At 48.9% G+C, this 71,351-nt stretch overlaps 2 protein-coding genes across 3 annotated transcripts; one reads left to right on the top strand and one right to left on the bottom strand.

Moving 5' to 3' along the window:
- Positions 1-14,898: 14,898 nt before the first annotated feature.
- NKX2-5 (NK2 homeobox 5) lies at positions 14,899-17,151 on the top strand (the record flags this gene model as incomplete). The annotated part of the gene is made up of 2 exons (XM_080699565.1): positions 14,899-15,226; positions 16,508-17,151. The coding sequence occupies 2 exons, from the start codon at positions 14,899-14,901 to the stop codon at positions 17,149-17,151; spliced, it is 972 nt and encodes a 323-aa protein (XP_080555691.1).
- Positions 17,152-46,150: 28,999 nt separating this feature from the next.
- Positions 46,151-60,054, bottom strand: BNIP1 (BCL2 interacting protein 1; the record flags this gene model as incomplete). 2 transcript variants are annotated; one of them, XM_080699033.1, is made up of 6 exons in its annotated part: positions 46,151-46,347; positions 49,075-49,193; positions 50,985-51,086; positions 53,300-53,391; positions 57,435-57,527; positions 59,971-60,054. In XM_080699033.1, 6 exons carry the CDS (start codon positions 60,052-60,054, stop codon positions 46,151-46,153), a joined length of 687 nt encoding a protein of 228 aa, XP_080555159.1. The 2 variants fall into 2 exon arrangements, with proteins under 2 accessions (XP_080555159.1, XP_080555160.1); XM_080699034.1 differs by lacking the exon at positions 50,985-51,086.
- Between the last annotated feature and the right edge of the window lie 11,297 nt (positions 60,055-71,351).

The raw sequence follows: 71,351 nt of genomic DNA, 5'->3' as shown, positions 1-71,351 counted from the left end.
ACTCATCACTGTATATATATATAAACTGATGATGGTGATGATGGATTCAGCCCTCTTCATAGACACAGGGGACTGTTGGGGTCGACCCTATTTAATCAGTTATTAAAATATTCTTGGGAAAAGACATTACTCTGACAACTATGAGGAAAAAAGTAGAACCATGCCGAATTCTGAATCCAAAGAGTTTCCGTGGATTGCAGGTCAGATAGTCCAGAGCCTGAGAAGCTATCTCAGCCACAGGCACCCCAGGCACACGGAGAGAGAGGCGCACTACAGACAAGCGTCAGAACGGGGCTGTGTCACTGAGAGCTGACATCAAGCCCGGGGGAGGCCAGGGAAAGGTTGGTCAATGGCTATTAAGTCACACATTGGAGCAACCCGGTCGGGTATGCTATTACATAATGACTACAGATAACAATAATATATTGTGCGTTTCAAAAAGCTAGGAGAAATGATTTGGGGACATTTTTACTATAAAAAGTAATAAGCATTTGAGAAGATAGCTATGTTTAACTTGATTTCGACAGTATACAATAAAGCATGTATCAAAGCAGTACACGGTACCCCATGATAACATTTACAATTGCTATATTTTATGTATCGGTTAAAATAAATTTTTTGTGATACTGGGGGTGGAACCCAGGAATATTCTAGCTCCATTTTGAAACCCTGTTTCAAAATAGGTCACCCCAGCCCTATTTTTTTTATTATTCTTTATTTTGAAACAGTCTCACTGAGTTTCAAAGGGCCTCACTAAGTAGCTGAGGTTGTCTGCAAACCAGGATCCTCCTGTCTCAGCCTCCCAAATGCTGGGATTACAAGCGTGCACCACCACATCCAGTTTAAAATAAATTTTAAAAGAAAATAAATTTTAAAAGAATGCAAACCACAGCCAGGCATAGTGGTGCATACCTGTAATTGTAGGCTGAGATAAGAGAATCACAGATTTGAAGACAGCCTCAGAAACAGAGCAAGACTCTCAGAAACATAGTGAGACCCTATTTCAAACTAAAAAATTAAATACGTCTGGGGGCATAGCTTAAAGGTAGAATGCTCCTGGGTCCAATCCTCGGTACCAAAAATTAAAAAATTAAGCAAACCATTAATCAAGAAGAAAAGGGTGAAACATCTGAACAAGTATTTTACAAAAGAGAGTATTCAGAAAGGAAATGAGCATTTGAAAAGTTGCTTGATTTCTTGCTCTCAGTGAAGAAAGACAAAATAAAACCACAATGAGATAACCCTTTGCCCCACCAAAATGACTCAAATTTAAAGACTCTTAATAAAGCCAGGCACAGTGGTGCACCTGTACTCCCAGTAGTTGGGAGGATGAGACAGGAGGATTGCAGACTTGAGGACAGCTTCAGCAAATGGTGGGATTCTCATCAACTTACCAAGACTCTGTTTCAAAATAAAAATAAGGCTGGGGGTGTAGCTCATAGGTAGAATGACCCTGAGGTCAATCCCCAGTGCCAATACACACACACACACACCCCACTAGCTAGCTAACTCATGTTGGTAAGGATGTGGAGAAACTGCAATTCTCTTACGCTGCCAGAATGAGTGTAATATTGATCATTTTGGAAAACTGTTAAGTAGAATCTACTAAAGCTGAATCTATGAATACTCTATGACCCAGCGTTCCACTTCCAGATGTCGACCCAAAAGAAATGTGTACATATAAAGCCGGGCATGGTGGCACACGGTTGTAATCCCAGCATTTGGGAGGCTGACACAGGAGGATCGCGGTTTGTAGACAGCCTCAGCTACTTAGTGAGGCCCTTTGAAACTCAGCGAGACCCTGTTTCAAAATAAAGAATAAAAAATAGGGCTGGGGGTGTAGCTAGGAGGTAGAATGCCCCTGGGTTCCATCCCCAGACCCGCAAAAAAAAAAAAAAAAAAAAAGAGAGAGAGAGAGAAGAAATGTGTACATATATATTCATCAAAAGACACATGCTAAAGTGTTCATAAAAGCTGAGCTTGGTGGTGCATGCTTGTAATCCCCGTACTTTAGAGGCTGAGACAGGAGAATTGCAGGTTCAAAACCACCCTCAGCAACTTAGGCTGTTAGTAACTTAATGAGACCCTGTTTTCAAATAATAAAATAAAAAGGGCTGGGGACTAGTTTGGAGGTAGAATGCCCTGGAATTCAATACTCAGTACCACAAAAAAAAAAAATAGTGTTCATAGTTGCATTATTCACAGCAGTCAAAAACCGGAAACTTAGCATGCAGGAGGCCCTGGGTTCGATCCCCAGCACCAAAACAAAACAATAACAACAACAAACAAAAGACCTGGGAACTGCCCAAATGTCCACTGACAGAGAATGAACAAATAGTAAGGTTGAGCAGCCCTCACCTGCAGTGCTTGGGGATATGTATATGTGCATGTGTGTGTGTGTATGTATGTATGTTTGTATGAGTGAAGAATCTTGGGGATGGGACTCAAGTCTAAGCATGAAACTCATTTATGCTTCATATACATATAGCCCCAAAGTCGTTTTATCCAATACTTTTACACACTTGAATTTTTACCGCGACCTATCACATGAGCCAGGTATGAACTTTTCTACTTATGGCACATGTTAGCGCTCAAAAGGTCTTAGACTTTGGAAAGCTTTAGATTTCAGGCTTTTAGGGACGCTCTACCTGCAGTGTGTGGATACAACCCACTGCCCATCTCACTGAGCCTGCCAGAGCCACAAACGTGGGGGAATCTCACCAACCCCTAGTGCATAAAATTGCCAGACACAAGTCTAAAGAGTGTATGAACAGATCTGACGTAAAGTTCAGAAACAGGCAAAACTATGTTAGAAGTCCAAAGAGTGAGTACCCTCCAAGAGGAGGGAAATGGGGAGGTCCACGCCAGCACCCCACCTGGCTGTGCTCACTCTCCATCTCCTAAAGCCTCCAACTTCCCATCTCTCAGTCCAGGCAATTTGTTAGAAGGAAAGAAATCACACGCCTTGGGCTCCTTCTAACAAACCACTAGCTGTGCGGAGCCCTGCCCCGGGTCCAGGAGGCCATCTCTAGGTCTGCATAACTAACGGGCCAGGAGAGGGAGCACATTCAGCGACTGGCCAGGAAGAGAAAGGTGCCAGAAGACACAGCTCACGGGTGTGGGTCACAGCTCCTGACCCACCAAGCAAGGAAACCAGCCAGCAAAGTCTCCCTCCCCTGCCTCCAACATACCCGCCACTAACCAAACTATTTTTCTTTTTCTTCTTGTTTTTAAAAAACCAGCGCTGAGATAATATAGAAAGACCCAGAGGCAGCAAGAAGACTTAAAGAAGATTCAGAAATGGCTCTTCTTTATCAGGCAGGAAAAAAAGCTGATGCCTGCCCCTATTTTATTCCCTTATAGAAATTTCTATTTTAGATAAATAAATCACCATAAATGAGAAGCCAAACTTTCCCAAGGCCCGGCTGTGTTTTGGTGAGTGATACACAACACCCCCCTCGCACAGCCGTAGTAATCCAGAATGATCCTGCCCAATTTGGAAGGGAGCAGTCTGTACTGAAGCCAGGAAGTAATTTTCCCTCTAGCTTCCCAGAAGGGAGCCCCAGGGTAACTGTGAGGCTGGACATTAGGGGAGGCAGAGCTCCAGGTTGTGCAGGAGGTTGGCTGGTGGGGGTGACCTAGACACAGCCTGGTCCTCTGAATATAGAAAAAGAAAGAACTGAGGACTATGGGAAGCTGCGTCTACACAGGGCTTAGGGCAGGCCCCCCAGCCTAGAAACACTTTGGCACAAGCCTGGCCTGAGTATCTTCACCTAGGGTTGGCCACAGGGCCTTTGCTAGAGCTGTCACCAGCCTCAGATGGGCACTGGGCACTATGTTTCTCCTTCCCGGTGCCCTTCGGCCGCCCAGCCACCTCCAACTCAGATATGCTGCAGGCTGGGAAAGTGGGAGGGAGGCTCTGGGGCACTGGGGATACTGCTGGCTGGCTGGATAGCAGGGTCCCCTGGCCCTCGGGTCCTCTCTCCTCTCCTCTTCCCAGCACAGCTCTCCTGGGGGTTAGTGAAACCTCACTTTACCATTGTGGCAGGTATCCTCCAGCGCTTTCTAAAACCCAAGCCGACCTAGGATAAGGTGGATTTTCCAGCACACACGGGAAAACAAGGTGGTCTGCACTGGCCGCCAAAGCTCCGCTCTCAACCAGCCTGTGGCCCAGAACCACTCTGTGGTTAGAAAAGAAGAAAGAAAAGAACCCAAGCGCATCTCCCCAGCACCCTCGTCTCCTCCACCTCTTCTCCCCCACCTCCAGGACCCCGAAAAGGCACCGGGGCGGGCGGAGGGCGCAGCGGCGACCCCGAGAGAGCCAGCGGAAGGGCCCCAGTCTGGGTCCTAATGCGGGTGGCGTCTCCCTTGACAGGCGGCGTTTGGGGACAACAGCGGGGCGGGAGATAAGGTGACATACCAGAGCAGATTTGGTGCTAGCCCTGATACTCCTGGCCGACAGGAAATGCGGAGCTATTTAAAAGACCCTATCGATTACTTTATCTTTCCCAGAGGAAAGCTTCTTGCCAAGAGACAAAAGATGTTCCCTACCTAAAGATACAAGGCCACGCAAGAGAGGTCTGGACAAGTGGCGCTTGGTTAGGGCTCAGAGAGAGGAAAAAGTCCACACTGTGCGTGGAATGCTGTCTGGAGGCCTGGGGTGCCGGGGCAGCAAGGGGGCCTCACCGCATCGCTTCTGAATCCTTGGGAGGGGGGAATTTTGTGTGTGTGGGCTGTGTACACGTGAAACACACACACACACACACACACACACACACACACACACACACACCCCGCAACAAAAAGTAACCGTGCGCCCACGATGCTGGGCTGCACGTCTGCGCCCTGGTGTGGTATCTGCACAGTAGAGCGGGCCAGTGTGCACGTCCCAAGCGTCTAAATCGCAGACGCCCCGCGTGCTCCCATTAAGGCCCCGAAAATCTACTGCTGCTGTGTGCAGGCAGGGGATGTGTCCATGCACTAAGTGTTCGAAAGCGCGCATTTCGCCGATTTGTCAGCAGCGCAGATTGCTCCAGCAACACCCTGCTGGGGATATTTAATTTGCTTCAGAATCGTAGAGTCCTGCGGGCCTCTGGGTCCCCTGCACCGTGCCCCAGAAAGGCTCCCGAGAGATACTGATGGGACCGAATAGGACCGAATTCAATGGTTTTTTTTTTTTTTTTTTTTTTTCGGGCAGCAATTTACCATCTATTGGTTCGAAAAAACATTCGGAAAGTTCGTTGGCGTTTCTGCAGAGTGGGTTGAAGGACAAGACCGCGGAGGTAGGAAAGGCGGCGACCCCAGGAAGGTCTGATCGCCCCCGGCCGCTGTCTCCTGCATGCATTCGACACTGACCAGGCCTCTGCAGGCCTGGAGGGGGAAGCTCGGGCCGCGGCTTCAGCCGAGCCGGGAGGCCGCCGAGCCTGGAAGGACTCCTGGTCCCTCCGGGAGCCGGGCGGGCCACCCGGCCTCGCCAGCCCGCGCCGCCGCGCCCCGGGCACAACCCGCCCCAGTGCGCCCAGGGCTCCACCCAACCTCCGCGCCACACCGAAAATGCTCCCCAAAGCTGGGCTCCCCGACCAGCCCTCAAAGGACCATTCCCTCCGCACCTCCTGAGCCGCTATTCTGACTCTAATTAGTCACCTGATTTTTCCAGCTGTGACCTCCTGCGACAGGATCCTAAGGGGCTGGTTCCTGAGAGCAGCTTCTCGCCGCCGTCCTAGGGGCTTGCAGCCGTCGGGGAAGAGCGGATGGGATGTCAAAGCCAAGAGCCGAGCCGGGAGGGGAGAAAGAGAACGAAATTAAGGAAACCGGGACGGAAGCTGAAAAGCGACTCCTGCCGACCCAGCAAACCCTAACTTTTATAGAAGACCATACCCACTGATCAAACCCAGCATAAATTCGATTTACCAAATGCACTCCCTAAAGCGTAAGAAAAGTAGCTTACGCAGAGGTACTAACAAACATCAACATCTGCAAAAAAAAAAAAAAATGCAAAGGAGTCCGCAGAACTTGGTCGCTCTTAGGAAAAAATGCAACCTACAATATGACCTGAATTTGTAATAAAACAAGTGGAATTTGTTGAAAATATATTTAGCTATTTAAAAGGGCTTACAACTGAAAAGGGGCAGGAAAAAATGTTTTGCGGTGATACCAGTGTTTTCCTATCTAGATTATGGTGATCTTTTCACCAGCTGAGCCCCGTGTCACAATTATGGAACTGTATATTTAAACTTTTTATTGTTGTTGTTGTCTATATATTCATTATGCCTTCATAAAGTGGGTTTCTAAGCACACTTTCCTAGTATGTAGAAACTCTTACCGACTGACCCAGAAGTGGGGGGACTAAGCCTTGGGACAGTGTTACTGGGTGGCTGAGGGAGGCCTGGGACGCTGCTGCGTCTCTGTTTACACGTCTGTGTTGTGGGGCTTCTGCCTTGTACTAATTATTCGAAATTATGCCACTGGGACAGTCAGTGATGCTCAGTAACTCACATCATGTGTTCAGAAAAGCAAGCCAAATCAGGGATCAGATGCTGAGAGCCTTTCGCACCCATTGTAGGGAGAGGAGATGGCAAGCGCTGTCCAAGCCCATAAAAGTATTTTGGGAAGGGACAGAGCTTTAACATTCAGCTCTGTTACATGTGGGTTTTGCACATATGTTTAACAGTAGAAAGGAACGAGAATCTAGATATTTTCTGGTGATTACATGCGAGGTGCGGGCTGTCTTCTTCCCCAAGAACTAGCAGGGAGGCCCCGCCCAGGAGAGTGAGGGAAGGCCCCCAGAGCAGCACAAGGAAGGTTTCTCAGAGCGCTGCATACCAGCTCCGCGGATGGCTCAAATCCCGCTTGGAGCAAAGGCGTAGTGGCCGGCTACACTGGAGCAAGCTAGGACCCACGTCTCTCCTGGGGAGTGGGAGGAGGTCACTCCGCTCGGCGGGGTCTCTGGAGGCCCAAAGCCGGACCTCCTCCATGGACCCCACACTTCAGGGCACCCCTGGTTACACCTCCCTGCGTGGCAGGCAGAGACTGGGACCAGTGCCTGCCAGGGTCCTCACTGTGCTTGGGGAGACGGGATATGAAATACTTCCGTTCACCACCTGCCTCCCAAGATTGGGAATTGTCACTTCAAGCTTTTTAAGACACATTCCAGGTCTGCGATTCCAGACTATTTTGGAGAGGCGAAGCGGCTGAAGGCTGGCCCTCAGAAAGGTGTGCGGTAAGCCCACAGCCTGGCGCCAGGAAAGCTGGAAACTACCAAACTCCTCCAGGGACCTGGGGGCAGGGCCTGAATGGGGTTACCGAGCCTCAGGGCCAGCCTCCCCAGCACACTTTGGCCCTTTCACAGGGAACAGCAAACCAGGGCACTGATTAAAGTGAGATCTGCTCCCCAGTGACCCCAAGACCTGGGCCTGCTCCTCAGGTAGGCCCCGGGGGGCCAAAGCGCAAGTCAAGGGAGAAAGAATCCTGAGGGCAATTTGCTGGGTACCAACCAGGGCCACTGAGGTCCCCTTCCCAATTATGCTGGACTCGGGCCAGCCTCACTCCCCTCTGCCTGGGCCCCTGACCACCCAACCTGCTGACTCCCTTCCTTCATGGAGATTTAGCTGGGCAACAGCTGGGGCTGACTGTTACAAACCATGTACACCTTTGGTTTTTAAATTTCAGGATGAGGGGCAGAGCCAGAAATGTGCATTTTTTAACATACACCTCAGGGAATTCTGGCCTAGATATTTCCACAGTCGCAGAAGTAAAAATGAAACTCTTTTCCAAATAAGTGGTATGTAAAATGCTAAGTTTCTCCTGGCGTGGTGGAGCACGCTTGTAATCCCAGCATTTGGTAGGCTGAGACTGGGGGATGGCGGTATGCGGACAGCTTCAGGTACTTAGTGAGGCCCTCTGCAACTTAGTGAGACACTGTTTCAAAATAAAGAATAAAAAATAAGGCAGGGGGTGTTGCTCAGAGGTTGAATATCCCTGGGTTCCATCCCCAGACCCACAAAAAAAAAAAAAAATCTAAGTTTTTTTGCGGAGCTGGGCTGTCTCCCACTGTTCTCTTTCCCCAAGAGCTCCCTTCAGCATTTGATTTATCCTTCAAACCTTCAAAAAGAAATTCCAGGGCTGGGGAGTGCAGCTCAGGAATAGAGTACCTGCATGCACATGACCCTGGGTTCAATCCCCAGGAAAACACACACACACACACACACACACACACACACACACACACACAATCTTTTTTTTCATAGAACCAATATGCATGTACATATACCCATGCTTAAATTTTAAATGCATTTTTAAACTCCTGTAATTTGGTGTGATATTTAAGGTATCTCAAAGTGTATCCATATATATATATATGGATATACATATATATGCATATATATGCATATATCCATATATTACATATATATATATATGACTTTTTCTTTTTGTCTTTTTTATATGGGGAATTGAACCCAGGGGCATTCTGCTGTCTTCAAGCTATACCCCAGTCTTTTATTATTATTATCTTATTATTTGAAATAGGGGCTCACTAAATTGCTGAAACTGGCCTTGAACCTTCAATTCTCCTGTCTCACCTTCCCAAGTACTCGGAATTCAAGTTTGTGCCACCATGACCAGCCTTAACTAATTCTTTTTTATGGCTGCGGGTGTTCTATTCTGTTGGGGTAAAGTGATTTTTTTAACCAGTCCCCTTATATGGATATATTGTATTGTTTTAAAATATTTTCATTTAAAAAAATTAAACTGAAATGAAAATGTTTTTATGTAAAGGTGAACCTACAAAATAGAATTCTATACATGAAAATATTTGTTCAAAAGTCATATATTTTCTATTTGGCAAACAAATTGCTCCAAGGAAGTTTACCAATTTGTACTTCTAGTCAACAACAAAAAGGCAATGAATCCGAGTAATTATCAGACTTGGGTGGAAGAGGGGCTATATCCCTGCCCCCAAAAGGTCTTTTTCTTATTTAGCTCAATTTTTCTTTTCCTTTCCTTCCTCTCTCTCTCTCTCTCTCTCTCTCTCTCTCTCTCTCTCCCTCTCTCCCTCTCTCCCTCTCTCCCTCTTCCTCTCCCTCTCCCTCTCCCTCTCTCTCTCATAAAGTATGGTGCTGAGGATGTCAAATTTTTACCTTGGTCCATCTGTCTGATAAATGGAAGTATTCACCTGTCTGGGTTTTAATTTGCATTTCTTTACTCTTTCCTTCTTTCTTTCTCTCTCTCTTTCTCTCTTTCTTTCTTTCTTTCTTCCTACACTTGATCTTAGCCAGAAAGCTGGGAAGCAATCTTTCTTTATTGCTAACAAATAAATGGATTTATTACTCTTGGCCAATTTTTTCAGTTACTTAGTTGAGTCGTTTTTTAGCTGATGGACAGGAACTCTCTCCATATGATTGAAACTAATTTTTGTTGAATATTTTCAGCATTTTTCCTTTTGTATTATCTTTGATTCCATTTTAGTATGTTTTGCTGTGTGAACGTTTGTTTTTATGCAATCTTGAATGGTTTCTAGGTCCTTTTTTTTTTTCATCCACACTCCAAAATACACAAACACTCCCAAATTATCTTAATCATGCCTAGCACTTTTATGTTTGTTCTTTGGGTCCTTCCCACAGCTAAGCAACTCCCTCAGATCTGCAGACAGCCCTCAGATCTGCAGAGCGGGCTTCCTGCCCGCCCTAGCTCCGGTAGGGGCTCTCTCCTGGGACGTAAAGAAGCAGAAAGCAGAAAGACAAGAGGGACCCCAGAGCCATGGAGCTAGTTAGTGTCTCCAGGGTTCTTCCCAGACAACCTAGAAAGAGGGTACTTAATTTGCGGCTCATTCCAAAATTAAGAAATGAATGAAGGGAAAACTTCTGTTAATGTTTTGTACACCGATGGGATTACTGTGCCAGCCTCAAATCAGTATTGTGTGTGAGGAAGGGCAGGGATGGGGAGGGAGCGAGAGCAGGCACCCAAGTGCTGTGTGCAGGTGTGACTCTGTCTCTCCGAACTTCATTAAGATGTGAGACTACAATGTACCAATAAAAGCGTATTTAAGCCAGGCCTGGTAATCCCTGTAATCTGAGTACTTCGGAGGCTGAGACCGGAGGATCACAGGTTTGAAACCAGCCTCAGCAACTTAGGGAGGTTCTCAGCAACTTATGAGACCCTATTTCCAAATAAAAAATAAAATAAAGCTGGAGGTGTAGCTCAGCAATAGAACGCCCCTGTGTTCAATCCTCAGCAACACACACACACACACACACACACACACACACATTTTAAAGACAGAAATGAATAATCAAATTTAAAAGTATCTATGAAACGTTTTAAAACAAATGCAATTTTCCCTACCATAAATAAACCACATTATAAGAACTTCAAGGCAGCAAGAAGAGAACATTAAGCCAAGCTCAGGCCCTGCGTGGCACTGCGTGCTCTTCCATCCAGCCTTGAGGGGAAGGCAGGGTTCATTACAGCAAGAGGGGGAAGAGTCTTCTCCCCCCTCTACAGCCTTAGACTGTCAGGTAGACGTGGGCTGGGAGACTGTTTATAGTCACCCAAAGGTGGAAATAACCTACATATCCATCATTTGATAGAGGGCCAAATAGAATGTGGCATATCCATACAACAGAACATTATGCAGCCATTAAAAGGAGCAAAGCAAGACACTCCCATGCTGTGAAAGGTGTCAGGTGCCAAAGGACACATATTAAATGATTCCATTTGCATGAGATGTCCAGAAGAGGCAGGTCCATAGAGACATAAAGTACAGTCGTGGCTGGCTAAGGCTGGGGAGGTGGGGTGATGTCTAAAGGCTGCAGGTTTCTCTGAGGGAGATTAAAATGTCCTAAAATTGTGGTGATGTTGCCCAACTGTGAAATACACCAAAAAAATCATTGAATAGTGTGTGTGTGTGTGTGTGTGTGTGTGTGCATTCTGCCTCTTAGTTACAGCCCCAACCTTATTTTTATTTTGAAACAGGGTCTCACTAAGTTGCTGAGGGCCTCTCTGCATTGCTGAGGCTGTCTGCTTTGTCCTGTCTCGGCCTCCCAAGTACTGGGATTACAGGCATGTGCCACTACATCAGGCTGGAACGGGAGAAGGGTATGGTGTGCGAATTATATCTCAATAAAGCTGTTACCAGAAGAGGAGGGAGGGAGGGGAAGTGGACTGAGGGACTTGGGTTCCCTCTCGTATCTTTCTCCTTCCAGGAAGTCCCCTTTGATGGTTTGGGGGGACCTGGCACCTGGAGCCCCACAGCTCTGGTCCTCTTCGGTTGCATGGGGAAAGGGGCAATTTTGTTTTCTTTCCAACTGACCTGGCTCTAGGAGGCAGCGAGCGACGAGCAGGGCAGCACTCTCCGCCCTGGAGTCGTTTCTAGGCCGGAATCGCGACGTCCGGACCCAGTCCCTTCCTGCTGTGTGACCTTGAGCAAGTCAGTCCGCCTCTCTGAGCCTCCTTCCCTCCTGCCAAGCAGTTAGGACGAGGCGTCTGCGAGGGTGTCTTTGGAGAGCGCGGAGCCCGGAGGGCGCTCAAGGGCGGACGGAGGACGTGGCACCGCCCGGGCGACCTCAGTGAGCCGCGTCCCTGGGCCGGCGAGGGAGGCCGGCGGCCGGTCCCCGCCCTCGGCCGGGAAGGGCCGGGGAGGCCGGAGCCCTGCTCATCCATCAGCCGGACGAAGAGCAGAGTCGCGCTCTCGGCCCTCTGTTTGCTTTCTCGCCAATTATTGCTGGGCCGCAGACCCTTTGTTGATACAGTAGTCCGAAAAAGTGCTAATGTTCATTTATCAGGGGGCCCGCCGGGGACTCCCACGAGTTGCGATTCTTCCCAAAATATAAACACGAGGCGAGCGTCCCAGACAGAAACCCCCATCTGTTTCCCCGGCGCGGGCCGAGAGCGAGGCGTTGTTGAAGATAAAGCCGCGGATAACGCCGCCTGTCTCCAATGGACGTCTCCCCGGCGCATTAATGACATTCCCGGTGATAGTTGCAGCTTATCTTTCAATTAATCATATATACCTTTTGCGGCTGATGGCAGGAAAGGGGGACCGGTGCTTTTCAATTAATAATAATTTATTTGCGCAGAATGCGCTCGCGCCACCCTGGAATTTCACTCATCTTAAAGCACCAAGTCTTTAAAAGGCAAAGAAATCGGTGCGTAGATTTTTCGATCTCCCCCCCTCTGCCTTTCTCTCGGCGGAGGGCTGTTTGTTTGTTCTCTGAGGCTGGTCAGAGCTCAGCTAAGAGGGGGCCAGGTCGGCCGGCCGCCCTTGGAAAGAAAGGGGCATCCTGCTTGGGCCTGGAGAATCAAGTTTCCTCCCACCCCACCCCCAACCATTGCGACTTCTATTTAAAGAAAAAAAAATTGTCTGCCGGCTCCGAAACTGTGAGAACTTCAAAGCAAAGTTGGAAATTACTCTCAAAACTTTCTCCGTGGAGACCATCACAGGTAGCCCCAATTTCTATTTTACCCAGTATTTATCTGGTTCTACCCCATGGCCTCTCTTCCGAAATGTCAGGGCCTTTTCTGAAGCCAAGAGAAATTATTACCAGATTTGCAGAGGGTGTAGGGGTGGAAAAGTTGCTGATTTTGTCCGAATATGAAGGGGTTTCCTTCCTTCCTTTTTTATGACACCTGACCCAGAGATCTGTAGACTCTGGGAACCCCTATATCCGAAAATAGGTGATAAATCTTTGCTGCCTTGATTTGCAAAGGAAATGCTAATTTTTCTTTCTCCAGAACTATCTCTTAAAAAAAAAAAAACTTAAAACAGGGATCCCGGATGCAGCCTCGATGTCCCCCATTAAACGGTAATATTTCAGGCGTCGGCTCACACTAATCTTTCAAACTGTCATCGCAAGCCGCAGGTCAGCGGATTCACTTAACAGGGCTCCCTGGACCCTCGCTCCCAGCTCTTTTCAGCAAGACATTTAATTGAATCGGATGTGGCTCGTTTGCCAGACGTCACCGCCTCTGCGATACGCATCCTCTCCCACCCCCTAAAAACGCTCTTCAAAGGGGAGTCACTGGAGCTGGGTTTACAGCAAAAACTGTACTGTGGCCACGCAGTGAGGGAGGCTGCAGATCCTCGTGGGGAATGGAGAGCTGGAGGAATGAAAATGGTTCCTGAGGCTTCGAAGCACCACATTTAGGGGGAAAGCATTCTAGGCAGATCAAGGGAACTATCCCAGAACCCGGCTGTGCCCCTGGCCAGGAAGCTTAGGGCAAGACCATGCTGCACTGGGGCCCTGGGAGCCAGTGTCCTGGGGCTGGGCCCTCCTCACCCGGGCTTAGGAGGCCTTGGGGTTGGGGTTGGTTGAGAGGTAGGAAAGGACCCTGACCCATGCGCTGCCCTTCCAGCATGAGCGCCCAGGATTCATGCTCTGGACTCACAATTTTATCCCCGGTCTTCACAGTTTTCAAAACTCTGTGCTTTCGCGGGAAGAGTGTCTTTAACTAACCTTTGGCCCCGCACTATCTTTTTTCTAGTCCAATGCAACTCAGCTTCCCAACTAGCCCTCCACACACCCCCTTACCTCGTCCCTGGGCTTCCTTGCACAAGCTATGGCAGTCAGTGCTTTCTCCCTGATGACCTCCCCACACCCAGCCACAGTGAGGGGTGCCCTTAGCCTGGAACCTCCCTACCTGCTCTTCCTGGTTCACTATGAAACCCTCAGAATGAAGTGCTACTCGGAGTAGCACTTGCAGTTGCGGGAAGGCCTGAGCGTTCCTGGCTCTCCCCGGGGATGCAGGGACTCCCAGGGGTACAAGCCTGAGTGGGATCTGATCACTTCCCTTGTCCCCTGAAATCCTGAGAGATTCCTCCGACAGAAGCCCTACTTTACTGACCCTAGACTAAAAATGGCTAACCAACCTGCCCTGCCCTGGTGCCCTGTGCTTGGTCCTGCAGTGCCAGGGCCTCACCTCAGAACACGGCCCAGATGTAATACAACCCCCCCCCCTTACTGCCAGGCAAGGAGGGGGTGGAAGAAGAGAGGCAGGATTTGTGGGCTCCAGAGAAGGAGACACAGGCATTGGTGGCCAGGGGCCCTGCAAAGATGGCTCTCCTCTGGGAAGAACTTACCAGCTGGGATTTGGATTTTTTTTTTTTCCTTTTTCTTTTCATTATTAAGGGGAGAGTCTTTTCCCTGGCTCCATGAATGGTGCCCCTGAGGTTGTGTTTGTACAACTTGCTCTACTGAGGTGGCGGGTCCCACCCACAACCACCCAGCCTGAAGACTCACCAAGAAGCCCCCAGGGGTCCCGAGGAAGGAGGAAGCCCTGGGCCTGGCAGGCCCTGTGGGTCACACTAAACACCCCTCCCAAGTCTCCAGACTCTCCCAGTCTCTCCGGTGCTGCAGACGCCAGCCACACCTGCAGGTGTCTGGGAAGAACTCCTCTCCCCAGCTCCCCAGCCCCTGCTCCTCTGTCTATTCAGTCTGGGTGCCGAGGAGCTTTTCTCCCAATGCCAGACCCACCCAAACCTGCCCGGAGGCCTGACTCCGAGCAGAGGCGGGTCCTTTCCTGTGAGTGGTCTTGCTGGGGTTTTCCAGGCTCTGGTGGATGGACCTCGGGCTGCGAGAGCAACAGGAGACACTTCCAAATGTGGCGCGGCCCCTTTAAAAGAACCCAGCAGGATTTTTTTTTTCTAGCTGTATGTCTATATTAGGTGACACGAAACTGCTCTTCGCGCCTGTCATCGAGGCCCCTGGCCCAATGGCAGGCTGAATCCCCCTCCTCGGCCCGGTCCCGCCTCCCCTACCCCTGGGGCTCGGCGCTACCTGCTGCCCGGCCACATCCTGAGCCGGAGGGCGGGCGGGCGGCGGGCACCATGCAGGGAGGCTGCCGGGGGCCGTGGGCAGCGCCGCTCTCCGCCGCCCACCTGGCGCTGTAGCGGGCGCTGCCACCATGTTCCCCAGCCCCGCGCTCACGCCCACGCCGTTCTCGGTCAAAGACATCCTGAACCTGGAGCAGCAGCAGCGGAGCCTGGCGGCCGGGGAGCTCTCGGCGCGCCTGGAGGCCACCCTGGCGCCCGCCTCCTGCATGCTGGCCGCCTTCAAGCCCGAGGCCTACGCGGGGCCCGAGGCGGCGCCCGGCCTCCCCGAGCTGCGCGCCGAGCTGGGCGCCGCGCCCTCGCCCCCCAAGTGCGCGCCCGCCTTCCCCGCCGCGCCCGCCTTCTACCCGCGTGCCTATGGCGACCCCGACCCCGCCAAAGACCCGCGAGCGGATAAGAAAGGTAAGGGGAACACCCGGCCCCTCCCTTCCCTTCCCCCTCCCGGGGCGCTTTCACCCCCAAAGCTGGCGGCCGAGGAGCGCGGGCCCCGAGGGTCACCCGCGCCGCCGCGGGCTGTCACAGGGCGCTCCGGGCGCGCGAGAGACACGAGGGTCCCCGCGTGCAGAGGCCGGCGTGGAGGAAACGCTCAACTGCGAGCATCGGGAGCCAGGCACGAGGAAGCTTTATTTTTCTTGGCCTAACAAAGCCTCCCGCGGCTGCGGCCCTGCCGCGAATCTCAGTTAAGCGATTCTCTCGCGGCAGAGCGAGGAGTAATATCTGAATCAGGAGGGTTCGGATCTCTGTTGCATTTATGGGTCCTTTTGAGGATCCGAGGGAGCTGCTAAACAGAAACCAAAGTACTGTGCAGACCACAGGCTCCCAAGCGCGGTGGCCGCGGAGCCCTGGCCCTTCTGGAGCCCTCCGAGACCCGGGGCTCCGGGCTGTTCCTCCTGTGTGCAAAGAGAATGCAGTGTTTGGGAACCGAGGCCCTGGTTTTTAAATGGGATACTACGAATACTACGGACAGTTTTATTCGTCCCATAGTTTCCCGACGGGCCAGGGCGCAGAGGTTCCTCGGCTAGAAATGTTAGGAAATGCCCGCGGGACTGGGAGGCTGCGGGAGGCGGCGGGAGCGGCTCACCCGCCATCCCAGGGCGGGGAGGAAGCCCGGCCCGGCCCGGGAAAGGGCGAGCTCGGGGGTCCCGGCCGGCTGGGAGTCTAGACCAAACCGAAAAGCCCGGCGGTGGGGAGAGGGGGCGCTGGAGCCGGGGAAGCACTGATGGGAACGGAGAGAAGGCCCCGGGAACGTTTGCGGGCGCTTGGAATTCCTTGCCACCCACTCGAACCCCGCGGGAGTGCGCGGGCTGCGGGCCAGGCTGCGCGGGCAGGAGCCCCGGCTCCCCGGACCGACGCCTCTCCGGTTTCTTTGGTTCCTTAATTCTGAGACCAGGTGACGGCCGCAGCCTCTCTCCTCAAACCGAAGTAGCCCGATGGCAGAGCCCCGCCGAGTTTTATTTCCTGGGCCGCTGGAAATCTGAAGCCCCTTGCTCTGGCTGGGAACTGCCCGAGGGCAGCTTTCTCCCGTTCGCGAGCAAGACCCGGACCCCGACTTCCAGCCCCTGCCGGTCGAGGGGCGTGAGCGCCGCCCGCGGGCCCCGATCCGCCCGCCCGAGGCCGGGCCGGGCGCCGCAGGCGGGGTGGCCGGGCCGCCTGACCGCCCTCTCTGCCCTCTGTCCCGCCCAGAGCTGTGCGCGCTGCAGAAGGCGGCGGAGCTGGAGAAGCCGGAGGACGGCGCGGAGCGGCCGCGGGCGCGGCGGCGGAGGAAGCCGCGCGTGCTCTTCTCGCAGGCGCAGGTCTACGAGCTCGAGCGGCGCTTCAAGCAGCAGCGCTACCTGTCGGCGCCCGAGCGCGACCAGCTGGCCAGCGTGCTGAAGCTCACGTCCACGCAGGTCAAGATCTGGTTCCAGAACCGACGCTACAAGTGCAAGCGGCAGCGGCAGGACCAGACTCTGGAGCTGGTGGGGCTGCCCGCGCCCCCGCCGCCCGCGCGCAGGATCGCCGTGCCCGTGCTGGTGCGCGACGGCAAGCCGTGCCTCGGGGACTCGGCGCCCTACGCGCCCGCCTACGGCGTGGGCCTCAACGCCTACGGCTACAACGCCTACCCCGCCTACCCGGGCTACGGCGGCGCGGGCTGCAGCCCCGGGTACAGCTGCGCCGCCGCCTACCCCGCCGCGCCGCCCGCGCCGCCCCCCGCCGCCGCCGCCGCCGCCGCCGCCGGCAACAACTTCGTGGGCTTCGGCGTCGGGGACTTGAACGCCGTGCAGAGCCCCGGGGCTCCGCAGGGCAACGCGGGCGTGTCCACGCTGCACGGCATCCGAGCCTGGTAGGGAAGGGACCGCCTGGGGCGCCCCGACGACCCCGCCCGCAGAGGCGGCACCGACGGGGGGCGGGCAGCGCTCCCGCCGCCGCCCCGCGCCCCCCGACGTCAGGTTCGCCGGGGCGGGCGCCGCCTAAGAAAAATGTCCGCCCCGGAGCAGCCCGCGGCCAGTGACCCCGCGGTCTGGAGCCTCGGCCTCCGCCCCCCGCGGGGACCCGCGCGCCCAGCGGCACCGACCGCCGAACTCCAACCTCTGGGACCCAGAGCCCCGACGTCCCGCCGCCCTCCCCCAAGCCTGGGCCGGGCGCCCGGGCCCTCGCTGCCTCGCCGCAGCCCGCCCACCCGTATTTATGTTTTTACCTGTTGCTGTACGAAACGAGAGCCCCCTTGCCATTAAAGTGAGTGCGCTGACCCCGCACGCGTGCTTCATTCCGATGGCGCTTCAGAAAGGGCATTTCTGAGAGCGGAGAGGCTGGGCGTCCCAGGCCCAGGCTTCCACCGGCGCACCGCCCGCGCCAGGGCCCTTGGCTGGGCTTTCTAGGATTTCTCCTATAACCCAAGAGAGTTCCGGCTCCAAAGTTTAGCAGCCAAGGCCTGGAGAGGATTAAGGAAGTGTCCGCGCAAATAGTACTCTTAGAACTCAGGGGCTGCGGAGTCCCGGCCCTCTGGTCTGGTCCCCAGCCTCGACTCCTTGGACCACAATTCCAGCCCCACATTGTGCGGCGTTGGGCATTAAATGAAGAGCAGAGGCCCCAGCATCATAACTTCTTAAAAGCACGCCTGAGCCCATCTTACAGCTGGAAAAGCCAGGCTTCCCTGAACCTGCTCCTGGGAGAAAGGATTCTCCTGCAGGAAGCACCCTTGGGGTCCCCTGGTGGGCCTCAGCAGCTGTCAGGGAGGCTGAGCACAGAGGCATGGGCCCCAGGGGGTGTCCTGTGGTCAGTGGTCTTGTGGCCAGACCACAAGAATTCAGTGGTCAGGGAAGACCCAGAGCCCTAAATTGACCAATGTGTTGGCATTTAATTAATCTCACCTCACCGTAGTTAAGGCCATTTCCACCTATGAATTTTATTGTTCTGCTGCCTCACAGAGAAGAAACCGGAGGCTGCAAAGTCCAGTTGTGGTGTATGCCCACTATGCCCCTCTGGTTTTTGTATGTAAATAAGGATTTTTTTCAAGCACCTGGCTCTGAGCCCTGGCCTGGAGGGAATGGGGCATTGGGGGGCTCAGACCTGAACTCCAGCTCCTCTATCCCCAGCCCCTGGTCCAAAGGAGGAACTCATCAACACTTCTTTATTATTATTATTACTATTATTATTAATAATAATTATTATTATTTTGGTGGTATTGGGGTTCCTGGAAACCCTTCTACCTCTAGGCTACACTCTCAGACACCTATTTTTAATATATTTTTTATTTGGAAACAGGGTCTCTTAAGCCAGCGCGGCTGGCTTTGAACCTGCCAAAAGTGACCGAGCATGGGGCTTTGCATTCGCACTGTCTACGTCCCCTCCCTTCGTATTTTGGCCTGGAAGTGCTGGGCTGGCAGCAAGGGACAGCAGGCCCAGAGCTCCAGACAGCTAAAATATTGCTGGTGGAGTCCAGGAGCTTAGTGTCGGTCGAAGTGCCCCCTTACACTGGAAGAGCAGCCCAAGCCCTCCAAGCACCTTCCTGGGAGCCTCGCAGGGCTGGCAATGCCTGTAAGCCTCCAGGAGGAAGTGCTGCCCCCAGCCTACCAGGGTGAGGAAGATTTGAGTGAGAGCCACCACTTCTCAGCAGTCACCCCAGGGTGTACTGCAGAGGGCAAGGGGTACCCCAGTGCTCACAGTCTTTGGGCTCTCTGGGCTGGGCTGTGGAAGGGAGGAGAAAGGGCTGCGCTTGGGTGGGGATCTGGGTCCCTGACCTGAGTTATCTCTGCTGTAAGATCCAGACCAGGCTAGTGGATCACTGGTGGGAGACATGCTCAGCCAAGGATTCTGCCTCCTGGTCTGTGACCTGTACCCACCCCTCACCCCCAGCCCTCCTTGTGAGGAGCGCAGTAGTTCCATCTCAAGGAGGATGAACTCACTCAGGTGTTCTCAGGGCACGGGGCTGGCAGGGAGAAGCTCTCCCACCCGCCAGCCCAGGCCAGCAACCCCAGGGGATGTTCCCAGAATTCACCCACAGGTGAATCAGTGTCTTTGCCCACAATCCTCTGGACACGGATGCCAGCGGGTCTCTGCCTTCTGTTTCAACTTAAATATGTCTTTAACAACATTAAAAACAAAAATTCTGCCTGCCTGGTGGCGCCCACTTGTTCCCAGCATTCAGGAGGCGGAGGCCAGAGGAATTCCATCAGGACAGCACTGAGTTTGCAACTCAGTGAGACTGTTTCAAAATTTAAAAAGACTAAAAAATAGGGCTGGGGGTGTCGCTGGGAAGTAGAACGTCCCTGGGTTCCATCCCCAGTACCGCAAAAAAAATTTTTTGCACTTAATGCTTTGTCGGTGCTGGGATGGAGCCCAGAGCCTCCCGAGGTAAGCAAGTGCTAACCACTGACCATGACACCTCCCTCTTGGTCATCTCTGTCTTCATCCTCTGACCAGCGGTGTGACCTTAAGGTCTCCATGCGCCTTTCTGCGTGTGCTCACAAAGGACAGCATGGCTGCCTGGGGTTTGGGGAAGGATGGGGTCTCCGAAAGCCAATGGGCACCAAATCTCTACAGGAGGTCTTTAACCCACCCGACCCCCATTTGCAGATGGGGACTAAATAATTTTAACTGCAGCAGTGGTCCAGGTCACGGGGCCTCTGCAGGAGGAGGTGAGAAACTGCACAGGCGGCACTGAGGGGTGGGACGGAGGGAGCTTGTGTATGTAGCAGCCCAGGGCTTTGGGGTGATAGTCCAGGAAAGATGAGGAGGGATCGCCCCAGCCGTGGCGTCAGGGGGACCCCAGGCTCTCTCCAGCAGGGTGAGAATCTCAGGTGTCAGTTCCCAGGTTGCGGATCTGGGCGTCAGCGCTGATGCCCCAGCTCTTGTCTTTCTGCAGTTTTCAGCTGGTTTGGGGAGCCGAGGAATGGGCGCAAAGGGTCAGAAGTATCCTAAACTAAGGACGCCAGTCCGTGACACCCTTCACCAATTAAATCGGCATTGTTTTGGTTTCCCATTATTGTATAAGCGACGTGGTCAGGTTGAAAAAAAATGTAGCCAGGACGGAAAAAAGGTGAAACCAAGGAGAAGAGAGATGGTAAAGCGCACGGGCACGGGATGCCCCAGCGGCCCGGCGTCAGAGGAGGGCATCTGGGCTAGTTTTTATTTTACTAAGTTTTGGGAATATCAAACGAACTCATGCAAACCTTCAGAGTAATCAGAGATAAACGGTGATTTTTTTTTTTAAAGGCTTCTGGGTCTGGGTTGGGCTGGTGCCCTCAGCCTGCGCCCCTCCAACTGCCAGGACAGCCCCCCCACCCCCCCACCCCCCACCCCCATCCCAGGATCGGAGGCCAGGCCCCTGCACCCCCAGGCTCTCACTTTTCTCATTTCCATTCCCTATCCATAGACTCTGCTTTTGCCAAATCAGAACAGTTCCCTCCTCTTATTTTGTTTAGATTTCTTCTCAAGTTTAGGCCACATTGTGTATCTAAATGCCTGGGGTTTTGTTTGTTTTGTTTTGTTTTGTTTTTGTGTGGTGCTGGGGGTTTGAACCGAGGGGCATTCTACCCCCAAGCTACACTCCCAGCCCTATTTTATGTTTTATTTTGAAATAGGGTCTTCTAGGTCGATAAGAGTCTCACTGCTTGCTGAGACATTCCTTGAACTTGCAATCTTCCGGTCTCAGCCTCCCAAGTACTGTGATTACAGGCGTGTGCTACCACAATGGCTTTAAATACATGTATTTGAACAGAAGTGTCAGAGCCCGCAGGTTTTTTGTTTTGTTTTTGTTTGTTTTGGTTTCTTGTTGTTTGGTACTGAAAACTGAGCCAAGGGGGAATTCTCCCTCCAAACTACACCCCCAGTCCTTTTTAACATGTTTTATTTTGAAACAGGGTCTTGCTAAACTGCTAAGGCTGGCCTCGAACCTTCTGTCCTCCTCTGATTTCAGCCTCCCACAGACTCAGAACTTGAGAAGCTGCAGAGCCCAGCCCTGCTGAGCTCCACAAACACACCCTACTGCAGTGCTACCTCCAGCCTTCACCCCTTCTAGAAAGATTCCGAGCTCTGTGCACCTGTCCAGAGGCACCAGCCCCCCCCCACACACACACACACCTTGCTGACTCCTCTACTGGACTCCTGAGAAGAGCAGCCTGCGAGATGAATTTTATTTACTCATTATTCACGACCTTGCCCCTGCCAAGTGCTGTCCTGAGCCCTTTACAGGTGAACCTTTTTTACACTTCTGAATTCTGCTGAGAAAAGATGAAGAATTCATCTTAAGCCCAGAGACAGGGAGGAATTTGCCCAAGGCCACACAGCTAGTTTATAGAACTTGTGTTCAAATCTAGACAACTCCGGGCCTACAGCCCGAGAGCCGGGTGCCGCTCCGTGCCCAGCTCCGGGTGGGCAAAGAGCAGGCACATGAGATGCTTGGTAATTGGTTTAAAGAGTACAGTGGCTGGGCGTGGTGGTGGCGCACGCTTATAATCCCAGCGTTCGGGAGGCTGAGACAGGAGGATCAAGGTTCATCAGCCTCAGCTACTTAGTGAGGCTCTTTGCAACTCAGTGAGACCCTATTTCAAAATAAAGACTAAAAAATAGGGCTGGGGTGTAGCTCAGAGGTAGAATGCCCCTGGTTTCCATCCCTAGTACTGCAAAAAAAAAAAAAAAATACAGTGATGATATTGCCTCCCACATCTTGGAAGATTTCTATGTTCCAGGCACACACACACACACACACACACACACACACACACACCCTGTGAGACAGGCATAATTATTCTCTTGGCGCAAGAGAGGTATGTCAACAGGGAGGGATGGTGGCTGGGTTCGGGCCGGGCTTGATGTCTGTCCTTCTTGCCAGGAGCTGTGGCTGCCTTTCAGAACGCAATGAGCAGCAAAGAGGCCTGAGAGGCCTCACCCAGCGCCCCTCCTGCCCTCCTGCCACAGCTGCGCAGGGCACCGCCCCGTTGCAGGGGGCTGCCTAAGCCCTGTGTGTGCTCACTTCGGGCCAGGGCTGGGCTAGACACCGACCCCTTAAGGAATCACCTACCAATGGCACCTCCAGTAGTGTGGAGTGGGGCAGCCAGTGTTTGCATCCGAGTGTTTCTGGAGAGCTCTGCCTCTTGAAAGCACCCTCAGCGGCCCCCAAACTTCTCTGAGGATGCAAACTGGCCCTAGGCTGGGATAAGCCCAAACTCTGGCCTGCCCCAGCCCCAGGGCCTGCAGAAGCGCAGGGGTGGCAGGTGATGCTCACCGTTTAGCAAGCTAGAGAACCGCAGCTCACAGCTCGCTGAGGCCCAGGCCCCTGAGAGCCTGAGCCCAGGGGCCTGGGAGAAACTTGGAGTCAGATTCCCAGACCCTGCTCTCCTCTCTCAAGGCCTCTGTGTGTGCTGCGACCAGGTAGGGAGAGTGGAAGGGTGCAGACTGGGAGAGAAACCAGTGTCAGCCCTGAAGATAAAGTGGTCTGTGCCCTGGGCAGCCCAGTTGCTGCTAGTGCAGCAGCGGAGAGGAGAGAGACTGGGGGGAGGGGTGTCTTCAGAGAGTCTGTTGTTCTACTCAGATCCTGAACTCTGCTGGGGTCCCAGAGGAAGGGCTCTCACAGCGACGGCTCTGTGTGAGATCTCTGCCTCCTGACCACCAGCTGTTCACAATGGACTTCGTTTTCCAGATGAAGAAAGTGAGATTTGCGAGGGTTTTGTCTCACGCCCTGCCCTGTAGCTAGGAAGCAGCCAAGCCAAGTTCAAGCGCCAAGCCCTCTTCTTTCTGGTTCTCCCTCCATTCCTGGTCTATTCCTGCCCCGAAATGAACTCCAATCTGGCAGAAATTTCACCTGGCTTAGGTGAGCTCTGCTCTCCCCCTCTGGTTCCCTTTATTTTAGAGATGGTCTCTAAGTAGCTATATACAAAGGAGTTCTAGTTTTCAATAAATGCAACCGTTTTTGGTACTGGAGGTTGAACCCAGGGCCACTCTACCACTGAGCTGTATTATTCCTGTATCTCCAGCCCCTTTTAGTGTGTGTGTGTGTGTGTGTGTGTGTGTGTGTGTACTAGATATATATGGTTTCAATTTACATATTGAACCCAGGAGGGCATTCTGTCTCTGAGCTACACCCCCAGCCCTGTTTTATTCCTTATTTGGAAACAGGGTCTTCCTGTGTTGCCGAGGGTCCCACAAAGTTATGGAGGCTGGCCTCAAACTTTCCATCCTCCTTTCTCAGCCTCTGAGTCATTGGGATTATAGGTATGCACCACTGCACCTCGCTAGCAGTTATTTTCTTCTTTTTCTTGTGTTTCTCTTTATAAATCCTTGTACAATTTAAATAGCAAGAAACATGTCTCGCCAATGACCTTAGTTTAGGTTTCTCCTTGCAAATTAAAAATAATTTCCCCCAGCTCCGGGCACATAAGATGCTCAGTTATCACTGTATTTGTCTTCCTTGGTGGCCGTTTGACTTCTTCACAGGATCTGGATTTTCCAGCCACCTTGATTAACACCTCAAAAGATTAACACCTGAGATTAACACCTCAGCGTAGGGATGATTTGAGGTTTCAAATGTGTAAATAAAGAACTGATGATTTTAAGTGTCCCTGTTTGTGTGGTAGGTACACTGAGGATTGAGCCGGGCACGCTACCACTGAGCTCCACCCCAGCCCTTTTTTTTTTTTTTCCTGTCTGGGGATGGAACCCAGGGGCATTCAACCTCTGAACTACACCCCCTGCCCTATTTTTTATTCTTTATTTTGAAACCAGGTCTCACTGAGTTGCGGAGGGCCTCACTAAGTAGCTGAGGCTGTCCGCGAACCGCGATCCTCCGGTCTCAGCCTCCTGAATGCTGGGATTACAAGCGTGCACCACCGCGCCTGGCTCCTAGCCCTTTTTAAAAATTTGTCCTGGGGAATAAACCCAAGGACATTCTACTACAGACCTATACCCCCGCTCCCCCCCACTTTTTTTTGGTGGTACTAGGGTTGGAACCCAGGGGCTTTCAACCTATGGACTATACTCCCAGACCTATTTTAAAGGGGTTCTTTTTTTTTTTTGGAACCGGGGATGGAACCCAGAGTACCACACCTGCAAAGCAGGCGCTTTGCCACTGAGCTACATCCCGGCCCCCTCCCAGACCTATTTTATATTTTATTTGGAAACGGTCTCACTAAGTTGCTGAGAGCCTCACTAAGTAGCTGAGGCTGGCTTCGAACCTATGCGATCCTCATGTCTCAGCCTCCCGAGTGCTGGGATTACAAGCGTGCACCACCATGTCTGGTACCCCACTCCCCCCTTTTATTTTATTTATTTTTAAATTTTCAAATAGGAGCTTGCTAAGCTTCTATGGGTCTCACTAAATTTCTGAGGCTGGCCTCAAACTTGTGATCCTCCTGTCTCAGCCTCTCAAGTACTGGGATTACAGGCATGTGCTACTGTGCCTAGCGGACAGATGTATTTTTGGAGGGTAATGGTGTACTTTCTATAAATGGTTCTCTATAAGACAAAAATTAAATGAAATTAGATCCCTCCCTCACACCATTCACAAAAATCAGATCAAAGGGAATTAAAAAGCCACCTGTGAAAAGCAAAACTATGCAACATTTAGAAGACAACATTGGAAAAATGTTTTTATGGTCTTATTATATGAAAAAAATTAAACAAACATAAAGAGCATAAACCTTAAAAAAAGATTGACTACATTAAAATTATTTATCTATTTAACTTTTGTGGTACTGGGGATTGAACCCAGAGTCATTCTACCTTTGAGCTATACCCCCAGCCCGATTTTATTTCTTACTTGGAAACAAGGTCTCACTGGGTTGATGAGAGTCTCACGACTTGCTGAGGCTGTCCTTGAACCTGTGATCCTCCTGTCTCAGCCTCCCAAGTACTGGAATTACAGGTATATGCCACCAGGCCTGGAGACTACATTAAAATTTAAAACGGATACTAAGATATCATGCATAGAGTGAAAAGACAAGCCAAGCCAGGAGGTAGGAGGTGTCAGTAACACAGATGGCCAAAAAAGCTTCAGCACCTAGGACACATGATGGCGGCTTAGACCCATCCTCCCCAGGGCTCTCTGCCTTCCTTGCTGTTAGTTGCACCAAGCCTGGAATAGTCCTGCCTTGGGACCTGTGCATGGCTAGTTCCTTTACTTGAATTAGGATATAGCTCAGCGGTGGAGCACCCTGGGTTCAACCCCCAGTACCTCACACAAAGTATGCTTTATTTAAATAGTGATTTCAAAAGCTGGGCGTGGTGGCACAGGCTTGTAACCCCAGCATTCAGGAGGCTGAGACAGGAGGATCGTGGTTGGTGGACAGCCTCAGCTACTTAGTGAGGCCCCCTGCAACTCAGTGAGACCCGATTTCCAAATAGAGAATAAAAAATAGGGCAGGGGGTGTAGCTCAGAGGTCAAATGCCCCTGGGCTCCATCCCCAGATCCACTACATAAATAAATAAATAAATAAATAAATAAATAAATAAATGATAAATATTTCAAGAGCCAGGCATGGTGGCACATGCCTGTAATCCCAACACTTGGGAAGCTGAGACAGGAGGATACCAAATTCAAAGCCAGATTCGTAAACTTAGCAAGGCTCTCAGAAACCTAGTGAGACCATTTCCAAATAAGGAATAGAAATCAGGCTCGGAGGTAGAATGCCTCTGGGTTCAATCCCCAGTACCAGCAATCTGTGAGGCCCTTTAGAACTTAGTGAGACCTTGTTTCAAAATAAAGAATAAAAATTAGGGCTGGGGGTGTAGCTCAGAGTTAGAATGCTCCTGGGTTCAATCCTCAGTTCTGGAAAAAAGAAGGAGGAGGAGGAGGAGGAGGAGGAGGAGGAGGAAGAGGAGGAGGAAGAAGGGAGGGCGGGCGGGCAAGGGATTAGGAAAGACATTTCTCCAAGGAAAACATACAAAACAGCTCTCACTGTGGGAAGAGTGACTTCGGGACAGGTAATTACCGTGCACTGCAGTGTTGATCACGCGTGGCCAGGAAGAACTCACTGAGGGGCTCGGCACAGAGGAGGCAGCTCCTGTGAGCACAGCCTCCTGCACTCTGCAAGTCATGGTGTTTAAAAAAGTATGATTTTTAATTATTATGATTATGATCACATACTAGTTATCTAAATTAGTGGGCTTCATTTTGACATTTTCATAGAATCATGGCATTTGGAGTTCTCTTCTGTCTCTGGTGCTAAATCATGAGCTCCAGGGACAAATGGTACCCAGAGCGCCCTGCCCAGAGCTGGCCCCAAAGTAGGCATGGAACAGATTACAGGTGTGCGCCACCACGCCCGGCTATACTGAATACATTTTTATTAGACATTGCATAAGGCTGTGGGGACCCAGCAGTGAACAAGGTCTCTGCCATCATGGCTCTTGGGTTCTGATGGTGGACAGACTTGAAGCTTATAAACTAATGTATGAGGAAGCCCGGGGACCTGGCCATCAGCACTCAGGTGTCAGGTGACATTGATCCATTTAGCCAGTAAGCCAGATGTGACATCTGAGTTTATTCCTGGATGTTTGGATGGAGCAGCTATGGGAAGATCTGGGGAAGGGAGTCCAATGAAGCAGGAGCCACAGGTACAAAGGGCCTGACTGAGGGGGGAACGACCTTAGCACACTCACTCAAGAAGTGTGGATAGCAGCCGGGCGAGGTGGTGCACACTTGTAATCCCAGCATTCGGGAGGCTGAGACTGGAGGATCACAGTTCACAGACAGCCTCAGCTACTTAGTGAGGCCCTCTGCAACTCAGTGAGACCCTGTTTCAAGATAAAGAATAAAAAATAGGGCAGCGGGTGTCGCTCGGAGGTCGAATGCCCCTGGGTTCCACCCCCAGACCGCAGAAAGAAAGAAAGAAAGAAAGAAAGAAAGAAAGAAAGAAAGAAAGAAAGAAAGAAAGAAAGAAGGAAAGAAAGAAAGAAAGAGGAAAGGAAAGGAAGAATAAAAATAGGGCTGGGGGTGTAGCTCAGAGGTTGAATGCCCTTGGGTTCCATCACCAGACCACAGAAAGAAGGGAAGAAAGAAAGAAAGAAAGAAAGAAAGAAAGAAAGAATAAAAATAGGGCTGGGGGTGTAGCTCAGAGGTAGAATTCCCCTGGGTTCCATCCCAGTACCGAAAAAAAAGAAGTGTAGATGGGTGTGGTGAGCCCTGGGGTGGTTGGCGGGTGCAACACTGTTGTGAGTCAGACCAACCTTGCAGGCCTGGGGTAGAATGACTTACTGGTCATGGGCCTCCACTCCCCTGGGTAGTACTTACACCATACAGCCTCCCCACCCTTGGTTTGGGGCCTGCCCTGGGCTCACTCTGACAGAGGGGATGTAAGCAGGGATGGCGTGGGCAGAGGCTCCCCCTGTGCTGGAATGCTGTCCCCCTCCCCCGGGGCTCAGCCCCTGAAGTCCAAAGAACTGCTCTGCAGCCCACAGGTCCAGAGAGGATGAGGAGCCCTGGAATAGGGCTGGAGCAAGCTCAGCCAACCAGAGGCGACCAATCACCAGCCAACCCACAGGCGAGCAAATACCAGCCAACCCAAAGGCGAGCAAAAGAGAAAAACGATGTTCGTAAGTCGCTGGGTTGACAGGAGGGGTCGGTTCAGGGCATCATGGCAGATGCAGTTAGCTGGTAGAAAGCCCTGGGAAGTGGCTGAGATGTTCTTCGATGGGACAGAGAAGCTTGCTGTAGGAATGCCACCCTCATGCCCTCGGCTCCGGTGTCTCCACTGCAGAGGTGGCTGTCAGTGGGTGTCTGCAAGCACTCCCTGTGTCCTCCTGGGTGGCTCGTGGCACAGTTCACTTCCCCACTGTGAAGCAGGTTCAGGGCCCTGGGTACCAACTTGTCTGAGATGGAAAAGCCATGTGCACTGCTTTAGAGGCAGCAAGGATGACAGCGCCCAGAATTCATCCTGAGCCAGTTCCCAGGCTCCAGGGAGAGCCGCCCGGGGTGCATGGAATCTCACCCACGGATGCATCAGTCTCACGGCCACCGGGAGACGCTGGAGAGCCGCTTGCCCCAGGGTTTTACACCGTGGGGCCACAAGGTGTAATGATGATGAAGGAGAGGAACTGGACTGAGGCCCAGACTGCACTGGCTGCTCCTCCCATCTCAGGAAGCCTCCCAAACTGTGAGCTATTTATTAAATAAACCTCTTTCTTTACAAATTTTGTTACAATAATGGGAAATGGACAGACACGAGGTACAGTCAGCGGCTGAGAATTCTAGGTACTCCTCTGGGAAGAGATATTGGAGAAGCGCAGCTGCACCCATGGAAATAAAATGCACGGGCGGGGCATAGTGGTGCGCACTTGTAACCCCAGTACTTGGGAGGCTGAGACAGGAGGATCACAGGTTCAAGGACAGCCTAACAACATAGCAAGACTTCAGCAACCTAGTGAGATCCTGTTTCAAAAATAAGTAAGCCGGGCGTGATGGCGCACGCTTGTAATCCCAGTATTTGGGAGGCTGAGACCAGAGGATCACGGTTCATGGACGCTCCTCAGCTACTAAGTGAGGCCCTCTGCAACTCAGTGAGACCCGGTTTCAAAATAAAGAATAAAAAATAGGGCAGGGGGTGTAGTTCAGAGGTCAAATGCCCCTGGGTTCCACCCCCAGACCCGCAAATAAATAAATAAATAATAAATATAAAAATGGTTAGGGGTGCATCTCAGAGGTAGAATGTCCCTGAGTTCAATCCCCAGTGTGCGCGTGAGCGCGCACACGCACACACCCCAAAAGAGGAGGAGGAGTAGGAAAGAAAAGAAATAAGATACACAAGGAAAACCCAAAGATGACAGCGTCAAACTGCTCAGGGTCATCTGCGACCCAACTGCCCACCTGTCCCTGAGCTACACTGTCCTTTTTAAGTGTCAAGCTTGGACGTTTCATCTGTCAAAGCTGAAACCAGGTCGGTCCTTAGCAGTGTTTGCATGCAGCGGAGCCACCTGGAAAGGAGGCCTTTCAAACTTGCCAGTGTTTCCCTGGAGGAAATTAGCGTATTGGTCCTGCAGGAATCATCTTCAAAGCCAGAGGATCTGGTTTAATCACTGAGTTTGGGAGACACTAATCGTGCCCCCAACCAGATGGCTGGGCTGGCTTTCTCTCGTGGTACGGGGCCGGCTTCATCCAGCTGTCCAACCTGGGCCGAAATTGAGAGTCTGTCTCAGCTCTTTCATCTTCAGCCTGGGGGGCCAGAGTCCAGTGTGGTTGAGCCTTGAGGCCATGGCAGGTGAGTCCTCCGAGGCGGTTAGCTCCTATGCTTACACACTCGCTCCTTTTTATGTCTCTAATCTTTAAACCAGAAACTTTAAGGTCAGGTGTTTTCTTTTTCTTTTCTATTCCTTCTTTCCTTCCTTCCTTCCTTTCTCTCTTTCTTCCTTTCTCTTTCTTTCTTTCTTTCTTTCTTTCTTTCTTTCTTTCTTTCTTTCTTTCTTTCTTTCTTTCTTCTTTCTGTGGTACTGGGGACAGAACCCAGGGGTTTTTCTACCTCCGGGCTATACTCCCAGATCTATTTTATACTTTATTTGGAAACAGGGTCTCACTATGTTGCTGAGAACCTCACTAAGTAATTGAGGCTGGCTTCAAACCTGTGCGATCCTCCTGTCTCAGCCTCCCAAGCGCGGGGATTACAAGCGTGCGCCACCACACCCAGTTTAGGCTAGGTGCTTTCAACAGTGAGGTCCCCTCTGGCAGTGGCCCCCATTCTGTATTTTCAAGGTCCAGAAATGCCACCAGAGAAAATGAACAGCATTACCTCCATGCATAGAGAGGATAGGCTAAGAGAATTATTGCAACACAAGAAAACAAGAGATGCACTTTACCAAAATTTAAAACGTTCAAGCCAGGCGTGGTGGCGCACACTTGTAATCCCAGCATTCCAGAGGCTGAGAGCGGAGGATTGCAGTTTGCGGTCAGCCTCAGCTACTTAGTGAGGCCCTCTGCAACTTAGTGAGACCCTGTTTCAAAATAAAGAATAAAAAATAGGACAGGGGATGTAGCTCTGAGGTTGAATACCTCTGGGTTCCATCCCCAGACCTGCAAAAAACAGAAGCCTTTCGTGTATCAAAGGGCACTGTCAGTCGGGTGTGGTGGTGCACGCCTGTAATCCCTTCTCTACTTATTATTTGAAGCAGGGTCTGGCTAAGTTGCTGAGTTTCTTGCTAAGGTGCTCAGGCCTGAAACCTGTGATCCTCCTGTTTCAGCCTGTGCTGGGATTATGGGAGTGCATCACCACACCACCCGCCTGAGGCTCAGCTTTGAGAAACTGGCCTTGGGCAGTTTCGGCCTGAGCCACTCAGGCTGAGATGCCCCACAGACCCCGCTGGCAGGTGGAGCAGGAGGTGGGTGGCAGAGGGGTCAGGGAACAGGCTTTGGATACTGGCGGCCCTGAGCGCTGCTTAACAGCTGCGTGACCTTGACCCAGGCACTCACCCCGATGCCCCTCTGCTCCTCTTCCTCGTCACTGGGATAACAGTGGCCCTACCCCATAGAGCTGCTGTGACAGACCTGAGGCCCAGAAGCAGCCACTGAACTGTAGCTCTTGAAGGATGTGCAAACCACGGAATGGGGCTTGGATAAGGTGGTTTGAGCAGAAAGATACTATCACACCTGCTCTATCGGTTCATGCCGGCTGAGCGGCCAGTCTGATTCTTACAAGGTTTGCCAAGTGCACATGCCTGCTCCTCTGCCACTATCCCTGGGCACCTGACGGCACTCAGAGGACCAGAAAAGAAAGGTGCAGCTGGTGAGCCGGGCCGGGGAGGGTGGGCCGGCAAGCCGGGCTCCATCCTGTTTGAGCATCGTCCGTTTGAGTGGAGAGGAGGGCTGGGCCAGGCGCGGCCTGCTTTCATGTTGTGCTATATTTACCTCCCACGGGCCTGTCCGATCCACCCCGCGCCTCCCTGGCTCCCAGGGGTATCTTATCGCTGGACGTGGACACCTTATCTCCTGGCAGCTCAGGCAGCATTTTGCTTTCGGGTAGAAATCTCCACAAATCAAATTTCAGAGGCTTTCTACATGACGGCTGGTGGCTGCGGCATCGCTCTGGTCCACTTGACTTTAGTCTACCCCCTCCATGGGGATTCAAAGGGAGCTTCTCACAACTTTATCCCCTCCAAAAGCTACTCTGCCAGCATCCTGTCAAAGCTCCTTGAGACCTGGTGTGTAGGTGGGACAGGAGCTCCTTTATTTGCAGCACCTGGTTCACTGTGCCAGTGGCCGGGGGCATGGCACCAGTAAAAAATGCCCGATGGAGCACGCCTGTAATCCCAGTACTTGGGAGGCTGAGACAGGAGGAGCACAGGTTCCAGGCCAGCCTCAGCACTTTAGTGAGGCTCTTGGCAATTTAGCAAGACTCTGTTTCAAAAATAAAATGATAAAAAGGGCTGGGGGTGTAGCTCAGAGGTAGAATGCTCTTGGGTTCAATCCTCAGCACCACGGGGGCGGAGGGAAGATGCTGCCCTTTTGGGGGCTTCAAGGTAAAAATAATGGCATGTGTGAGTGCCGCCATATGGGGACAGATGCAGGAAGGCAATGAAAGCCAGGGAACCTTTAGATGGGGCAGTGAGCTGTGGTATAGATCAGGACCCCCAGAGGCCAGGTGGAGCTCCCCGGGCATCTGGGTAAACCCCTCCAGGCTTGGTTCTCATCCTCACCCCATTGACACAGAAGTCCTGCAGTCACCAGGGGAAGAGCAGAGGACAAACTTGGATCTTCCAAGCTGTTGAGATAGAATGTGCCCCCCATAAAAATACACTGAAGGTCTAGCCCCCAGTACCTCAGAATGGGGCCCTAAGTCTGGATGGTCCTAATCCAATATGACTGGTGTCCTTATGAAAAAGGCAAACCTGGATACAGAGCCAGACAGACACAGAGGGGGGCAGGCACAGTCACAGGAAGAAGATGCCCCGTGGTGACAGGGACCATCAAAGACAGCCGCAACCGGGAAAGCTGGACGAGGCTAGGATGGGACCTTCAGAGCCTCAGGAGGGGGCGCAGGCACCTCGATTTCAGACCTCCCGCCAGCACTGTGAGACAACAGTTTCCCATCTTAAGCCGCCTAGTTTGTGGTACCTGGTTACCATAACCCTAATAAGCTAATAAACCTGCTCACAGGCTGATGTCAGTCCAGTGTGCTGCCATGGAAGATGAGCACCGCATGAACCAAGCCACTCAGCATCACATCAGCAAATTGTCTGCACACGAGCCCCGTGGGAGACCAACGCGTGGTCATTCATTCCTGCCAGCGCCAAGTACTTACTGAGCAGCTACTCTGTATGGGCACTGTGTTCGGTGCTGGGTGCACATCTGGAGGCTGAGAGGTAGGCTGGTGTAAGGCTTCTTCCTTGATGGCGGGAACTTGGAAGTGGGAGGCCCTGGAGCACCCCTCTCCCATGATCCCAGGTGAACCAGCCAACAGTTTGTCTCCCTGGATGGATACAGCAGAAGAGGCTCCACTTCAAAGTCTACAGCCCTGTTCCACCTGTTGGGCCTCCACGAGATCACCCTAGATGACAGTGGTTCTGGGTTGGGTATCCCTAAAACTCCTCTTTCATCCTTTATAGGGTGTTGCTGGTTAGTCCAGGGGTCTTAGAGAGCTCGTCCATCCACTGGGTGGGCGTCCCTTTGCAGGACACAGGTGCCCCACTCCCACATTGGGCCTTGCTCCGTGTTGTCTGCCCTGGCCCAGGAGAGCACACTGAGGTCAGGATCTCTGGCTTCCTCGGGCAGTTGACGATGTTCTAGTCATCCACCATGAATGATAAGCCACCCTGAACTTGGTGGCCCAAAACAGCTACCGTTTTAATCTGGGTTATCACTCAAACAAGGCACAGCATAGATAGTTTATTTCTGCTCCACCATGTCTGCCGCCCTTGCAGGGAAGACCAGATGGCCGTGGAGGAGAGCATCCAGAGGCTTCTTCACCTACCTGCCCGGGCCTGGCCTGGGAGGACTCAGTGAGTGAGCACGGTTGGAGCCACCAACCAGAACACTCTGTGGCCTCCGGTGTAATTGGGCTTCCTCACAGCATGGTGGCCTCCAGGGTATTCATCTTCTTATATGGCATGTCGGTTCTCAAAAGGCACATGTTCCAGAGAATCCGGTAGAAGGTTACAGCTCGTTATTTTGGTGCTGGGGATTGAACCCAGGGGCATTCTACCTCCAAGATATACCCATTTTATTTTGAAGTGAGGTCTTGCTAAATTGCTGAGGCTGGCCTCAAACCTGTGCTCCTCCTGACTCCTCTGAAGCACTGAGATTACAGGTTTGTGACACCATGCCCAACTGGTTACGGCCTTTTGTAACCGAACCTTGGAAGTCGTATAGCACCACTTCCCTGGCACTCTTCAGGTTGAAGTGGTCCGAGCCCCATGAGGTTCCAGGGAAGGACGGAGCACCACCACAGACCTAGACAGAGATGCATACTCCACTGAAGAAGTGTTGGAGAATTTATGGCCTTGTCTTAAGTCTGCCACAGTTAATGACGCCCACGGTCGTAAGCCAGGTCCCCTCAGACCTAGATTTGAGGAGCACAGGTCGGCACAGCTCCGAATCCCTTGGCATGAGAGTCACAGCCTTCAGAGCCTGCTCCGAGCCCATGGTGGCCTTCTCCACTGGCCACTGAACTTTCCCCCCAAATGGCCAGATACTCCCACATCTGGCTGCCACCACTGCTCACATTATGAGCTAAGCACCACAGCCAGCAGAGGGACACCATTCCCTTATCCACTGGAGGTGCCATGGAGGCTGGTGGCATCCTGGGATTATCCTTCCGAAGCTCAGAGCTCCCCGGGGGCCTCTGAAAGCCGGTCCTGAGCGCTGTAGTTCCAGCCCAAGGGTGTTTCTCCTCGTCTCCCACTAGTGACTCTGCCATCCGTCTTCCTTCAGTAAATGCCGCTGGCCCCGGCTGGGTGAGGGGACTGAGTGCCCTAAGCCCAGGAATCAAGCTGGCTGCAGGTCTGGGCTCCCACCTGAATTTGTAACCACTGCCAGAGTGCAGACAGCTCAGCGCTCGCTGCACTCTCCAAAGGGCTGCCAGAGGTCAGCGGTGGGCACCAGGTGGCCTGTGGAGTAGAGGAGCCCCGGAAGGCCACTCTTGGGAGGACCTGAGGCCACTGCTAGGAGGTGAGTGCACAGAGCTGGCTCTGCCAGCAGGGCCGCTGGACCCCACAGAATGGAGGCCGCAGGTCCAGAGGGGCTGAGATCCAACACAAAGCCCTTCTCTTTTCAGTTGATGAGCTTCTGCTATTTATTCTCTCCTTTCCTCTCTTTCTCTATTCCTTCAATCATTCAGAAAGTGTTCACTGAGAGCCAGGCTCGGTGGCTCATGCCTGTAATCTCAGCTACTCCAGAGGCTGAGGCAGGAGGATCCCAAGTTCAAGACCAAACTGGGCAACTTAGCAAGACCCTGTCTCCAAATAAAAAGAGCTGGGGGTGTAGCTCAGTGGTAGAGTGCACCTGGGTTCAGTCCCCAGCACTAGAAAAAAAATAGTATTCACCATGAGCTCACAAAGCCCTGCTAGGTTTGGCTCTGGCGGCTGCCAGGTGATCAGGACAAAACCGCCCAGTGGCCCCTCAGATCACCTGACCAGCCTGAGTTCATGTCCTGCCTCGACATCCATTAGCCAAGCCCCCAAAGATACCTGTGCATCAATCCCCTGGAACCCGAGTGTATGATCAAACTAGGAAGGAGGATCTTTGCAGATGTAGTTGAGGATACCAAGACGGACCGTCCTGGATTATCCTGAGACCTTATGAGGGGTACGCAGATGGAGACTTGAGACATGCAGAGACCACTTGAAGGGGAGGCAGAGACTGGACAGCTGGAGCCACAAGCCGTGGACTCCTGGAGCCACCAGAAGCTGGGAGGATTCTCATCCAGACCCCTTGGACTGAGCATGGCCCTGCCGACACCTTCATTTCCCACCCCTGACCTCAGACGGTGAGAGAATACACTTGTTTGAATCCTTCTTCTCAGAGTGGGAAATGGGGGCAGCCCACTTCCCAGTGACGAGGAGGGAGACAGGAGGCTCCTTGGGCACAGCCTCACTCTTTTCTTTTCTTTCTTTCTTTCTTTCTTTCTTTCTTTCTTTCTTTCTTTCTTTTTTTTTTGTTGGTACTGGGGTTTCTGGAAGCCCTACTACCTCCAGGCTACACTCCCAGACCTATTTTATATTTTTATCTGGAAACAGGGTCTCTTAAGCCAGCATGTCTGGCTTCGACTTGCACAATCCTCCCGTCTCTGCCTCCCAAGCGCAGGGATTACAGGCGTGCGCCACCACGCCCAGAAGACAGCCTCACTCTTTAATGAATTTCTAAGCAGGGTCTGAAAGGTGGAGCCACTCACTTGTCTGCCCTTGAGCTCTACCCGGGGTACCCATAGCTCCTAAGGGCCCACCAACCCCTGCAGCCCTTGCCCAAACCAGGCACGAGGGACGCTGCAGCTAGCTGCTACCGTCAACATCAAGGTGGCAGTTCCTCCTGCACCGAGCCCAGGTCAGAGGATGCCCCTGAGGCGTGAGGTGCTCCAGAGCCATTGGGCACCACGGGCGCCATCAGCGCCCTGTGCTCAGCCACACGGCCCTGAAGTCAGCTCACAGTCTAGGACCCCGGGTGCCCCAGCCATGCCAGGCTGTCCTGAGCACTGGGGCCGTCCATGTCACAGGCAGTCCTGGGCACGGAGCTCCCGCACGTGCTGCGCAGGGCACACACACAAGGGCACTTCCTCTGCAAGGAGGTGGTGATTGTGCTTTCTAGCCCTTTCTTCCTATTTGTACCTATATGTATTCAGAAAAATAGAGAATTGTTTTGCATACTTAAAACCTTATGCAAGTGATATTATTCAGTCTTAGGAAGGAAGGAAATTGTGATGTGCTACGATGTAGATGAGCCTGGAGGATGGCAGCCAGTGGAGAGTCCCAGACGACACTGTAGATCCCATATTACTTATGTGGGTAATTACAAAGCCCAAATCAGAGACAGCAAAGCGGTGATTGCCAGGGGCTGAAGGAAGGGAAGAACGGGAGTTACTGCTTTGTGGGTTCAGCGTATTATAGGTTAGATTGTGAGCCCTTTAGGGGGCCTGTGTGTTAAAGGACAGAGAGGCGGGGGAGGTGGTGCCTTTAAAAGGTGGAGCTTTCTGGGAGGTCTTTGGTCACTGGGGACAAGACTTGGAGAGGGTGGGACCCCCACTCCTTCCTTTTTCTCGTTTGCTTCCTGCCACGAGGTGGGCGTTTTTGCTCTGCCACAGCTCCTGCCAGGATCTGCCTCTTCAACACTCGCCCCAAACAACAGAGCCACCCAGTCATGGATTGGAACCTCTAAGACTGAGCTACAATAAAGCCGGAGACCCTGTCTCAAAGTTAAAAGGGCTGGGGATATAGCCGAGTGATGGGGTGTTTGCCTAGCATGTGCAAGCCCTGAACTAAAATGCATGGAATGATGAAAGTCCACCACCCTGCTCTGGGGTAGGGGCCTTGCAGAAAGGGCTTTAGACAGGAATGCTTATACTTTCGGCCATGCTGCTGTGGAGAGTTCGGGTTCTTCTCTGGAAACAGTTTGGGACTGAGTGTTGGCTGCCAGTCCTCTTAATCTCTTCCTCTTCCTCCTCGAATTGGGCACACAGGGGCTACATGGTAAGGACTCTTTATGGCAAGTGAAAATCCAAAGTAAACAAAGCCAATTTTTGACTGACCTAAATATGAAGACCAGAGACATCTAGGTTCAGAGATTGCTGGGCCCAGAGCATCAAACTATGTCAAGAGGATGCTGTCTTTATGTACCTGTTTCTCAGCTATATTTTCTTCTCAGACAGGTTCCCCCCAAAGTGCTCCCCCACATCCCTTCCTACCAGCTTAATAACCCCAGAGCAAGAGAGCTTTCTTCCCTAGATTCCAGCAATCACCCTGACCCTGTCCGGGAGACCCCAAGCCTGGCATCAGAGGTTGGCTCAGCTCCGTGTCTATGTGGGCCAGGAATAAGGGAGAGGGGCTCAAAGGAAAACCAGGAAGCTGCTCCCAGATGAAGGGGGAGGGATGTGGGCAAGCAGGGAAGGGAGTACTAAGGGTCCTTCTCCCAGCCGTCCCCGCCACAACCAAAGGAAATGACGGCAGTACTGTTAGCCAAACTCTGGCCACACCTGTTTCTACCTGTTACCTCACTGCTACAAAGCCAGGGGGAAGAAGCGATTCTGAATGTGTTAAAATCAGGAAAAACATCTACGCAGTATATGACATCTTTAGAAGGAGTGGGAAGCTTGTGCTGTTGGAGGGTGGGCCAAACTCTGGACCATCCCATGGCATCTGCCCCAGAGAGCCTCGGCTGGGTCCTTCCCAAGTTTTCTTGGTTTTGAAAACAGTTAGCAATTCAGGTTTGGTTGCTACGCTCATCTGCCACATTTCTTTACGCCCCAGGATTATGCAAAAGCAGCAGACCACAAGGTCCAATTTGCTGCGTAGGAGTCTTTGAAGTCAGGGTGATGCTGAGTGAGCGTTGAGACTGAAAGATGAATGGAACTATTCTGAGAAAGCCCACCTTCCTACATAAACCCATGACCTGCTGGGTCCTCTAGGGTGAGCCAGCCCTCCAGGTAGAGGGAGCCCAGGGCTCTGGGGAGCACTTTGTCTCCTGGGCAGGACTAATGTCTGAGGCTCCCAATCTTAGGAGGGTTTACCTGAGGGCCAACCAGTCATGGACTGGAAACTAACTTTGCCCATCTTCCATCTTGTTTGATGCAGCAAACTCCACAGGTCAAGAATCTGCCGCTCTGAAAAACTGCAAATTGAAATGCCCAACCATGGGGAGGAAGTGGAATCAAACCAGATAAGTCCCGCCCACCAGGCTCATTCACCTAGCCAGAAAATTTAATGAGCACCTAATTACTGTCTCCATGAGGTAGATTTTTGGGTGATATTTTTTTCTTCTTTAGAATTTTTTCAGTGTTATCCAGATTTTCTACAATGACCAGAATCACTCTAATCAGAAAAACATTGATGTTCGTTCAATAAAAACAAAGTTGACAAAAGGAACTGATATTCTGAGAGTGGTGTGGTAGCAAACTATAGTTACCTGGTGTTGTATCCCACGTTTAACTGGTATCATAGAACCACATTTGTTCATTTTTATTCTCTCCTGGTTCTGGGAACAGACTGGCCTCGGCTGGGCAGTTCTTCCTCACATGGTGACTGCCCTGGGGTGTTTCTAGAACTTCCTCTCTCATGTGTCTGGCTTCTGATGCTGGCTGTCGACTGGGACCAAGGCTGGGCTGGATACCAGCAAGTGGCCTCTGTGAGGTGTGGCCTGGGCTTCTTCACAACATGGCTGCTGGGTTCCAAGAACAAGAGTCTAGAGAGAAAGAGCTGGTAGATGCTATAGTACCTTATTCTCTCACGGATATCACCTAGCATTACCTCTACCTGCAGTTTATTATTGGGAGTGAGCCTTTAGAGTCAGGAGTGATTGTCAAGAAATGTGGACACATCTGGCTCAGTGATTGCACTGTGTTCTGCTCAATCAAAGCTCAAAAGAGCCCTGTGCAAGGCTCTAGCACTACGCAGACACCCTGCCCATGGGCCCATCAGCCCCTGGTTTGTCTTCTAGGCACTGCACTCCACCTTGCAGAAGATTTGGTCTCCTGATGAGAGGAAAACCAGGGCAACAGGTGCCCTAGCCCCCACTGCCCTTAAAGCTGAGCTAGACCTTCCTCAGTGAACTTCACAGAGGGCTTTGGCAGGCAGCACACAGACACCTACTCCCTCCAGCTGCTGCCCCACCTCCCAGAGCAGGAGACCACTGCCATGCAACTTGACCCGGGACTGAGCAATCCAGATGTTCAGCCTCCTGGACCCAAAGCTCCTGGAGGACTTTCCAGGAGCTAACAGGAGACAGGACTCTTCTTTTGTTGTTGTTCCTGGGGATTGAACCCAGGGACATTCTACCTCTGAGGTATATCTGCAGCCCCATTTTGGTTTTTATTTTTAAAACAGGATTGCAGCCGGGTGTGGTGGCGCACACTTGTAATTCCAACATTTGGGAGGCTGAGACCGGAGGATCATGGTTCACAGACAGCCTCAGCTACTTAGTGAGGCCCTCTGCAACTTAGTGAGACCCTGTTTCAAAATAAAGAATAAAAAAACAGGGCAGGGGGTGTAGCTCGGAGGTCGAATGCTCCTGGGTTCCATCCCCAGACCCACAATAAATAAAAAATTAATAAATAAGTAAAATAAAAAATAAATAAAACAGGATCACACTAAGTTGCAAAAACCTAAGTTGCTGCAAACCTATAATCCTCCTATCTAGGCCTCCCAAATACTGGAACAGGCTCTTTTTCTGGTGCAGTCCCAGATAGGTGGAGTAGACCAGGGCTGTCGCGTGGAGCACAGGTAGACCTGCCCCCTGGATTTGTCCTATGCAGGTTGGACCTGTGTTGTTCAGTCATCACAGGAGCCAGAGAATTTGCATTTGTGGTGGCCTGTGTCCTGCAGCCCCGCCTGGGGACCTCCTCTCACAGGGCCATTCCTTCCATCCACCACTCCAATGTTCCCTTTACTGGGTTGTGGCTGCTAGGTGCTCAGGACTGGGAGGTCCAGCCCCTCTGACCCTGGTGGTCTTGTGCCTTCCTGCTGTTGAAAGAGACCCAGACACTCCGGAGCCCCACTGCCCGGACTTGAAGCCAGATCCACCAGTTACCAGTGGTTTCCTTGGGTAGTTTCGGGCCTCAGTTGCCACAGGCGCGGCAACACTAACAGCCTTGAAGAATTCCTGGACTCAGTAAACTAACGCACAACACATGGCACGTCGTAAGCGCTGGGTGAGTTTCATAACATGGAGTCGGACACAGTGGCACGTGCCAGGAGTCCCAGAACTCAGCAGGCTGAGGCAGGAGGATCGCATGAGTCCAGCAGTTTTAGACCAGCCTGGGCAACAGAGCGATACCCACCTCAAACCAATAAAGAAAGAGATTAATGTCATCACATACTGAGTTCAAACTTGCCAAACACTGCCGCTGGAACTGGTATAATAGTTGATCAGTCATTTTGTTTTGACTGCCACTTGCATTTCCACGTGGTTCAAAGGAGTGATCGTTTTGGGCTCGCACAGGGGCCCTGGAACCCACTCTTGGGCACTTTCTAGAGTATCTGTCTGGCTGCAGGTTGGCCTTGCACAGGCTGCTGGCTCTGCAAAGCTGGTAGAATCTCTCTGTTCTGTCCTCTGGACTCAGCACACGGGGTCGCCAAATTGTACCATCTATGACAGCGGGATGGGTGGGGAGGAGGGCCACCGGGCGGGGGCAGCCTGGCGCAGCTCCACCATCCTGCTCCCATGCCCTGCTCCTGAAGCTGTTCAGGTGGAGGTGGAGATGCTGTGGAAGAGGCGAGAACATCTCTTGCTAACCGGGAGCACATTCCTTAGAAACTTAACTTTCTGTAGCTGGGTATGGTGGCGCACACTTGTAATCCCCGCGCTTGGGAGGCTGAGACAGGAGGATCGCACGGGTTCGAAGCCAGCCTCAGCTACTTGGTGAGGCTCTCAGCAACTTAATGAGACCCTGTTTCCAAATAAAACATAAAATGGTCTGGGAGTGTAGCCCAGAGGTTGAAAGCCTGTGGGTTCCATCTCTAGTAACACACACACACACACACACACACACACACACACACACACAAAAGTAGCTCCTAACTTTCTGTCAGGAGCCTTTGGCTTTCAGACCAAACTCTCCATTAAAACTGGTCATTGCTCATTTTGTATTCCATTTTCATTTGTTACTCTGTGGAATCCTTTTATCCAGGAGTCCTTCCTGCCAGAGGACAAGACTGCAGGGGGAAAACAAAGATTTAAGAATGATAATGACAAAAGAATATTCCACCTAGAGCTAACTCTACCCAGACCTTCCCCTGGCCTGGGGGCCTGGCCTGTTTGCCCCCTGCTCAGCCTGGTCATCTGAGAAATGACTCCATCCTTGGGCCTGACTCCCTGACCACTCTGGCGTCCTCTCTTTTGCTAAGCACTGTTTTCCCAAAATTAATTCTCAGAATGGAAGGCACGAGGCTCCTTGGCTTCTATTTGGCAATGAACATGTCATCTGGGCTTCTGTGTGAGTGACCAGTGAGAGCGCTTGGGGTGGGGTAGGCTCAGCCTAGAATCCTCCCAGTACCTCTCAGGTCAGCCCTGGCCAGCCACCCCTGCGTTACTGATGAAGAGACCTCAACAGAGAGGGTAAGCCCTTACCCAAGTAAAGAGGGCCAGGAAGAGTACCATCAGAACCTGGGCCTCTCTGCCACCAAAGGTCATACTTCTGACCACAGTACTGTGGCCCACTAAAGATTCAGTTGACCAAGACCATGCCTGGTGCTTCTGGAGCGTAGCTGGGCCCGCTGTTGGGGACTGATGGGACATTGGGGTGATAACACCACTCCTCCCCTCACCCCCAGCCTGCAGCCCTTGTTCCTGACAACACGGCTGAGACTCCAGTTCGCTATCTCTTAGATTAGCCCACAGCTATTTTTATTCTGCCCTTGCTTAGGAAAGAAACAGAGCTTGGGCAAACCCTTGGGCAGGGCCCCAGGGAAGACCATCATTAGCCCAGAAAGAAAATGGGACTTCTTTTATTACAGTTTTTAAAATATCTTCAAACAATACCCAAACCTGTTTTTTCCTTTGAAGCATTTCCATAGTGGGTCCCCTGTGGAAGGGCCTCCAGCAGGGCCTTCTGCCACCTATGCTCACAGACGCAAGGCATGACATGGCGCTCACATGTCTGCTGCACAGTCAAGGCTCCTCTCCTAGTTCCTTGGGAACCGATTTTGAGGAGATGGGTGTGCAAGGACAGAGGGATCGTAGTGGAGTGAAATATAGCTTCCCTCCTCCTCTCCTGTTAGGTGCTGGGCTATGAAATGACATAAAACAGATTGTAAGAAACTATAACACACACACCACACCCCACAGGAGTCCCAGAAAACGAGTGTCTCGAAAACGGGTCAGGTGACTGAAGCTTATCTAACATCCCAAGCAGCACGTGTGTGATACAGCGATGGCCCGTCTGCAGGTGAAGCGTGTCTGGAGCAGCCCTCTGCCCATACAGATACCAGCTAGCGTCGGCTTCCTCTACGGATGTCATCTTCTATAGGGCAGCTTTCAGGGCTAATCCTTGGGTCCGTGGTTTCTCAGAGTAACCAGCTCAAAATATACCAAGGAAGTATGCCTTGGGGTGGCATATTCTGGTCTCCCACAACCACATTTTGGGATGGTTTGTCCTGAGCCCAACAGGACGGAGGCAAGGGAAGTGTTAGGGGAGATAGGGGAGCCTGGAGGGGGCCAGGCTGTTGTGGCAGGGAGCCATGAGGAGCTTGTGAAGGTCTGAGGAGCCCCAGAGACGTCGGGGAAGAGGTGATCTGGGGCCTGGGGCTCGCCTGAGTCTGCCTCGCTGCTGGAGTAGAATTATCAACAATCTGCCGGGTGTGGTGGCACACGCTTGTAATTCCCGTGCTTGGGAGGCAGAGACGGGATCACGCTGGTTCGGAGCCAGCCTCGCTGGCTTAAGAGACCCTGTTTCCAAATAAAAAAATATAAAATAGGTCCGGGAGTGTAGCCCAGAGGTAGAAGAGCTTCCAGGAACCCTAGTACCACACAAATATACAAAAAAATTATATATATATATATATATATATATACACACACACACACACACACACACACACACACACACACACAATCTTCCTGCAGAAGATGGTTAACGCTGCAGGGACGTGGATGTGGATGGTATTGCCTTTGTGAGAGCCTAACAGCGGAGAGAGGAAATGGGACCTGAGCTGGCATTTAAGGCTAAAGAGGAGAGAGTTGCAGGGCTGGAGAGCCTTCTGGAAGAATCAGCGTCCACAGGATCAGCTGTAGGGCAGGGGCGGGATGAGCACCCTGGAGATCAGCGGCCTGGGGCCATGGAGCCCATGGCCCTGCTCTCACCACAGGGCCCATGCTGCTGCCACCCCCACCTCTGCTGTCCCCTCTTGGTGGGACTCTGATCCCCATCTTCCACAGAGCCCACTTTCCCACCTTGGTCTTTGCTGATCTCTCTCTCTCCCGGATGACCCTGATCACTCCTTTTTTTTTTTTTTTTTTGTCCTGGGGATGAAACCCAGGGGCACTCTACCTCTGAACTATACCCCTAGCCCTTTTCATTTTTTATTTTCAAAAAGGGTCTGTCTCACTAAGTTGCTGAGACTAGCCTTGAACCTGTGATCTTCCTGTGTCAACCTCCCAAGTGCTGGGATTGCAGGGGTGTGCCAAGTGCCTGGCAGCACTCTTCTTTACATTGTAAACCTGCCCCCCCCCGCACCCCAGAGGCCCACGAGCCTGTGGCACTTTCCCTAAGGCATTTAATTATCCTCAGTACCTATAGGGGACTGGATCCAGGACGCCTGCAGACACTCATATGCAGATGCTCAAGTCCCTCGTACCAGACGCTGTGGTATTTGCCCTCATTTAAACGCCATCTCCATGGCTGTTCTGTACTTCTAATTCCCTGGCAGCTAATTAAAATGGGGCATCTGAGCTCACCTTACTGCTCAACAGTGAAAACTGAGACCTCTCATGAAATATACTCCCAACCCAAAATACAGGCAAGCTTCACACAGTGACTGCTCTTTAAAATCTGCTATCTGCAATTTGTAAAAGTATCCATCAGCTCATTTCAAACCGCCAGATGAAGATAATCACACAGGCACATGCCCAGAGCGAATGGACACTGCCCCCTCATGGCTGCTCAGGAGGGCGGCTTCCTGCTATGCGCCCCGAGTGCCCGGGGAGGGCTGCAAGACGCCACAGTTCAAGTCGGGTCAGATTTTCCGGGGCGCGTAAAAGAGGAATAAAGCATCAAAGAGAGAATTCTTCAGGCGTGCAGAGCCCACACGTTTCCATATTGTGAGGAGGACGTTGGCAATTAGTGGGAAGTAGTGAAAAGAAATGTTGAGACAGGAAAATCCCAACTTGATCACGCCCATCTGTTGCACTTACAGCTGGAATTTGAGTGGGAATTTCCCATCTGTGTTTTATTCTCAGCTTTAATTTGACTATAAATAAGACACATGTGTGTATCATTTGCACTAAGTGTCTTTTGGAGCCAGGAGTTGTTTAAGGGTGATGGTATATACATACATACATACATACATACGTGTGTGTTTATATTACAATAGTCAACACAGTGTTCCCCTCTTCAGTTATGTTCCAACACTCCTAGTTAATAGTACCAAAAACCTGGTTAGTACTGAACCCTAGACACAAGCACTGTGACACCCCACAGTCAGTCTGAGAACCAAGAAGGGTAACATATATGGCGTGCACATGCTGGACAAAGGGACGATTCACAGTCTGGGCAGGTGAAGTAGAATGCCACAAGATCTCCTCACGCTATGCAGAACGGCATGCAATTTAAGAACGTATGGACTGCGCATTTCTGCATTTTTCCTTGGAATACTTTCAGACCAGAGTTGACCATGGGTGACTGAAACTGAGGAGCCATGGAAACACACACACGCGTCACCTCAGAAGCAACTCATTCCGCTGGCCTCAAGCACCCTGCCAACCTACTTTGGTCCCATGATGACCTGTCCCTTTCTAACAGAAGCCTTAACTCTTAACAGCCTCTGCTCAAACAGATCTACACAGAACTGCCTCTGCCTGGCCAGCTTTTCCTGAAGCCCCGGGCTGCTTGTTGTAGGATGGCGCAGGGCTCAGAGCCTGGGAGGGCAGCGTTTGGGAAGCCCATCGCAGGCCCAGTCTTAAGGGAGCTTCTTTCCATCCTCTTGGTTTTCAAGTTGACCCTATGAGGACATATATGGGCGATCACCCCACTTTACAGATTGGTAAACTGAGGCTAGGTGATATAGGCAACTTGCTTGGTGTCATATGTATCACAGTAGTAGTAGAGCCCCAAACTCAACCCAAAGTATTTGGGCCACGCTCCAAAGCCCATGTTCTCCGCGTCACCCTCTCAAGCCTTTTGGGGCTATGGCGGTTGAGTGTTTATGCGGGGGCTCGGGGGCAGTTCAGCCAGGCCTTCAGCACAGGAGACACCAGCAGCTTCAGGCTGGCTGAGCCAGGCACCGCCTCTGGCCACAGACTCGGGTCCAGCAGGCCTGGGCTGTTCACGGCCTCCCTCCCCTTGGCTTTGCTCCGGGCAGCCCTTGGTCTCTGCACTCCTGACACTGCACCCTGCTGCGGAAGAGGGCCTGGCTCGGCATCTCCAGGTGCTGGCGTGGGGCTGCTGCGGCTGTCACATCCCCCGCACACCCCTGACCTGCTGCTGCTGCCGAGGGAGGAGCCCAGTCTGGCCTGCGGGCGTGTGTGATGCTCAGCGGTGTCAAGGACATGGCAGGTGGCAGCCGCTTACCAATTCTGTGTTGAAAGAACGAGTAGGTTATCTCAGTTCATGTCCTAGAAACCAGGACATAAGAAAAGAGGAACACAGATTCTGAGAGGGGCAGCTTGTGAAATCAAACACATTTCATTCTATTAAACACAGTCAGTTTTATTCAAGGAGGAATGACCATGAATTCTTGCTGTCCTCCTTCCCATTCCTCTCTTCCCCTCACCAATCTGGGCGTTTTAAGCTTCAGTGGGAGGGGGAGGAGGAGGGCTCTCCCACCCTGGAGGCTGGACTCAGCACTCACGTGGCAGCCACCTAGGCTGGGTGTGCTTCCAGCTCTGTGTCCCACAGGTGCCCACTCCACACGCCAGCCGCCTGCAGCAAGCCGGGAGCTGTGCTTCCTGCCTCTGCCCTGTGAGGACCTGGAGCCAGCTGGAGGGCAGGAGTGTGGCTCAGTTTGGCAGCTGGGGCTGGAGCTCAGAATCCCCAAAACAGGAGCGAAAGGGCCAAAGCTGGCAGCACTCAGACCTTACAAAAACGGAAAGAGGCGCTTCTTCACAATATAGAGGACGGTAGCCAGGAAAAGGGCCAGCGCAAGGAAGATGAGGAGCTTGTCCGTCAGCTCTCGGCGGTTGTATTTTGTGATGAGCTTCCGGCCCAGCTGGATGGTCCCCGACATGGACTTAAATTCTTCATTTGCATCCAGGATGGTTCTTGAAGAGGTGACTGCGACAGAAGAGGGAAGGAGCCTGACTCAGAGACTGTACAGCCCAGATGATGAGGGGCTGGCTCTGCTGCCCTGCTGTGGATAACACATGTGGTACCCTGAGGCTGGGGCCTCTGCAGTGAACAAGGCCCACGATGAGTACAGAGAACACGGGCCTAACGGGGAAGGCTCTTCCTAAGGCCCCGTGGTGCGCTGTGGCTCACAGGAGTCCTTGGGTGTGGACGGGGCAGGAGAGGGCAAACGCAGGTTGCTTGACTAACCATCACCCTTAGCTCTTTGCCGTGCACAGAAGCTGCCGGGAAGACCCGCGGCCACAGCCCGATCCTGGTGTGACTGCGGAGAGGTTCTGTGAGGGTCAGCAGCCAGGAGGCAAGAGGATTTTCCCCGAGTGAGGCAAGACCCGCCAGGACCTGATGGTTAGACCTGCTCTTTTCAGGACCACAAAGCAGGAAGGACAGGCTGGGCCCTGACACCGCCCACCCACGTCCCAGCCCTTCAGTGCCCGACACTGAGCTGCTTTAAGCTGCAACACCTGCGCCAGACACGGCGCCACACCCAGGAGGCCTAAGGCCGCACCCAGAGGCAGATGTGCTTTTTTTGTCTTTTTGTGGTACTAGGGATTGAATCCAGGGGCATTCTACCTCTGAACTATACCTCACTCCTTTTTTATTTTGAAACAGGGTCTTGCTAAGTTGCTGAGGCTGGCCTCATACCTGTGGTCCTCCTGTCTTAGCCTCCCAAGTTTTGCAGGCATGTGCCTCACAAGGTTCTACAAAGCATAACAAGGTATCTTCAGAATGTTCACTGAATAAATCATACTAAGGGAAAAGGCCAGGTGTAAAAAAGTACATGTGAATCGCTTTCAATTATGTAAGAAGATTGTGTATCAATTGTGTCATTATGTAAGAAGATTTAGCCGGGCGTGGTGGCGCACGCTTGTAATCCCAGCATTTGGGAGGCTGAGACCTGAAGAATTGTGGTTCGTGGACAGCCTCAGCTACTTAGGTCCTCTGCAACTCAGCGAGACCAGGTTTCAAAATAAAGAATAAAAAATAGGGCAGGGGGTGTAGCTCAGAGATAGAATGCCCCTGGGTTCCATTCCCAGACCCCCCCCAAAAAAAAAAAAGAAGATTTCAATTGCTTGTGTTATTTAAGATTGGAGGACACTGGGCGTGGTGGCGCACGCTTGTAATCCCAGTACTTGGGAAGCTGAGACAGGAGGATTGCGGGTTTGCAGCCAGCCTCAGCTACTCAGGCCCTCAGCAAATTAGTAAGACTCTGTATCAAAATAAAGAATAAAAAATCAGGCTGGGGACATAGCTCAGAGGTAGAATGCCCCTAGGTTCAACACCAGTTCTGCAAAAAAAAAAACAAAAAACAAAAAACAAAAAACAACCAAACAAAACAAAAAACAAAGATTGGAGGACATCAGAAGGATATAGAATATAGTTTCTTCTATGAAACTCTAATAGCAGTGGCCTCTGGGAAGTGGACCTCGAGGGTGGGAGGTCAGAGGTCAGCTGGAGGTCAGAAGGTAAGTTGTCTTCTTTATTCTCTTTCTGTACTACAATATGGCACTCTGCACTGATAACACAGCAGCTATGCACACACATGGCTCCTGAGTGTGTAAAATGTGGCTAATCCAAACTGAGATGCCTATAAGTATAAAATATAAGACCTCAAGGACATAGTATGAGAAAAAAAATGTTAAAAGCAGGCATTCCTCTGTACCCACAGGTTGTGCATCCATGGATTCAACCAAATCAGGGTGAAAATATTTGGGGAAAAATATGTGTGTACTGAACACCTACTGACACCTTTTCTTGTCATTATCCCCTAAACAAGTATAACAAGGATTTAGAAACTTTATATCATAGGAGATGTTATAATCTAGAGATGATCTGAAGTACACAGGAAGACGTGCATAGGTTCTATGCAAATATTACACCATTGGAGACAAGGGAATTGAGCATTCTCAGATTTCAATGTCCACTGCGTCCTGGAACCAGTCACTCAGGGATACTGAGGGACACTTCTTTCAATAATTTTCACTGTTAACTAGCTGTTACAATGGTAGTATTATATATATATATATATATATATATATATATATATAGTGGGTTAAATAAAATATTAAGATTAATTTCACATCTCTTTTCACTTTTTATAATGTACCTAACTGGAAAACTTAGTTACACACATGGCTTCCAATTACATGTCTGTTGGGCAGTGCCAGCACAGCTTTTTCCCATTAACCACAAGATATACATTACATTCTTACAAAATTAAAAGGTAATAAATAAAACAAATTACTAGAGGAAATGGAACATTCTGAAAATGACAGATAGGGGGAAAAACACTTAACAATAGTCCTGCAACCTCTTTCTCCATCCCGCTCCATTTCAAAAACCTAGGTAAGAATTTATTAAGCAAAAACCTAACAGGGCCTTACGCCAAATTCTTAGGGAGAAATGTGAACCTTTATAGAAGCAGAGCCTTGCTGAAAAGCAAACTCCCAGGGCTCTGCCGCCCAAGGAATGTGCGTGCACGTGGGTGTCTACAGGGCAACCGTAAACACCGACACGATGGACAAGCGCAGCACACTGCGCTCTGGGCGGGGCCTAGTGGCCACCTCACCTCCTGAGTGACATGCCACAGGAGCCTATGCTGGCGGCAGGCAGGTGGAGGTGAAGGTGCGGGGACCCGCGCTCTGGACCAGGCCTTACCTAGAGTCTGCATGGCCTCCTCGCTCTGCTGGACCTGCTGGGACATCATCCTGCTGATCCCCATGAGGCTCTCCGTGATGGCACTAGACGTCTGGGCCAGGCTCTCTTTGGTGGTTTTCCTGCAAGTCCGGAGCAGGGAGAGGAACGTCAGCAAAAGCCTCATTTCAAGAAAGCTCCATATTCAAACAGGATTCATGAGCTCACCTGTCACAGTGGTACAATTTTAAATAATCACAGTCTGTGCTGGCAAGGGTGTGCTGAGCCCATGTCCCTGCAAACTGCTAAATGGAATATACATTGGTGTTACCATCTGCAAAACAATTTGCAGTATGCGGGGAGCCTTAGAAACCTGCATCCTCAGCTTAGTAAACTCATCCCTGAGAAGCTCTCCAAAGGAGCCACCTGAAATGTGGATAAAGCCCCACTTTTTAAGATAGGCCCTTGTGTATAACTTACAATAATAATGAATTAGAAATGTAAACACACACGAACAGGAACTGGTTAATATAACTGAATACTATGTATTATTAAAATGACATTTAAAGTTTTTTTTTTTTTTAAAGAAGAAGGTCAGCCGGGCGTAGTGGCGCACGCTTGTAATCCCCGTGCTTGGGAGGCAGAGAAAGGAGGATCGCGCAGGTTTGAAGCCAGCTGCACATGCTGGCTTAGGAGACCCTGTTTCCAAAATAAAAATGTAAAAATAGGTCTGGGAGTGTTGCCCAGAGGTAGAAGGGCTTCCAGGAACCCCAGTACCACCAAAAAAATAAATAAATAAATAATAATAATAATAATTAAAAAAAAATAAAGCAGGTCAGCAAGGCATGGTGGTGCACGCTTGTAATTCCAGTACTTGGGAGGCTGAGACAGGAGGAGTGTAGGTTCACAGTCAGCCTCAGCCACTTAGTGAGGCCCTCTGCAACTTAGGGAGACCCTGTTTCAAAAATAAAGAATAAAAATAGGACTGGGGGTATAGCTTGGAAGTAGAATGCCCCTAGGCTCAATCCCCAGCTTTGCAAAAAAGAAAAAGAAAAAGAAGCAGGTCTTTGTGCTATCATACTTAATGAAGAAGAGCAGGATACTAAATTTTATATGTGGTATAATTTTGACTTTGTAAAAAATATAGGAGAAGCCAGGTGTCTGGTGGCACGTGCCTGTAATTGTAGTACTTGAAAGGCTGAGATAGAAGGGTTGAAACTTGGTGAATCCTTAGCAATTCAGCTAGACCCTGTCTCAAAATGAAAAACAAAAAGGGGCTGGGGGATGCAGTTCAAGGATAGAACATCCCTGGGTTCAATCCCCAGAACCAAGAAAGAAAAGGAAAAAAGAAAAAAAAAATAAAGGGAAACAACATTTCAAAATACTCATGAGCGCCGGGTGTGGTGGTGCACGCTTGTAATCCCCGCACTTGGGAGGCTGAGACAGGAGGATCGCACAGGTTCGAAGCCAGCCTCAGCTACTTAGGGAGGCTCTCAGCAACTTAGTGAGACCCTGTTTCCAAATAAAATATAAAATATTCATGAGCAATAAGATATAATATTATACCTTATTTCCACTTTGTCGTAATAGGGGTGGAACCCAGGGGCCTTCTACCTCTAGATGACACTCCTATTTTTTTTTTATTTGGAAACAGGGGCTTGCTAAGTTGCTGACAGCCTTACTAAGTTGCTGAGGCTGGCTTCGAACTTGCCATTCTCCTGTTTCAGCCTCCCAAATACCTGGATTACAGCAGTACATCCATAGTAATTCACAGCTTTTCTTTTTATCAATTTATTACAAATATATATTTCTTTCATACTTTTAAGTACAAATGCTAGCCTAAGAATGAGAGAGCTCCCTATACAGGGCTTTATTATCAAGCCAATAGTTATCTATTCTTCTATCAGGACTCAGAAAGACAAAAGGACACATACCTTTGCCTTAAGGCATCTCTTCCCTCAAGAAGCTCTGCTTTCTCTAGATTGTCAATTGCAATTTTGCAGGTGAGATTGGCTTTCCTCCATGAGGTCTGATTGCTGAAAGGAGGAGGATCAGGCATGAGTTTCTGTGACTACACCAAGGTGTTAGCTGCAAACACAGCAGTTCATCCTTCCGGGGGTAGCCACCCCCACCTCCTGCCACTTCCTCCTCTTGGTTGCCTTGGCAACGCTCTACCTCAGGGCCTAACACCTCTCCTCTGGACCCTAGAAGCTGTGTCTGGAATGTTCTGTTGTTCTCCCTCTTCCTAGTCAGCCCAGGGGCAGGGGACATGGCATTCCATCATTTATAGCCCTGCGAGGGCTCCTGACTTCAGGGTGCTCAGCGACCCAGCTGAGCACACCAGCCCTCGCTCATCACGTGACCTCTAAGGCTACTGCTCTACTGTGCCCTGATGTGGCCATTCTTTTAAAACCACAACTTCTGACTCAGCTTTTTTTGTGTGTGTCCTTCCAGGGATTGAACTTGGGGGCATTCTACCCTGAGCTACACTCCCGGCCCTTTTTATTTCTTATGTGGAAATAGGGTCTCCCTAAGTTGCTGAGAGCCTCGCCAAGTTGCAGAAGCTGGCTCTGGTCCTGGGATCCTCCTTTCTCAGCCTCCCAAGTACTGGGATTACAGGTGTGTTCTACCACGCACAGCTCACTACTCATCTTTCAGGCTCCAGCACCTAGCACAATACTTCTGACCCCTTCCCTGTTCAGTGAATATATGTTGTTAAAACGATCACAAGAGCCAGTGTTTCTCAAAACTTCTCCAAGATTAGCTCTTCTTTACATACACAGACCAGCCATGGATAACACGCATGCACGCACGCACGCACACACGCACACATTGTCAGCCGGGTCCGCTGACAAGATTCATTTACATTCCTTGCCTACTCACCTTTGCAAATGAAACTCCAATTTGGTGAACAGCACCCTGAGGCTAGTAGTCTTTTTTGACAGATAAACAAATTGTATCTCTCTGAGAGGCAGATCCATACTCGAACTCTTTACAGCTAGCTCAATCATGCAAACCATGGAAATAGTAAAAAATTAAAGTAGAGCCCAGAAAGAGTGGTTTTCTAACAGCAGCTCTGTGCCGAAGGTCTTCAAATGGGCTCTCTGATGCCTGAGCAGCACCTGCTACACCATTTTATACCTTTTAAATATAATCAATTAAGTCAGGTGTGATGGTGCAAGCCTGTAATCCCAGTACTTGGAAGACTCATAGATTCAAGACCAGCCTCAGCAACTTACAGAGACCCTCAGTAACTCAGTGAACCACTGTTTCAAAACAAAAAATAAAATAGGACTGGGAGTGTAGCTCAGAGGTAGGATGCCTCTGGTTCAATCCCCAGTACCACTAAATAAATAAAATTACACCTTCAAACTGTTTGCAAAGGAGTTTGTGGGGCCTGGGGATGCAGAGATGAAGGAGCCAAGGCATCTGCCTCAAGGGGCTCACATCTGTTGGGGAGAAAGACAAGCAAACACTTACTGTACCACAGGACAAGCATGATGACCCAGGCAAGGACAGCCACTGCCTCAACACACGACTGCCAAAGTGCTGAGTTACTGCTTGCTTTCTTCTACCCCTAACTCTCTAGCATTAAAGGCCATCTCAGCCTTAAGCCCACTGTAAGCTGACTGTGCCTGGCCTAACTTACTACAGTCCATATCAGTATAGCTCAGTGGTAGAGCACTCCCCTAGCATGCACGAGGGCCCCATAAATAAAAATATAAGACCAAAGGTTATAATTAAAAATAAGAAAGAATAGCACATAGCTGTAAATTTATAATCAACAACTGCACACAGCTACAATTAAAATCTTAATTTTGCTTAACATAACGTAGGCTTATTTATACTTGTGTGTGCCTTTTTTTTTTTTTCAGATAATATCCCATTCAAAACCTGTATTTTGGTTCATCTTAAGTAGGTGTGTTTTTGGTCGATTTTTTAGTACCAACTATTCTTAGATAAAACTGGCCCTGTATTACTAAAGCAATATATTTTCTTTTGTTTCAAAAACACAATATAGTGTAATGTTTAACATGCCTTTGTGAACTGTGCACGCTCCACCTGCCCAGGGGGCCCTGCTTGCCTCTCCTTCCTCCACTTGAGAGCTGCTGGTTTAGAGAACATTCCGCCTGTGTGTGCATGACACAAGCAAGTCGCCACTAAACTGTGTTTTTTAGACAAACATGTGCATGAGCCGCACAGGGAGCAAGCGGCCCCACGGGGCAGGCAGGGGCCAGGCCAGGCCTACCTGAGCATCTGCTTCTTGTGATTCTCTACCTCCTGCAGTAGAAGCTGCTTCTCCGACTCTTTGTCTTGCTCCTTAGCCGACTGCTCAAGCTCCTGTGAGGAGAAGACAGCTTTATGTTAAAACGATTTTAAACGCCAGTATGAACACAGAATAGCACTTCTATTTCTAGCATGGGCATACAACGTCGCCTGAAACACCCTTTGAAAACAGAGTATCTAGGAATGCCAAGTGGCATAATACAAATCCTTTGTGTGTGTGTGTGTGGTACTGGGGGTGGAACCCAGGGGCTTCTCTACCTGCGGGCTGTACTCCCAGACCTGTTTTATCCTTTATTTGGAAATAGGGTCTCACTAAGTTGCCGAGATCCTCACTCAGTAGCTGAGGCTGGCTTTGAACCTGTGCCATCCTCCAGTCTCAGCCTCCCAAGCGCGGGGATTATAAGTGTGTGCCACCACGCCCGGCTACATATCCTTTTAAATATATAGCTAAGTTTGCAAGAAAGTGAGGAAGATGCATACGCTCAGCAGTGTGAGAGGACAAGGAGCCAGCACTGAGGCTCAGCCTGTGAGCAGGCATGGCTGCCCTGGAAAGGAGCTGGTGCTCCTCTAAGCTAGGGCGTGCCCCAGTCACCAAACACATTACCAAATAGGAGTCCACGGTCCCACCTTCATATCATGGGATATTTCCACACATTCTCTCTCAGTTACTGGACCTATTTCATTAGTGACTGGGTGCAAACAATTGAGGGGTTTGAAAGAAAAATGCAGGGACTGAAAACTGAAGACTCAGACCACCCGAGGCTGAGAATTGCAATGGAGAACGCCACAAATCCAGGACCCAAAGAGGATACATCAGCCGCAAAAAGATCTAGGAAAATGTTCATCACCACCAGAGTGAAAACGTGAACACTTTCTTGCCTTTGTGTTTTGCTTTTGTTTCTGGCTGTGGGCTCTGGATAGAGGGGCAAAAAAAAAAAAAATTTTTTTTTTAAATTTCCTGAGAATTTATAATCAGGAAGCTGTTCTTATACTGACCTGGTGGTTCAAATTATCTTCCCTTCTTCCCTAAGTGGCTCAAGAACCCCTAAGAAGAGAAATTAACATAACAAGTGTCCCAAGACAAAGTCCTTGCCAGAGTCCTGGCAAATGCAAAACCCCTGGAGGGAGTTCTTTTGGACCCAAGCTGCTCAAAGTCTCAGAGATAGGAGGCTAAGTGCTCAAAATAACGGAACTAAGGAAATATTCATGAGTGAGGAACAGCAGACATAACGACCAATGGTGCATATCCCAAATTGCTTGCATAATTATTTAAAATTTATATTCCAAAGCCTGGTGTGGTGGCGCATGCTTCTAATCCCAGTACTTGGGAGGCTGAGACAGGAGAATACAGGTTTGCGGCTAGCCTCAACAGCTCAGTGAGGCCCTCTGCAACTTAGTAAAATTGTTAAAAATAAAAATTAAAAGCCAGGCATGGTGGCACACGATTGTAATCCCAGTACTTAGAGGCTGACAGGAGGATCGTGGTTCAAGGACAGCCTCAGCTACTTACTGAGGCCCTCTGCAACTTAGGGAGACCCTATTTCTAAATAAAGAATAAAAAGTAGGGCTGGGGGTATAGCTCGGAGGTACAATGCCCCGAGGTTCCTTCCCCAGTACTGCAAATAAATAAATAAATAAATAAATAAATAAATAAATAAATAAATAAATAAGAACTAGGGCTGGGGATGTAGTCTGAAGGTAGAATGTCCCTGGGTTCCATCCCTAGTACCAAATTAATTAATTAAGTAATTAATTAATAGGGTTTAGGTTGGAGCTCAGAGATAGAATGCCCCTGAGTTCAATCCTCAGTACCAAAAAAAAAAAGAGAAAAAGTAAATAAAATCTATATTCTCTACTAGACTATAAACTTATCTAAACCAGAGCTACATCTAGTGCTGCTCACTGTACTTATTCCTTACACCCGGCACATACGTATTAGGCTCTGAGTCACTGAATGGAAGAATGGATGCATGGCAAGGGAGGGACAGAAGGAGGGAAGGAGGGAGAAAATACACAATATCCTCATGAGAGGCTTCCAGAAAGTTTTATCTCAGAGAACCAGTTCTGAAGAAAAGACAGAGGTAGAGTAGTCCTTAAATTCCAGTTTGAGGGCCATTTATCCAAAGACACACATACAGATATTTATACACTGAATATGTATAAAACAGCAAAATTTGAGGATATGAGACCAATTCTCTTCTAGTATCACATAATCTTGTTGCAAATACAAAAACAGACATTCACCTAAGAGCTAAAAAATCATACAAATAAAAATCTTGTATGTATTTCCAGGTATAAAGAAAACATGTATATTCCTAGGAGATACAGACTAGAACTGGGATGGGTGTCCATTTGCTGACCATGTGCTTGCCACCTTAAGAGATGCAAGAAACACACCTGTGATCAGTGAGCTGAAGCTATCGGGGCCGGGAGCATAACACATATGTAAATATATAAGCGAGGTAACTTATCTAAATAAACGAAGGAAATAAACAGGCAAGCATGCAGATAGTTAAAACAGAATAAGGAAAAACTCAGGTTGAAGGTAGTGGGTCATGGTTATAGAATTTAAATTATTCTAAGTTAAAGGCCTTCTAGGAAATACATTAAAAAGCAGTCCAAATAAGTGCCCCCCCCAAAAAAAAGAATGAAGGTCTCCAGTTACTGATACAGAAAGTCTTCTAATACATACTGTTAAGTTTGGAAAGGTGGCAGGAATGGGGGCATAAAGCTCTAATCACAGTATTTGAGAAGCTAAGACAGGAAGATCACAGGTTCCAGGCCAGCCTCAGAAACTTAGAACTTTAACACCTTAGTGAGACCCTGTTTCAAAAACTAAAAAATAAAACAGGGTTGGGGGTTTAGCTTGGAGGTGGAATGCTCAATCCCCAGCACCCTCCACATGAATACAGTTTATAAAAGTGTTACGGTTATGCTTTCTTTTTTCTTTGTAGTACCGGGGATGGAACCCAGGGGCATTCTACCTCTGAGCTACACCCCCAGCCCTATTTTAATCTTTATTTTAAAACAGGGTCTCACTGAGTTGCAAAGGGCCTAAGTAGCTGAGGCTGTCTGCAAACGGCGATCCTCCTGTCTCAGCCTCCCAAGTACTGTGATTGCAAGCATGCGCCACCATGCCCGGCTAGTTATGCTAACTTTTAATTAAATGAGAAATGGAGAAGAAATAAATATATTTGTCTTGTTAAATATTTGAGTAAAGAAATTCTGGAAAGATATATAAGTAACAAATAAGAGCTGGTACCTACTTGAAGGGGGATACAGAGAATGAATAAGAGGCATAACTAGACTTTTTATATAAGCTGATACTTATATAGATAATGCACATATATACGTTAAAAATTGAGATGGTTAAGTCTGTGCTGGAGGTAGAGGAGTTAGGTATCGTGACAGTGCTAAAAGTTAACTTCTATAGCAAAAACTGTGCTTTCAAGATTGCCCTTGAAAATCCTGTAGGAAGGCAGCACAGGACAGACATACTTTCGCAGGGTCTGACTGGCCAGCTTTGGAACAGACTGTCTTCGTTTTGGGGGATGTCACATGAAAGGCAAGTCTTTCTCACATGCAGTGAGACCAGGCGCCTCTAGAGCCCCCATCCCACCCTCACGGGGGGTCAGCTGTAGAAAGGCCTCCGCTACTCACATGGTTCCTTCTCACTCTCTAGTGGGTTTTGAGCTGGCGCATACTACACTGGAACTCAGGCGTGTTCATGTGCATAGGATGTAGCCAGTGACTCTCGAAACAGAAAGGGAGGAGCTAGACAAAGTCACAACCTAGAACACTGGAGATGCTGCTGACAGACTGAGGCAGAGAAGGAATGAAGGGGTCAAGAGGGAGTGGCAGAAAAGAGAAAAGGCTGACATGGGGTTTTCAAGTTGAGAAATTCCAATCTGCATTCAAGTTCCCCACTCATACCTGGACAGCAGGTCAGTACAGAGTTTCCCCCACTGTCCAAATGTTTACTGCACCTCCAGCTGGTGTGTGAGGAACCTGGACGGCTGTCAAGCAGAGGTTACACACAGGACAGGGCTCCCTTCAAAGCTACCCGCTTTCAGCATTGTGGTTCTGCAGCCACTCACCTGTATTCTGTGCCGGAGCTGTTGAAACTTCTCCTTCACTTTAGTATTCAGTTCGGTAAGTGCACTTAAGGGTCCGGAACAATCTCGAATATCCTAGGAGATATTGAAGAGATGAGGGGCCTTTCTTGAGGCAATAAAATGAAACGACATCGTCTGCACAGGGAGAAAGTTGAGTTAGACCTTTCTGACTGTAATTCACCCTGATCTTTGCTGTTTACCTCTGCAACAAAAGCAAAAACATTAGCATTTGTATATTTTTTCTCATCCCCATTAGATTAATACTGAGCAGATAGGAGCAAGCAAGGAGTGTATCAGTAGTAGAGTTCTTGCCTAGGATGCACAAGGCCCTAGGTTTGATCCCAAGCACCATGTAAAAAACGATACTGTAAGTACATGTAAAGAAACATAACTGCTCTGACCTAATCATCAGTCTCTAAAGCTTAACCAAATATCACCTGTCCAGTATGATATACACTTAAAACAGCCTGCATGTCTAACAAGAATGGCCATCCAAGCGATACTAGAATTTTAGATTCTTCCAACTTGAACATCAGGATGCTTAAATTCCTGGCCACATATGAAAGATGATCTTACTCTGATTTTACCAACCATCTGTTTTAAGTTACAGTGTTTCTAGACATATTTAAGGGTAGATTTAGAATTTGTTTCTGAAAACAAATTCAGAATGACGGGGGCCAGGTTTTAGAGCAGGCTCCAGAGCCAGACTCTATGCATTGGAATCCTGGCTGGAGCAACTTACTAACTATACAACCTTGGAAAAGTTACTTAAGTTATCCGCCTCGTTTCCCGTTCTCTATCTCAGGACCATGTATTTGTGTAAAGCACTTAGCAGAGCAGCTGGTGCCCTGTAAATGTGCCATGTGTCTAGTTACCACTTTCTTATTAGCAATCACCAGATCCAAATGCCAGAGGTGCCCAGGAGGAGGTCTACGCTATCCAATGACACGGAAGGTCATGTGGGGGGGGGTGCTGGATGGTGTCTGAGCCAAGGGCCTTGCACATGCTAAACGTGCTCTGCCACTGAACTACAAGCCTGCACCCTCAGTTGCTGGTAATTCATTTGTGTAAATCCAATCCTATGTTTATTTTTCTAAAGTTGGCTCTAAAATTTTATAGTTTATGTACCTGAGAAGTAAAGTTCAAGAAATTTAAATGTATTAAGTCTCTTGTTCCCTGGCTTACTGAAAATCACACATCCTAGCCGGACATGGTGGCTCACACTTGTAATCCCAGTAGTTGGGAGGCTGATGCAGCCAGCCTTAACTACTTAAGGAGGCCCTCCACGACTTAGTGAGACCCTGTTTCAAAAATAAAGAATAAAACTATAGGCCTGGGGGGTGCAGCTCAGAGGTAGAATGCCCCTGGGTTTAATATCCAGTACCATTAAATAAATAAATAAATAAATAAATAAATAAATAAATTAAATAAATAAATAAATAAAATCACACACCCTAGCATCCTATGCTAAACCTTGCATCCTGTGATAAACCTTGCACCCTATAATAATTTGGGGTATTCTGCATCCGGCTTACCTAAGGAGCCCTACATTTCACTACACCTTGTTGCAAACTCTAAGTCTACATCTAATGTTTAATGATATTTGTTGTAAATTTTTTCAAAACCAAGGTTAAAAATTCTTGGTATATCTTTGCTAAACTCATGGAACCATTTCTACATGGGTTTGCCTGTTTCTTGGTATGTATGTATGTATGTATGTATGTATGCATGCATGCTAGGGATTAACCGCAGGGGCATTCTACTTCCAATCTACACCCCCAGTCCTATTCTGTTCTGAAACAGGGAGGGTCTCCCTCGATTACTGAGACTGGTCTTGAACCTGCGAATCTCCTCCCCTCTCAGCTTCCCAAGGGTTCGCCTGGGCGCCCGGCTTCTCGGATCTTAACTCTTGCCTGACGTTGTCAACTTTTTCTTGCACTGTGACCGTCTACCCTTAACCGGCTCACGGCAAAGCGTCTCACTTTCCCCAGCTGTTCAAAGCGGCACGGCGGCTCTACGTGGCTCTGCCCGGGCCGAGTTTCCCTGCCCGGAAAGTCCTCTCCTGCTGCTGCCTGCCTCTGCCCAGGCCTGAGGCCATCATCTCTGGTCACAGAAGCCCCAGGGTCCAGGCTGCGTTCCGCAGGCCGGCGCCTTCGTGCTGGTGACCGCGGCGTCCCGCAGGGCCGGCGCCAGGGCGAGGTGGTGCGGAGGGGAAGGAGGCGCCGAGCCGTGGCCGGGGAAGGAGGAAGGAGGCGCCGAGCCGGTGACAGGTGTGTCTGCCGCGGTCAGCGGGGCCGCCCGGGCCGGCAGGTGGGGGTGCCCCAAGGAGGGCACGGCGGCGGCACCCAGGGGAGGAGGAAAGCCACGGCCTCCGGGGCCGGACCGAACCGGGAGGGCAGACCTGCTGGCCTCCGGGCGGAGCCATCGCCTTGGGGACCTGGCGAGGCCGCCGACGCCATGCAGGGCCAGGCCGGAGCCAGAGCTGCGGCAGCCCGGCCCGGGCCCCGGGAAGCCGTACCTGGATAAGCGCTTTCACCTCCAAGTCGAATTTGACAATTTCTTGGTTACAGATCCGGACGTGGACATCCTGGGGAGCCGCCATGTTGGAGACGCCGGCTACGGGCAGCGGCGGCGCCCAAGTTCCGACGCGTTCCGCGCGGCTCGTGCAGCGCCCCCTGGAGGCCGACTGCGGGGCGAGCGCGGGGCGCGTCCGGGCAAATCGGCCTCTGCTCTCAGGTGGGCCCTAATAAAACCGAGAGGAAGAGAAAAGGAAATTTCAAGAACGCATAGCAGTGTCGTCACTTTCCATCTTCCACCTATCGGCCATTCTAATGGCTACATAAAAGAAGAATAAGAAAAAAAAAAGAACAGAAGAAAAGTATCATCTGGGTTGTTTCTAGGAGATGCAATCAATCTTTTATGGTTTATTTTTAAAATTCTGAGTTTTTCACGTTTTCTACAGTAGGAATTGTGGAATAAAAGAGAAATATATATGTTTAAATGTATGAGATTCAAAGAGATCACTAGAGCACCCTCTTCAGCCCAACACATGTCTAAGGGGTCTTTCTGAAATACAGAACTGGTATTACCTTCCTGCTTACATCTCTTCGGCGGCTTCTGGTGGTTCCCTTTTTTGCACGGTTGGATTTATTATATCTGTGTGTCACGATCAGAATGAATCTTCAACAAATGATGGCTTTCATTCTCATTTTTGTTTGTATCATTAATTAGTCCAGGCTTCTTAGCCGGTCCCCAAGGGCATCAGCCTCCCCACCCACCCTGCCCCCTTCCTGGAGTCCTCAGGCCCTTTATGCTTCTGTAGCCTTGCAATATCCTAGAATGCTCCTCTGCATCCATATACACAAACACACTGGGGTTGGGGTGCTGGGTGTGGAGCCCCAGGGCTTCAGTGCTCTACCTCTGGGCCACACCCTCTGCCCTGTCTAGATGGTGAGGCCCTGCTGTTCAGCTGTGTCCCTCCCTCTTCATCTTCACAATCACCCCTGAAATTGCTCCTACCCATTTTGGGCATCAGAAGATGGGCTGAAAGTGGATTAAAGCGAAGTAACTCTGCCTCGAGGTTACCCAACTCAGAAGTGGCAGAACCTTGACCCTAAGCCATCTTTTCCCTCAAAAACAAAGGGCTGGGGGATTAGCTCAGGTAGTAGGGCACAAACACCCAAGGGCCTGGTTCAGTCCCCAGGACCACTCACAGAGAAAGAGAGTCATGTATGTATATGCACATGTGTCCCCGTGGGCGGCGTGGTGTAGGCGGGTCTATGTGCTGGCTTCACTGTGTACCTGACACTACGCACACCCTCCCTTGAGGTGTTCACCATCGCACTGCACCTAATACAGGAGCAGTGTGTCCGGGCTCCAGTCCTGCTCTGCAACCTTCGCATCCCTATGCCCCTGTCTCCTCAGAGGCTAACTGGTAATAACAACAGCACATGGGGGCCAGTTAAATGAGATAGTACGTGAAAAGCTTAACAAGCACAGTTCTGATGATGTGGCAGTGGTAAGGACTCAATGCCTGTTAGTTGCGGTTACTGTGTTACTGACACTTTGGAAGTACATCCTGTGTGCCAGGCGCTGTGTGCCAGGCGCTGTGTGCCAAGTGCTTCACATGCATCATCTCAAGCAAAAACTAGGAAGAAAAACTCAAGCAAGAACTTTATGAGGCAAAAAAATAGGTCGGAGGCACCCAGCAATGGTGGCACAAGTCTGTAAGCCCAGTACTTGGGAGGCTGAGATTGGAGGATCACAGAATCAAGGACAGCCTCAGCAACTTAATGAGACACTGTTTCTAAATACAGTAGGGCTGGGGTGTAGCTCTGGGGTAGAATGTCACTAGGTTCATTCCCACAACAATGAAAACAGGACAGAGAAGAAGTGATTTGCCAGAGCACATGGGGTTGCCAGGTCCAAGGATATAATCATTTTAAAATTCTTGCTCTTCATAGGGGTTCTCCCAACTTAAATTCCCACTAGCATACAAATGCCTGTTTTTCATGGCTTTGCCAACACGGTGTGTTAACAAACAGCAGAATTTTTTTTTTTTTTTTACCAATCATATTATGTTAAAAACTGTTTGGTTTAAGCCGGCCGTGGTGGCGCACGCTTGTAGTCCCTGCGTTTGGGATGTGGAGACAGGATGGTGCAGGTTTGAAGCCAGCTGCGCTGGCTTGAAACCCTGTTTCCAAATAAAAATATAAAATAGGTCTGGGGCCGTGTGTGGTGGCGCACGCTTGTAATCCCCACGCTTGGGAGGCAGAGACAGGAGGATCGCGCAGGTTCGAAGCCACCCGCGCGCGCTGGCTTAGGAGACCCTGTTTCCAAATAAAAATGTAAAAATAGGTCTGGGAGTGTCGCCCGGAGGTAGAAGGGCTTCCAGGAACCCCAGTACCACCAAAATAATAATAATAATAATAATAATAATAATAATAATAATAATAATAATAATAATATAAAATAGGTCTGGGAGTGTAGCCCGGAGGTAGAAGGGTTTCCAGGAACCCCAGTACCACCACACACACACACACACACACACACACACACACACACACACACACACACACACACACAGTTTAAGCCAGGTGTGGTGGCGCACGCTTATAATCCTAGCATTTGGGAGGCTGAGAGAGGAGGATCTTGCAGCCTGAGGGCAGCCTTGGCTACTCAGTGAGGTGTGGTACTGTGTCCCATTATAAAAATTTGTCTTTACGTGTTAAATCTTTGTAAACCTCTGAGTTGTTCTTTTGTTCCAAAAGCCTGTGAAACCAAAGGCCTGCGATCTCTTCCCTGCAGTGTCCAAAAAAGGAAGCATTCTCTGTAACTGGCTAAGTCTAAGATAACCCTGTGAATTCTTGTCATGGGGGGGGCTTTGTACAGGGGGTCCGTGAGCGAAAGGGGGCTGCTGTCGTTTTTGATCTAACTCAGAGGACGACAGCTGCCACGCATGCCTAAATCAAACCGCTTGCCTATACATCATGGTGGTCTCGACTTTTTGTTTCACGCTTGTGGTACGTACAACAAGGTCCTTTGCTACTCAGTGAGACCCTGTTTCAAAATAAAGAATAAAAAAAATAGGGCTGGAGGTATAGCTCCAAGGTAGAATGCCCCTGGGTTCCATCCCCAGTACTGCAAAAAACAAAAACAACATTTATTCTGCATTTTTCTTATCATGAAAGGCTGAGGACCTCGAAGTGTTTCAAAGCTACTTGAATTTCCTTCGCCCACTCTCCATCGGGCCCGTGTGTGGTCTCCCGTAACTATGCAGTAGTAGGATTTGCCCTTAGAGTTGCAACACTTTTGTCTATAGGATGTCAGCTTGGTTTACGGTGTTTAGGCCTTCATAATGACTTTATTTTTTGTTTTACAGAGAATTGACGTCTTCATTTATGACTTCTGGGTCTGGGATCCAAATGGAGAAGGTCTTCCCTGGCCTAGCCCCAGGGACTTCCAAGAATTACCCAGTCCCCTTCTAGTGCTCTTTTTTTTCCTCCTTTTTAAAAACATGCTTGTCTTTGTCCATTCTGAAATATGTGTTGGCTGATCGTGTGAGGTACAGAACCAACTTGCATTTTCTAGGTTATCCAATGGTTCTACACTATCTAACCAAGAGCCATCTCTTTTCTCATTGATTCTGGGTGCATTTACCACACTAACTTGTCATATATATTTAAGTGTATTTCCAGACTTTCCATTCTCCTTTCCTGGCCTATCCATTCATGCACCAAAATAATAGCTTTAAATTTTATAATGGTTAATATCTGGCTAGGATTAAGTGCCCCACTTATCTCCCCTCCCTCAGCACCTTCTGGCTCTTATTTTTTTCTCATATAAAGTTCAGTAGTGTTGTTTTTAAGCCCTCTTGGTATGTTTTACTAGGAGGGTATTACATTTGTAGTATAATTTAGAACTGGTGGCTTTAAACTGACTGTTCCTGTTCAAAAACTTATGTAAAGCAGAACATGGTGGCATACGCTTGTAATCCCAGTATTTGGGAGACTGAGACAGGAGGACTGCAGGTTCAAGGACAGCTTTAGCAAGTAGTAAGACTCTCATCAACTTAGTGAGATCCTGTTTCAAAATAAAAATACAATAGGGTTGGGAGTATAACTCAGAGGCAGAATGCCCCTGCGCTCAATCCCTAGTACCACAAAAAAGAGAACTTGTTAAATCTTTACTTTTTTTTTTTTTTTTTGGCGGTACTGGGGTTCCTGGAAGCCCTTCTACCTCTGGGTTACGCTCCCAGACCTATTTTATATTTTTGAAAACAGGGTCTCTTAAGCCAGCGCGGCTGGCTTCGAACCTGCACGATCCTCCTGTCTCCGCCTCCCAAGCGCGGGGATTACAAGCGTGCGCCACCACGCCCGGCAATATATGTTTACATTTGTTCCAAGTTTTCTTCTGTATCCTTTATAGTATTTTGAAGTTTTACCTAGACTTTGTACATTTTCTGTTAAGTTTATTCCTAGCAAAATTTGAAGATTAAAAAATGAAACAGGGTGACATTTCTTCAAGTCCCTTTAATACTTTGGATCCTTGAATAGGAAGGAGCTCCCTATGGAGGGCGCTGGAGACGTCCCAAAGCCAACACCGGGCAGATCTGCCTTAGTTCTCCCAGACCCCTTTCCCATCACACTTCTTGCTGGGAATTCTTATGCAACCAACAGTCCCCATTTGTACCCCCTTTTATGCAGCAGCTAAAGAAAACAGTTCCCTTTTCCTCCACTCACACACTTCCCTCTAATAAAGAAACCCAATCCTATACCCTTAAGCTAGAGGCCACCTTTGAGGGGCAGGAGTGAGCAATCTGGTAACATACACAGCCAATCACTTATTACTTCCAGCTCTGCTTTGCTCCAACTCTGATCTTTACACACTGATCGTGACACTTGTTTTTGGCTACTGTATGTGCTGGGTTTCGGCCTTAGTTCCTTTTGGTTTTCAGATTCTAAGCCCATTACTTCCCTCCTACACATCTTCCAATGCTTTGCTGTAACTTGGCCTGCCCATCAGAGGGGTATGAATTGCCTGGAGCACAGAAGTAGAAAGGAGCCTGAAATGGGGCTGTTCATGAAGCCGGGCCTGGTGCAAGTGACTCCTTTGTAAAACAGACATGGCCACCAGCTCCCCTGGCTCTTGGGAGCAGCAGTGGAGCTCCCCGAGAAGAAAGTTGCTCTTAAAGACAGCTACCCACCCCTTAGACATTTAGTATCTTCCAATGTTTAACTTTCTTGCTGGGATGTGAGCGCCTTTCCCAACTGTTTTCCTTTCTTTCAAATTCTTTACTGCACTGTGGCTGAAGAGCTCACATGGTCCCACAGTGAGGGACAACTGAATCCCCTACCTAACTGGATGCTACCCTCTGAAGATTGCATTTTCTAAGGACTATACCGACCTGGCTCACCCAGTTCCTCCCAGTTTCCAGAACCATGTCAGAGGCCCCATGAAGTCTTGAGAGAGAAATCCTGAAGCAGAACCAGTCCACGGGAGGTCATGTCTACTCTACTTCCTGATGGCCCCAATGTCACTCCAAAGAAGCAAAAAGGGTCTCATTGTCAAGAACACACATCTTTTAAGTGTTCTTTAATATACCCATGAGGTGTGGGGCCTACAGCCCTTTGTCTGTCTCCGATGCCTCTTATACTGCTCTGCAGTGCTGTGCACACACCATCCACCTTGGCTGACCACGAGTTCCTGGAGGTCTCTTCAGTCCCTCTACAGCCAGATACCTGATGTAATCCCCGGCACAGTTAAGTGCTCAGCAAGTGTCTGCTGGCCGAAGGGGCACATACTCCTGTGGGGGCTGACACTTGGTCGGACACCTGGCTTAAGGCTCTATGTAGATGTCTGGCCTAGCTTGCAGTTTTAATTAGAATGATTAAACACACGCCAATGTTGAAACCAGGAGAGATCTTCCCCCACCCCAGATTTTATTTTCTTGGGGAAATCATGTGTGCCCCCCCAAAAAATCAAAGAGAAATAGGTATAAACTATGCTCTAAACTGAATAATGCAAATGTATATATCAATAACTTTATGTCATTGCTAAATATCACTGATATATTGAAAAATGAGCCTAAAGCATAAAAAGAAAAAAAAAAAATCCTAGTTCTCTGTATACCACCCAAAGAGAGGCACACAGCACAGGGAGTGGTTCGCTGCTCTCTGTGTTGGGATCTGTTCTGGAATACAGCGTCCTGAGGAGAGGGTGGTTCCCTTGGAAGGTGATGGAAAGGCAGGAGAGAAAGAAAGGCCGAAAACATGAGGCAAATGAATCCAAACCTTTTCTTTTCATCTTTTTTTATTTTAAATTACAAAGGACGTTGCATACACTGATGAATCTGTATCTGACTAGAAGTGCTGAGGGTTGGAAGGCGACAGAAAACAAAGGCAACCTTTGCATTGCCCTTTCTTCTGAAATGAAGAACTGCACAACTATTAACCAACATTGAATAGAATAATTTTTAAACAGCTCATGCGGCAATAAGACAAAATTCTTTCTAGACAAGAGACGAGACTGAATCCAATAAAAGGTGTCATAGCTCCAGTTGAGGGGCAGGGAGAAAAATAAACAAAACTACAGAATATTTATGATAGTATGACAAACAGGACCCTAAGCAACTATGCAAAAGAAGTTGCCTCACTGTAGAAACAAATGTTTTGAATTCTTGCCCTTCTGCTCTTCTCTTGTGACTTCTGAGCTGGCAGCCCTAGTGTTACTGTTAATCACAAATGCTACGCTACAGGACAAATCCTAGGGAAAGAAGGCAAAAAAGCAGGCAGTGGAATACAGAGTCATAAAAATGTGGTGGAAAAGGCAGATACAGTACACACATACACATTTCTGTTATTTGGTTCTGAAAAAAAAACAAAGGGCGAAGGGCAAGACACGGTTGCCAGTCTCGCTCCCCTCCACCCAGCACTGAATTAACTACACCACTGTGTTTACATCTTTACGAAAGAGGCAAACCTAGTTCCCCCAACTTGGCACGCTGAAATACCCGACTCTGCGGCGCTTCGCCAGCCACCAAGTCTTCCATTTCAGAACACTGTTTGGAAGTAGTCGTAAGACTGTTCATTCACTATCAACTCCAGGCCTCTCTCTCAACAAGAATGACAATTTGGCAGAGCTCAGTTCCTAGGTGTCATTTCTATGACTTCAGTCAGTTTGCTAAGCACGAGGACGATGCTTCAACACACACTCCCCCTTGCCTGTGGAGTGTGTAGCTTTCAGTAGTACATTTTCATCATCTCTCCCCATCATGCTTATTCCTTAAAATGAAACAACCATTCCTACAGTTGACATTCATTGTTACATCCCAATGTGTTTGAAATATTAAAAAAAAAGGAATCAGCTTCTTATAATGCCCTTATTAAGATTACAAAGATTACAAAAGAATCCACAAGTATTACGGCACTGTGTGAGACTTATTTGTCATGATCCAAGGGAAGAACAAAGACTGCAGTTCTGTGCAAAATTGTGGAAATGGCCTCAGTTCCATGGGAAATGGTATTCCACAATAGACTTCACTAGAAAGATCATTGAAACCTTGTAACTTAACACTGAAATCATAATTCAATGCATTCTCAAAATTCAAGTTTCAAGATTTGGAGAGATGCTAACATTCTGTTACATAATTAACTAGAAAATACTTGAACAGAATTTTAGGAAGACGATATAAAGACTGGGAACATAAGTTTTTGTTAATTACTGCTGAAGGCAACTTGAAGTCATCTCTTATAAAGTTAACTAAATCTTAGCAGCTAAAAATATTTATATGTATGGAATAAAGAAAAGCACATCCATTCTTGACATTTTGGTGAATAAACTAACAGCTTTATTAATGAAGGCAAACATCAGATAATTGTATGAATATATTATATATATAAAAAGAAATCCAAACTAACAGCATTGTATTTCAAAAGTACTGTACTTCTGTTTCTTATTTTTTTTAAGAGACGTGTCATCTATTGTATAAAACAAACAAAATGGGTACTCTTCTAAAAAGTTCTGGAAAATGAAATAGTTTCAAGCAGATGAACTGAACACACCTTTCTCTAAATGCAGACTATTGCTGAGATGCAAATAAAGTCAAGCATCAGAAGATGTATGACAAGTTCATGAAAGTCAGGGAAAGGGATGTAGTGAAATTACTGCTAATCTTTCCCCCTCATATTCAAAGACCACTCAAAACTGGTCTTTCATACAAATATAAAATAACTATAAAGAGAGGGAATATGAAACCATACCATCTGAAATCCTTCTTGGTGCTTTTGTAATAGCTCTGATTCTCTTACCAAAAAGGTCAAAGATTTAGGAGGTGGAAGGGAATGAAGATGTTTAGTCTTAAATGTACAAGTAAGGCACAATATAAAGCCACATCATAATCTGTCATGAAGGATATAGAAAGGACAAGAATCATACATGGTACAGTAGAACAAGCAATCACTGACTGAAAGTGTGGCACCCAATTCAACACTCAGACAAGATCTTAACAAGAGCAGTTAGACAGCATGCTTTCATTGGAGACAAACTCTAGAAAGAATCCAGTGTATCTGAAACTAGAAAGGAAGATTTTTCTATTTTTTCTCTGAAAAATCATAGTAGTACTAAAGTCAAAGTTTACCATTGCTTCTGGAACAGTGGGTTTATTCGAGGTGAATTCACAATGCCTTCACTTGTGGACTTCATTATGAGCGATCTGTATACCATGTATGAATACAGAACACCTTTAGAGAGCTCATCTCTAAAGACCTCCACTCAACAATACAAGCCACAATTTTCAAAAACAGAACATGTACAACTGTTGGGGTTTTTACATTACCGTTTAAGATCTGTTTGTGGGGTACACTAAACATATATTTTAATGACAAAGGAGGAAGCAGATTATTACTGGCATTAAAGTACAACCATTTCTAGACGGTTTAAAATGCCACAGAGTCCCCTGGTTAAAATGTAAAGCTGCACAGCTTGCCTATGTCATCTTTATAATAAAGTTAAAACAGCAAGAGGATTTAACTTTCACTCTACATTTTACTGCCAGGTTTTATTTAGATCAAGTATCGCTGCAGCATTCTGACCAGCCCAGAGTTAGCAGCAAATGGCAGGAATCATATAAAATGCATTTTTTAACAAAGTGCTTTTCTAAGATATACATATATATATATATATATATATATAAATAGGTACAAAATAAAGTGTCAACATTAAAAAGCTCAACTATTTAAAGGCTTTTAACTATTTAACTTAAGTAGTACATATAAAACACTGAAATGCAAGATATGGAATCTACTAAACAGATTCAAAGTCTTTTTGAAATGCAAGACCAAAAAATCAAATTCTGGTTTGCAGACAGAAAAAAAGTATCAAAAACCAGAATTTCTAACAGAGCAGCTATAAAGGGGCAATTTTATAAACCTCATCAGCTGAATCTCTATCATAAAACGATTTTCACCTGACTGCAAAACTGCCATATTTCAGAACAAAATATGTCTGGTCAAGTGACCAGACACATACTGTCAAGACTTCATAAACTTCCAAGATGCAAACCTGTGCCTTTCCTTCTCCCACCTAAAAAGAAAAAACTCAAAACAATGAATGTTCATACTATCAACCATTAGATTAGAGTTTATCATCTGTTGAGCGTGAATGCACTAAACAGGTACATTTCCACCAAACACATGGGAAAATCTTATGCATCACAGTTCAACTAGGGGGTTAAGACAATCCTTCCTAGTTTCTTATGTTTGATGATATCAAAGGAGCAGGCAAGCAAAACAATGGGGTTGTTACTGTGCGTTCTGCAACAAAACCTTCCTGTGCTATAGCTTCATGTGCCGCAGCTTACAAATGGGGTGGAGTGGGGTCTGAGATAGAAGAAATACTATAAAGAGTAATTAAAGAACAAATTCTACAGCAGGTAATGGAGAAATAAACATTTTCCCAGTAGCTAGGTCTGAAGCTTTTAGAGGTTTTTTGATTTTGTTTTCTATTTTTGTTTTCATTTTTTGCTAGATGTTTGTTTTTTCTTTTTTTTTAAGTATAGTTTTTAAGCCACCAGTTTTTGTAGTTCCAAACACAAGATGTGAGAATAGAACAGTCAGAGACAGGAGAGATAGATCTGTGGAGAAGGTTTATAATGCTGCCTTGACATAGAAAATTTTTCTCAAGAGGTAAAGTTTGAGCACAGTTAAAACACTGACTAGTGAAGCGGTTTTGTGAGCAAAAAAGAGCACCTAAAAAACTAAATGTGTTAATGTTTCTCAGTTCTAGAAACTATAGAAGAATAAGTCACATATAAGTTTGAAGAAGCTAGTTTGAAAATACCTGTACAAAAATATAAAAATCTATAAATTTTTTGTTTTAAGCTTGTGTTGATCTTTGAAAATATTACATGCACAATAATACATCAATTGGAAAAGTGGCAACTAAAGAATTAGATATTTTTAGCTTTTTTTCTTTCTTTACATATATGTACATAATACAATAAAAATAATCTGTATTTTGGTTGTTTGGTGGAAGTATACTACAATAAGCTAAATAAACTTTTTAATTTTCAAAGTCAAAAACTATTTTATCAATAGCTTACTAAAATGAAATATATTAAAATTTCCTACAGTAAGTGCAGAAATAAAAGACTTACACCTAAATGGCCACCAACTTATCTACTATGGAAGCGAACTAGAGGAACAGCAAAATAATATTTGTATGTATGGATGCTCCTTCTGTAGATAATTGGACCCAAACAGAAATAAAATTCACAGTTCAGTAAGATCCCTAACCCTGACCTTTTAAGTTTTTTTCTCCTTTTTTTCATACATTCATACAGTATCATGTAAGCTGTGCAAAACTTTACTTAGACTGGCAGTTTGCCATATCAGTTGCATTTGTCTTTGGTACAAAAAATAAAACAATCGCAATAATGTGCAAGTATTTGTCTTCTTCCGGTCAAGTACCGAAATATGAGTTTTCTAGAGCCATCTTTTTTTTGTTTTGTTTTGTTTTTTTTTATACAATACACAGACTCTGTGGCATATATCTACATTTCAACATAGTCCTATATACATTCAAAAAATTTGAAAAAGTGTTGGAACAAAAAAACATTTAAACCCCATAATTTTTCCATCTATATATCTTATTTTTCCTCATTAGGGTTTTCATCATACAAAATATTACCAGTTTTATAGTTTCCCCAAAATACAAGGCACAAAGAATATGCTTTTTTTCTTACTTGCACAGACATTTGTATATATATATATATATGTTTATATATATATTTATATATATATATCATATTGAGCTCTGAAAATGAATATCTAACATGGTACAGAAGCATGAGTGTTGGGTGTACCATGTACAAGTGAGATTAATGGTGTGGAAAATTAGAAC

This window comes from Muscardinus avellanarius (genome assembly GCF_963383645.1).
Source record: "Muscardinus avellanarius genome assembly, chromosome: 7".
NCBI lineage: Eukaryota > Metazoa > Chordata > Mammalia > Rodentia > Gliridae > Muscardinus > Muscardinus avellanarius.
This window is presented reverse-complemented; position numbering and strand designations above follow the sequence as displayed.